Below are 65,790 nucleotides of genomic sequence, written 5' to 3'. Positions count from 1 at the left end.
CAAATAATTACACAAATTATTTAGTAATGATTTAAATAAATTTTCAAAATTACACAAGTACAATAAATTTTCCAAAATTTTCATAAAATTACATTTTTGAATATTAAAGACAATTTAGTGTACTTTTAGAAATTTACAATGTGGTTGATACTCAATATATCATTTTGATCATTTCTATCATCAAATCGAATATTGGGTTGACGGGGACAGTGTTTTCAAAACTGGATCAAACCAAATGGTTAGACCGGGAAAATTGGGAACTAGACATCGTTTCACCTCAAAACAGATTTTTGTCAAAAAATTGTTTATTTGGTTAGCGAACCGCTGACATGGGCAGTCAAACTGTCAACCTAAATAACAGTTTGTGGCCTTTTTTTATAATTTTTTACTTTTTTGTCAAAGCGGGTCATTCGTTCGGACCAAACAGTCAAACCGTTCGACCCCAGAACGGTTCCTTATCCGGTCCAATATTAAAACCATGGATAGGGAGTGGGTGACTTGCCTTGAGCTTGGCTTGGTGTGTGGCATGGCCTGGCCCATGGACCAGCCCGACCCACAACACAGCATGGGCCCATGCGGGCTCAAGCCGTGGGTCGTGCCAAATCGACCCCCGAAATTATCCTAGAGGAGGGAGGCATGGCCCAGAATGCCTCATGGGCTAGCACAACATGACTCGCACTTTGTGCGGGCCAAATGCGGGTCGTATCGTGCTGACCCAGCATGACCTAATTTACACCTCCACTTGAACTCACCCAAAACTGGGGACGGGGTGGAGAAATTCGAGGATTTTCTATCCTTGATGAGAAGTGGGGTGCCTTGCCCCTGAACTTGCCCAACATTGGGGAGTGGTTACCTTGCCCTGAACCTGTGTGACACTGGGGACGGGGCGGGGATGGGGTAGAGTGTCTTGACTATAGGGTAGGGAAAGGGATGGGGTGCCCTGCCCTGAACCCACCTCGTTGTCATTCCTATATAATTGTTAATTATTAGTGGAATTAATAAAAATATCAGCTTTTATAATTACTTTTATTTATTTAAAATTAATCAAAATTTTATTTAAAAATAATAAAAAATATTAAAATTAATACAAATTATTAATAAAACTAATTTTATTAAAAATAAGTATTCATATTCAATTAAAAATAAATTATTTTTTATAAATCAACATTAAATGAAAAATAAAATTATTAAATCTTTCATATTTTCTCGTGCATCGCACGGGTCCCTACTAGTATAGAAATACACAAATACTTGTAGAGTACTAGTCTTGTCGGTAAACCAAATCATCTCTTATTGGGATAAGAACAATTTGTTCAAATTTTCAAATCAATACCATTTTCTGAACGAGTGAAATTTCACATGTTTAATTCAGATTGGGGCTTAGAGCCTTAAGCTAGAACAATCACAAATCCAGAGTAGGAATCCAGTTGGTCATCCGTCGAACAAATATGAGTGACCCGTCTGGAGATACCCAACTTTTAAGCTATAACCAGATTCAAACTGGTCAAAAATAACATGAGAAATTAAAGTCAAGCATGGAACTATCTTTCTGCTTACCAATTATAATTAGATAGATGATCAAGGCATCAATGGTGATCAAAACGCAAATACGAACTGCCAGGGCTCCAAAGCCTCCCGAATGACTAGGCCATGATGTCGATGTAAGTCCTTGAATCACCACAATGAATATAGTTCAGGAGGAAACAGGCAAAAATCTCTGAAAAGACAACGATGATAAAGATGAGTGTAGGTATGTATAACTTACTTAGACCCTCAAAGAATACTCAAACACCAAGAATACCACCACAGGAACACTTACAAATAGTCCACGATCAACTCCCCACGTTGCGATTAACCTACAATCAACCATGGTTGTTGCGATGAACCCATAGCATGTTAAGTAGAACCATGATAAGGCTGCCACCCACCAAATCCAATCAGTAACCAAAATTCAAACAAGCTTTAGAAAGATTTGCCTACAGGATCCAAGCACACTCAAGTGTGTAATGAAGTCACACTCACAACGGATCAGGAGGACAACGGACCAAGCCAGTGGCGAGACCCGACCCAAACATGTGGAACCGTTACAAAGAAGCGCTTCGCAAATCACCACAGGACATTAACAAATATCGACTTTCGAATGGTGATGTCATTGTCTCCACGTAGGATTAGTGATGGCGTGCAAAAAAGGTGGTAACACACATGGGTAATGAGGAATCTCAAGAATAAGGAAAGTTGATCCTTGAGGATATCTTCATGAAACATGTGGCAATACCTCATAGTGTACCCAATAATTGCCAACGAGTAGTATATTTCCTTTCCTGATATAGAGCAAATATCCTCACCTCCTACCTTTTGGGGTCTCTGGACCTTCTCCATATTAAGAGGGTCCTCTTCATATTAGACATCATAGATCTTAGGTGGTTTGCTACTGATATTCCCAAGTGCTTACAACCCTTTCACCTCTTTAGACCCATTTTCCCTCGTAGACTCCCTCGTCCTTCAAAGAGAGACCATTTCCCAATCCAGATAGACACCTCCTACCAATAGTAGAATCTCTGGTTCACTCTTTGATCATGAAGGATGGCCTCAAGAAGAATCAATCTTACTACCATCCTTGAGGAACAGAGCGACGTTCAAGAGAATGCTAATCCTGAGATCGAGAACCAACCCGAGATAGAGACACCCATTCAGGCCGATATCGAGATTTTGTCAAACAAGATCTATGGATTTGAGGCTTCCCTTCCACTCTTTAAATAATGCTTCAAAAGGATAGAGCAAAACATGGAGGAAACGAGAAGCACCCTGCAAATATTGCTTAACTGCTCGACCCATGCATAGCAAACACCTACTATTAATATCCCTGGCATTCCAAATACCAACCGGTATACTCCTAGTGTCAGACCCACCTTCCTTGGAGTCCCTGAACAACATTACAGGGGCAATCCAGCCCCATCCCATGCAGGATCGAATCTATCCCCGTCCCAAGCAGGATTTGCACCCACCTACCAACCTCGTGCTCCACCCAACATCGACCCACTATTGAATATTCCCCTCAGCAGGGACGAATTGAAGGAGTTCATTCAAGGTTTAGTGGTCGAAAGCCGTGGCCAAACTTTCTGATATGTACAAGCCATATCCTACCGGGTACGCTTCTCCTCAACAATTGCCACAGTATGACGGACAAAGAGGTAGCCCGTAGGAACATATCAGAAAGTTTGAAGATTCTTTTGATCCCTTTGCTCTTGACGAAGACCTCAAGGTGTGGGAATTCTCAAAATCGCTAATAGGACCAGCATACACATGGTTTGTGAATCTCACTCCCGGGAGCATTGACTCATGGGGAGAGCTAGCCAAGAAAATCCTATCAAAATGGTTTACGTTGGAAAGGAAGTTGATGATGGCAGATCTCCGAAATGTGGAGTAGGGGCCAGGGAAGGATCTACAAGCCTATGTTTTGAGATTTAAGAAGCTCACCTATTCCGTCTTCGACAAGCATGCCACTAAGAAAAGCTTCGTCAAACAATGCGTTCAGGGGATGTGACCAGCATACCGGATCGACATCGAAAACGTTGAAGCGAAAACTTTTAGCCAGCTCTGGAAATGCATGGAGAGAACAACACAAAACATTTAAGGGAATGACCCCGCACGGCAGGGAAGAGGCATACGCGGTCGACAGAAGGCCATGGAGTCATGGGATAGCCAAACAGGGGTCGTACTAAAGAAGAAATACCCAAGGAAGAAGAGATGCACCACCCTTCCCTTGTACTAAAGAAGAATTGATCATGATCATGAACAAATTAGTAGAAGATGGGATCATCAGCTTGCCACCACCACCACCGGGAGTAAATCTGGAAAAAGGCACACACATCGATAGGCGGTGCGACTACCACCAAACACCGCAACATGAATTGATGGACTACTTCTTCCTCAGAAGGATATTCGCATAGAAAGTAAAACTAGATCAGCTTGTAACAAAAGAACCAGCTCGCGTGGAGACTGATCCCTTGCCAACACACACTCGGGGAGGTAGCATTAATGTAGTCGGGGCTATGGGACAATACTAAGTAGATGCCTTGATAGAGAGATTGGAGAGAAGTGAAGAACTGTGTCAATTCTTCACTAAGCAAGGGGCCAACACTGCAACACGAGAATCGGCCATCAAGGCATTGGCATAAGTGTTTCAATACCCCCTACAGCCGTACAGTTGCGATCGTAGTAGCGTGGAGTTCACGACGGATGACATGCTAGCAGCTGACCCCCTTCACAACTGGCCCCTATACATCATGGCAAAGATAGGGGGTATAACATGCGGAGATTTATGGTTTACCCCGGGAGTTCCATAAATCTTATATTGGTCCACACACTAGAGCTCATGGGCATCCAGAAGGAAGACGTCAAAGGGCTCCTGTTGGAAATAATAGATTTCAATGGAACCCACTCGACCACCGAGGGGTCTATAGAGCTGCAAGTCGCAATTGGGTCGTTCAACATAATGTAGGAATTTCAAATAGTCCAAGGAAAAACCTCTTACCACACACTCTTAGGATGCCCACTGGTACATGATCTGGGCTCCATTCGACAAGGAATCCGGCCACCAGGGCTCCATTCAACAAGACCGAAATGCACCTTTAGGATGCTATCTACTTCATGGAGTTAGCGGAGGATGGTGAGACCCGGATAGCCAAAGTTGAGGGGACAAAGCTACTATAGCCACCTAAGAGCGAACTTGTGGGAACATTGGAGCGACGGAAGAGGAGGAGATGTGTACGGATGGTAGGAAAGAATATTACACCGTGATATGATCCACCTAAGAGCGCACCCTAAGGGTGCCCCTCACACAACTTTCAGAACACATATAGGAAATTTCTACTACAATATGATGCCCTTTGTGTTAAAGAAAGCTGGGGCCACATACCAGAGAGCAATGACTAGTATTTTCCATGATATGATCCATCGGGAGATAAAGTGCTACGTGGATGATATAGTCATCAAAACTAAGAAGAAAGTAGAACATCCCAAAGTCCTAAGGAAAATTTTCACTAGGTGTAGGGAATTCAAACTGAGATTGAACCTGTTAAAATGCACATTCAGAGTATAATCAGGCAAATTCTTAGGTTACCGAGTGGACCAAGATAGGATACACCATCTTAGACTTACCACGACTAGTGAATGAGTCCCAATTGAAGACTTTCCTTGGGAAAGTGTCCTATTTAAGGAGATTCATCCTCGGCCTTGCACACTCAGCCTTGCCATTAATAAAATTGGTTAAGAAAACCGTTGGGTTTGAATGGACCTAGGAGCACCAAGACGCTTTCAGATGTTTAAAACAAACATTAGCCAAAGTGCTCGCGATGCAACCTCCTAAAAATGGACGAGAGTTCAGGATGTATATTAAGACAGGGCCAAAGCTATAAGATGCCTGTTAGCAGAGGAAGACGAAAGAAAACTGGAAATCCTCATTTACTACGCTAATAGAACCCTCAAAACAGTGGAGAAGAGCTATTCCCACATGGAACAACAATGTCTAGCCCTAGTCTTCACCACACATAAATTTAGGCATTATATTCTCGGACAAAAGGTGAGGCTTATTACACGAAGTGATCCGGTCAAGTTTTTGATGGATAGGCCTCCCTTGTCTGACCGACTCGTGAAATGGATGATGTAGCTTAATGAGTACTACATAGAATATACATAGCCCAAGGCTGTTAAATTTCAAGCCGCTGCCGACTTACTGGCCATTTTCCCGTCCACCTCCGATTTCACTATATCGGAAGAAATCCTTGGAGACATGCCCAGGGTCACTTTGGTAGGAAGTAGTGAGTGGATCCTAACCTTCGACGGGAGCAGCACAAGCAACTCTACCGGTGCCGGGGTAACTCTAACTCCGCCCAATGGGCAGACATCGGCCTTTTCATTTAAACTCCAGTTCCCATGCTCACACAATATAACAGAATATGAGGCATTGGTTCTTGGCCTGCTAAAAGCAATCAAAGCTAGCGCGAAGAGGATAAGAGTGTTCGGTGATGTGAATCTAGTAATTGGGCAGTTCGATGGAAGCACAACGGTAAAAGAGCTCACCATCTTACCTTATAGAACCTTGATACAAAAATTACTTCGCAGTCTCGGCATACTCTTCGAACATCAAAATATAGCCAAGAACAGGTTCATCGATGCCTTAGCCACATTAGGATCCAAGAAATGAGCTATCCCCAAGCCAATAGAAATCACCATTCAAACCATCAACAAATAGTCGATTATCACTTTGATAGATCAAGTGAAAGATGAAAAGTAGATAATAGTTGACGATTGGAGATATGAGATAATATAGAAACTAAAGGGGTAGACCATGGGGGCTCAAGACATAGATCACAAAGTTCTAGCTAGTGCACGGGGTATCGTACCATCAAGAGTCGAATGGCATAAGGACAAGGTGTTTAGGCAAGGAGGAAGCGGAGGCCACATTGGGCAAGATTCACGAGGTGACTTATGGGGCAGTCATGAGTCCTCTGTTTTGCAAATTACAATGATTGGGGTATTATTGGCCTACAATGAAATGGGATTCGGTTAGAATACAATGGGAATGCGATAAGTGCATTCTACAAACAGATAACAAGGAATGCTTGGTGGTTTATGATGAAGATTGGAGGAGGATATATATAGAATACTTGCAAAAGCACACACTTCCAATTGATACTCACTTGCGGAGGAAGTTATTGTCCAAAATCAAGAGATTCTACCTCCAAGATGGCATGCTATACAGAAAGTCTTACACAAGCAAACCTCTACGGTGCTTGGCTGGCAAGGAAATTGAGGACATCTTGGAAGCAGCCCACAATTCCGAACCCACAATCCACTATGGCAATCTTGCCTTGCATAACCACATCTTGCACCTCGGATTCTATTGGCCAACTATGATGGAGGACACACAATGGCATATGTGCTGGTGTCACAAGTGCCAAGCTTACGGGGAGAGGATTCGTAAACCTGCCAATGCCCTACACTCTGTTATCGCACCTTGGCCCTTTCACACTTGGGGAGTAGACCTTATAGGGAAGATACACCCACCGTCCAAGGGGTATTGTTTCATCATCGTTGCAATGGATTACTTCACTAAATGGGCGGAAGCCACTCCCTTACAATGAATCTTTGCTGCTAACATAGCGAACTTTCTACAACAAAACATTGTCCATAGGTTTGGGGTACCGATGCAGATATTGATGGGTAATGGCCTGTCCATCAAAAATCAAGAGGTTTGCGACCTTTTAGGGTAGTATAGGGAAATATTGGGTACATCTACGACGTACTACCCCAAGGTAACTGCCAAGCAGAGGCCACGAACAAGATGTTGCTAAAAGTGCCAAGTAAAATAGTAGCTGATAGGTAGAAGGATTGGGCAGAGAAGCTATTAGAGACGCTATGGGCCTACCGCACCACGATCAAGAAAAGCACACAGGCGACACCCTACTCTTTGGTTTATGGACAAGAAGTAGTACTGCTGACAGAGATCAAGTCCGTGTCTGCCATGGTAGTTGCGATGATGGGTAAAAAGATCATACCAGAGGATCTAGATAATTTGCTTGCAAACGAACTCGAAGTGGTAGATGAAATCAGAGATAGAGCGGCAGAGAAGAAAAACAAATATAAACAAGCACTAGCAACCAATTTCAACAGACACCTGAGACCTAGAAGCTTGGGGATAAAGTATTAAAGACAACCCTTAACATTAGGTAAGGCAAGTCCGTAGAGAAATTTGCACCAACATGGGAAGGGCCCTATCTAATAAAAGAGGCCCACAAGTCAGGTTACTATGTATTTAAAACTATAGACACAGGTGCTGATGCTGAAACCACAAATGGCTACTGGTTGAAACCTTACTTTGAGTAATCATGTTTCCTTACACACATGCAAATATATATTCTTTTTTTGCTCCATGATACATTTTTTTTTCTTTTCATTTTTTACATAAAATACAATCTTGCATCATGATACTATCTTCCCCTCTTCCTAAGTATTTCTAGATTTCTTTATACTCTCATACCATGACAAATTCTTTTTATTGAGCATACGTTTGTTGTCCTGTTCACGTGACTGCACACATATATACCTCTCATCTCTATAAAAGCCCTGGACATCCCAGGCACCTTAACGATAAGCCCGGCCCACCAAGCATCTCTATAAAAGCCTTGGACACCCTAGGCACTTCAATGATAAGCCCCGGCCCCCCAAGCATCTCTACAAAGCTTTGGGCACCCTGGACACCTCAACGATAAGCCCCGGCCCCCCAGGCATCTCTGTAAAAGCCCTGGACACCCCAGGCACCTCAACGATAATCCTCAGCCCTCCCCCCCCCCCCCCAAGGAATCTCTACAAAGCCTCGGACACCTCAGGCACTTCAGCAATAAGCCCTGGCTCCCCAAGCATCACTATAAAAGCCCTGGACACCCCAGGCACCTAAGCGATAAGCCCCGACCCCCCAAGTATCTCTACAAATCCTTGGACACCCCGGGCACCTCAATGATAAGCCTTGGCCCCCCAGACATCTTAACAAAGCCTTGGACACCCTGGGCACCTCAGCGATAAGCCTCAACACTCCAGGCATCCATACCAAGCCCTAAACACCCCGGGCACCTCAATGATAAGCACCAACCCCCCCAGGCATCTCTATAAAGCCCTGGACACCCTGGACACCTCAACAATAAGCCCCAGCCCCCTAGGCATCTCTACAAAGCCCTGGACACCTCGGGCACCTCAGCGATAAGCCCCGGCCCCCCAGGCATCTCTATAAAAGCCCTAGACACCCTAGGAACCTCACTAGTAAGCTCTGCCCCCCCCCCCCCCCCCCAGGCATCTCTACAAAGCCCTGGACACCTCGGGCACCTCAATGATAAGCCCCAGCACCCCAGGCATCCATACCAAGCTCTGGCATCCCTAGACATAGAGAAAGCCTTGGTAACCCTAGGCACAGAAAGCCCTGATGACCCCAAGTACAGAAAAAAGCCCTGGTACCCACCATACATAGAAAAAGCCCTGGTAACCCCAGGCACAGAAAAAGCCCTGGTAACCCCAGACATAGAAAAAGCCTTGGCAACCCCAGGCATAAAAAAAAAACTCCGGCAACCCTGAGCACCGCAAAAGCCTTGAAAACACAGGCAGGTCCATGCCTCCCTATAGCCTTTGGGAGACTCTATCGATGGTAAGTATAATTCCTAGCTGATTTAACACTAACAATAACACTCCGCTTATGAGCAACACTTTGTTCCCTATACATGGTTGCAATAAAACTCCAACTTACGCTAATTATCCATAATATGGCCGAAACTTAATTGCATCGCCCATGAAGGGCCCCGTCTTCCTAAGACACGACAACCCTTGACCATGACCGCACCACCCAATGGGTGCTCGACCCTGAATCACTTGAACCCTAGTATTCCCAACATTTACTACAAAACACCTGTGAAGTCCCTCCAAATAAAAGTGGACACGTGTGGTCTTCTTTCTTCTCAACAACGTTTAACACCTATGCTAAGAATCCAAAAACTAAGGAGTACACACAATCACCACCGATTACACCCACAACAATGTTCAATTGCAATTTACCCCTATAAACTCATGAAACTACTTATTTTTTACAGAGTGTACAAACAAATCAATTCCAAATGATTTGGTCATCATTCGACATATATGATAAATTTTTTTTTACGACATCGAAAACTACGAATAAGTAATGATAGATGATGTCGACCCGCCAAAGAAACATCACAAGTTTTACTAATACAAAGATTCTATTATACAAAACACGAGATGATTTGGCGATAGTCTATTACAACAAAAGTCACTTGGCCCATTCCCTACGTATAGCCACTATGGCATCCACCACCCCGCTAGTCTCCTCATATTTCTTCAAGGAGTCCAAATCTGCTCTATAATCCTCAAGGATTTGCTCCTGCCACACACACTCATCCCTCAGATTTGCAAGTTTATCAGTAACCCTCTTCATGTTGGCCTCGACAACCTGGCGACTGTCTCAAACGTTCTTTAATGAATGAAATAGGTCTACCTGAGGAATATCTTGGCCCTCCTTCCAGAAAGCATGTGCCAGTACTACAATACGCCTTTTGATTCGACCCATACGGAAGCCCATTGATGAAAAATCTCGGCAAGCCTCCATCCAGTAGGGGAAATCGGTCCACGATAGTTCCTTCGATGGTTAACCCATTATAAAACTCATCAAGGTCACCACAGTATTCAGAACAGGACCCACGAACTCGGGGTGCAACTTTCTTTCCAGCAACAACCCCACCTGAATTGCATGGGACGCGAATGAGGCGACGACACCGGATATGCTATACTTGACTTCCTTACCTTGGACCAACACCGGGTCCACCATCGGGAAATGCAAGGGAGGGATGTTGTGGCAATCACAACACCCCAACAATTGTTATCGTATATGAAGCAAGTCTTCTTCATATGATAATTCTTCGGGAGTGAGAGTAAATGTTGGATCCCCCCTTCGATTTCGGGACAACGCTCCAGATCACCAGTGACCCCCGATCGAGGAGAAACATTGTCACCATCAGCTATAGTTTCCCTTTCCCCAACACCACCAAATACATCAATGTTGTTGGCAGCAACAATGACCTCCTGACATGATATTGCTATATGCGAGCTTTTTGCCGTTTGCTCGACCTGATGTGCTGCCAGTCTAGCCACATCGCAGACATTCTTGTCAAAACTAACACCCCCTATACCGCCCACGGATTCAGCCTTAGGGGCTGCTCCACCCTTAACTCCTCCGCTGAACGACCAAACAAGAGGGAGTCCAACACACCATCGACATGCTCGGTGAATGAACCCTATACCAAATCAAACACAACTAACCAGTCTAACAAACACACACTAAAACCCAAGAGAAGAGAGAATAAGGGAAGGTCGATGGGAGAACAACTATAACTTACACCACGATCAATCTCACTGGCCCTGACAACATCTTCATCGGGTCGGGTAAAGCTTCAACAAGGCTAGGGAGGATCTTGATCAATGAGTTTTACTTGTTATTTTACTTCGATTCCTTGAGAGGTTTCAATGCTTAATTTTGTTCTTGAGAGATTTCCTTTATCTGATAAACCCAAAGTTATATTCTTCAATTTCCATATAAGATTAGTCATGCTCTTTTTATGTACAATTTGTTAGAAAATAATTGGTTGGGTAAATTTATTTAATGGGATGGTCCTTTAGTACAATACTGTTAGTTTGACACATTGTCATTCTTGGATAGCTTGTAAGAATAGATCACTCTGTTCTTCATTGTAAATTAATTTTCTCAGAACAAATACTTTTGTTCTTGTTGTTGGTTTTTAAAGTTATATTTTCTGATTGTTTGTTTGGGATGTAAAACTTGCAATTAAGTAATAAATAGGAATCAAAGTCGAGAACAGTTAAACAAATCGATCAAGTGAATCTCGAAGCCTTGTTCATCACAATACTACTTTTCATCCTTTAAACATTGTTATTTTTATTCAAATACTTTTATTCTTCTATTATTTTTAGAAAATCATACTTTTTTTTTTTAGTTTATTTACTCTTAGCGATAACTCCTCTTGTTGGTTTAATTAGCTTCTTTGTGGATTCGACACCTAAAGCAACGCTTCAATGACCACTTAGCCAAGGGCAATAATTTTGGGCGAGACACAAAATTTGGCGTTGTTAACGAGGAAGCCAAACCAACAACTGAGTTTGAACATTATTTACTTATCTTTTATTTCCTTTGTTTGTTTCATTTTCTTTAGTTTCATTTTATTTTCTTGATCTCATTTTCTTTTTCTTCTTTTTGTAAGTTAAAAAAATAGGAGCTTAGGGTGTGTGAATAGACCCACCACCACTTCCTGAAGAAGAAGTATCATCTACTTCATCTAGTTCATCCTCTGATTCTGAAACCATGAGTCAACACAAGGAAAACCCTATTAGGTCTTTGAAAGACTACATGCACCCCACCCTCGGATAGCCACACCATCATGCATAATGTTCCCTCTGAATACACCATAATTTGATTTCAAACGTAGAATGATCCAACTCTTGCCCAATTTCCATGGTTTAGATAGTGAGAATCCATATGTGCATATTAAGGAATTTGAAGAGGTAGTGGCCACCTTCCATAACCGAGCTGATATTGCAGACATTGTTGGGCTGAAAATTTTCCCTTTTTCCCTGAAAGAGAGAGCTAAGAGTTGGCTATACTCTTTGAGAACAAAACCCATAGGTACATGGGCGGAAATGACCCAATCTTTCTTTAACAAGTACTTCCCGCACCATAAGACCAACAACCTTAAGAGACAAATCTAAACCTTTTCTCAAAAGGATAGTGAATCCATATACCAGCCTTGGGAGAGATTCAAAGAGCTACAGAACTTGTGTCCGCACCATGGGTATGAAAGTTGGCGGTTAGTTAGCTATTTTTATGAGGGTTTAACCAATAGGGAGTGACAATTCATAGAGATAATGTGTAATGGGGAGTTTTTGCAAAAGGATCGTAAAGAAGCCATAGATTACCTGAATGAGTTAGGTGAGAAAGCCCACACATGGATTGGACCTAGTGCTATTGATAGTATTAATAGGTCACGTCCAACCTGGATTTACCATTTTAAGGAGGAAGACAACCTCAAAGCCCAATTAGAAGCTGTAACTAGGGAACTTGAGGCCTTAAAGATGAGAAATAATAAAGTCACCCACACGGTTGCCATTGGTAGAAACTCAAACTTCAAGTCTTGTCTGTGGGGGATTGGATCACTTAGCTTAGATTGCCCAACTTATGGTGAGATGAGAGAGGTTTATAAAGAACAGTGTAATGCCTTAGGAATGTATAGGAAACCTTTCTCACCTTATTCAGAGACCTATAACTCTAGCTAGAGGAACCATCCCAATTTTAGTTGGAAGGCTGATCAAAACCAACTCACGTCGTCTAACAATAATTGGAGTGTAGAGGTACAACTATCCTGATTTCATCCTACACCTCAATACAATGCTCGACCGAATAAGAATCCTTTAGAGGAAGCACTTCAAGTATTTATAGAGGCATAGAAAAATACTTACCAAAAGTTTGAATCTATTCTTGCGCAGGTGGTTGAAGAGAACAAAGATATCGAGAGTTAGATAACTAAGCTTACCATTGCTCTTACTATACAAGAGAGAGGCAAAATTCCATCTCAGCCTCAGACCAATTTGAAGAGGTTACATATTGTATAGGGATCCACCTCTGGTCTAGAGAACATCAAGGGGGTCCACACCATCATTACTCGTAGTGGTAAGGTTTTAGATGGGCCTTTGCCAAACCCACCTTGCACAAATGTCACCATTTCGAGCAGAACTGAAGATGCCCCCTCAAAAGAGCTAGAAAAGGAGGCTATGATTCAAGTGCCTTTTCCCTAAGCTCTTAGATTTGGATGAAAAGGTTTAGACAAACAAGGTGAGATTTTGGAACATTTGAAAGAAATTAAAATTAATCTACCTTGTTGCATGTGATTAAGTAGGTACCAGCTTATGCCGAGGTGATCACAGATCTATGTACCATGAAAAGGAGACACCATGTCAATAAAACTATATTTTTGATAGAACAAGTAAGTACAGAGATTGAGCAGAGAATGCCACCAAAGTACAAAGATCCAAGGTGCCCTATGATTGCCTACCATATTGGGATATAAGAGTTCGGTCAAGCTCTCTTGGAGTAGGAGCAAGTGTAAATTTAATGCCTTATTCAGTTTATTTGCAGTTAGGTCATGGAGAGATAAAACCCATGTCTGTGGTGTTACAGTTGGTTGACCGTTCTATTCGGAAACCAAGGGGGATAGTAGAAGATATCTTACTTCAAATTGATAAATTCTATTATCCTGCTAATTTTTTGGTTTTAGATACTCAATCTATAGTTGACATTGAGTCGAAGATTCCACTTATTTTAAGAAGGCAATTCCTTGCTATAGCCAATGCTCTTATTAATCGTATGAATGATTTGATTAAGCTTTCATTTGGGAATATGACTTTTGAGGTGAATATTTTTCATGTTGGGAAGTAGCCCTGAGATGAGGACGTGTGCTATCATACCTACATGATAGACTCTCTCATTGTAGAGGAAGTAGATGAAAGGGAAAATTCTGAATCTTTAGAATACATCCTCTGTGATTCTGATTTGAATTTTGAATTTTTGTTTTATCTTGTTAATGATGTTTCTAATGTTTCCTTTATTTCTAATGACATGCAGGATAAGCAGAAAAAGTTTTGGCAAACACGTTTTGAGGAGTTGCCGCATGAGAGAGACCAGCTGAAGCCATCTTCTATGTAGACACCAAAAGTAGAGTTATTCCCACTCCTTGATGTATTGAAACATGCATTTTTGGGACCAGGTGATACCTTTCCTATTATAATGTTTTCTAAACTTAGTGTTGAGCAGGATGAGAAATTGATAAATCTGTTAAGAGAACATAAATCTGCACTACGTTGGACCATAGTTGATAATAAAGGTATAAGCCCACTGATATGTTCCCATATGATTCATTTAGAAGAAGGAACTATCCACGTAGAGACTCCAAAGAAGATTGAACCCAATGATGAAAGAAGTTGTTAAAAAGGAGGTCTTAAAATTGTTAGACGCAGGAATCATATATCCTATATCTGACTGTAAATGGGTTAGCCCTACACAGGTTGTGCCAAAGAAATCAGGGGTCACAATAGTTGAAAATGAGGAAGGAGTTCTTGTTCCTACTAGGGTAGTGACTGGGTGGCATATGTGCAATTACTATAGGAAACTAAACGTAGTCACCCAGAAGGGTGTCGAAAATGTATTGGCTAATCACTTGTCTCGATTGGAGTTCAATAACTCCGATGATGATGGGATACCCTTGCAGATCGCTCCCTTTTGATAACCGATGGGCGGCTACTATGCCCTTCTCCTTACCCCAGCGGACTCCTCTTGCATTCACTTACATCCCTCTCTAAAGGACCTACTGTGACGGAAATTGGGATGGCACCTCGGTTGGCGGCATGACCCTCTGGAGGCGCTAGAGAATGACGAGGCCTAGGGGACTTCCTGACCACTTCTTGGAAACCTGCCAGCAACGCACAAAGATAGGCCAATTGCAGGGCCTTACACCGTGGTTCCCTGTAGAAACCGGCTATTGGCCAACATGAGCAACCTGGGAAAGCCCGACTGTGTCGACGGGTCTAGAACACATCTTCATTGGCGGCCTGTAGAAACTACCCACCCAAATCGTCATATCCAAATTGACGCATTACCTGGTCTAGACGATATACAACTAGTTGCGATTCGCCGTTGCTATTGAGATAAGCTATGACCCTGGACCATGTGATCAACTGCGTCATGCCTGCCACAACATTGTCCAAATCTAGAGTGCAATGTTGGTATGCATCACTAGGGATGGGCGCGCCAACACAAAACAGTATAGCATCGCGAACCATTTGGGAATAGGGCCTCCACTTGAACCCACGTAAAGAGGTTAGCTGGACATTGATCTCAGCTATCTTGAAGCTCTTATGGCGAGTGGCCTGTAACCACCATTTTCCCTTTGCATACTTCAAAAGTCTTTTCCTTGAACTCATCTCCATATAGAGTTGCCACTGGAACTCTGAGGCGTGCAAGTTGACGTGGGGTAATTTCAAGACCAAACCGCTCGCACAAGAACATCCAGAGGAATGGCACACAGATATACCTTACACGACATTTGCAGCTTGGATCCACCAACTACCTCACGGTGTTGTCCAGCTGCTCATACAGACAACCCAGAAACATAGAATCCAGGGGAAGCTAGTGGCCGGTTGTGGCAAGGACGGCAAGGGGGACCAGGGAAGTACGTAACCCATAGTCTAGCAGACCTTGGAAGAGAACCAAGACACCATGTGTAGAATAAATGCTGCGAGATGACATTAACCGACCCAACCCCTCACCATTACATCATGTCCGCCGTGCGATTCGAACAAAAAACTCTATCTAGTGATCTAATGACATCTTCCCATGTGATGTGGTCTGATCCTCTCGTGCCTCGAACGAACCTACCATGTAAAGAAGCTCATCGCACAGTTCTCTATAATTTGCTGAGATGAACTCAATGTTCTGCAGATGATGGGCAGACATAGCACCACTAGTAGGAAATGCCAATAGGGTGATTGCGTCCTCGACTGTCACCGGGAGTTCTCCAAAAGCCCCAATGAATGTGTGTGTATGACAACACCAAAATTCCAACAAACGGCATATATATTTCACGCCTTCTCTACTGGATAGACCTATATAGCAATCTACGAGCCTGAGTAAGTCGGAATCCTGCAACATCCGACAATACATGGGGTTTTCGAGTACAAATTCTGTCCATGTTGAATAGTTGTTGGGGGATTTTGAATTGTCAGTCCTCGGCTCCTAGCACTTATAGAACATGGATTGATCAAAAAGTCCATAGAGGCACAACTCCGTCCCTTGAATAGGGTCGGACATGCCTTTTACGCCTCTCCTCACAGGGACTAGGGGCCAAAACCCTTGTTCCCCTATAGCGACTAAGGTGGCCTCCCTCTCCGAAATAATCTCCGCCATATCGACCATCCTCACAAAATCCACAAAAGGACACTCAACCCTCTTTTCAGTTTCCGTTACCCCCTACCCCTTGGCAACCCTAACATCCTAGCGACAACACGAACCAATGGATAGTTTCAAAAGGGGGATTGGAGCAGATGTAACCTTACACACAAGCTGCGAGCAAGAAGCACTGCCCTGTTTATCCACCCTGTCTTATGAAGATTTTCTTTGACATTGTCATGTGTAGCAGAGCGAATGGCAGTGGTGCACACGAACGGATGCCAATGCAAATCTTGAGGCATTACTTAGTTCAAACAGCACGTTGCACCAGTAACCGACGCTGAACCGTAGCAGTCACTGAGTTTGCCTTCGATGCGTGATTGATGTGTAATGATTTTGCAAGTGCCAATCGAATGACGCTATCAATGAGTTTCACCTGTCCAAGACTAACCAACCATTAAACCCCAAAGGGACAAGTCAGATGACCTCCACTGGTTTGACATTAAGTTGACAGGCCTATCACTCAAGAAAAGTTTTTCCCCCTACAAGCCTTCCCTGACTTGATAGGATGAATAACTGTAGGGTGTCCTTGCATCATTCCAACACCACCAACACCGTGGCATTGATGTAGTCCAACAACCCAGTCAAACTAATCACTCACACAAATTAGGGGCAACAACAACAACACACTATGAGTGCCACACACACAAGATTAAATTCGACTGAGCTCCACAAAACCCTTTCTCAAACCACGACACAATATGAAAGGAAAATAAGTACACTGGGATGCAGGTGAATTCTTTGATTCCATACAAAATAAATTCACATATTTACAAACAAAATACAATGTTTGTCACGCGTCCCACACGATCCTCACAACTTCAATATCTCGAATCAGAGGCTCCCAAGCCTCATATACTGACAACTTAGCTATCTCTGCCTCACACACCACCACCATGTGGCACTAATAAACACATTGTGCCTCAACTTTTGCAAGATGCTTGGTATCCGCCTCTAGTCTGGCCTCTGATGCCTCCATGCGATGGTGCACATTCGCTAAAGACCGCTTGTAAACCAACGGCGTGTCCCTAAGACCTGCCTTCCAAAATATGCGCGCTAATTGAATGGCACCATCCTCAACCTCCGCGATATGGAAACCAATTGTGGTGAGACTCACAAGTCCTCACCCACTATGCGAGGATTGGCCATGAAATTTGGTCATGCGGTAGGTTGATAATTTTAGACATCACTGATCTGAGCATATTCAGTGTTGGATTGACAATGACATAAGAAAACTCCGCTGGAGGCATCCAACCAAACCGAGTGATTGCTTCTGCAAAACCCACTACTCTTAACACTACAAACCCGTTTTGCGGGCGAGTGCCATGAACGGATACTCCATCAACAATATCATACCCCAAAGGGGCTATGCCATTCTCCCTACAGTGCTATCTAAACCGATGGTGGACCATGGCGTATTCCAAGGACAATGCCGACCCCACTGGAGACGGCGAGTTAGAGCCCTTGGATTCGCCATTAGGCATCTATGCATCATTTTGACCAAGAGCCATCCTCAACCATGAAAAAAACAAAACGAATGTGGAAACAAGTCGTTGTGATGAAAAACAAGACACCCCTTACCTTTCATAGATAATCTACACCTCAAAAGGGGGGAAACTGAAAAGGCACACCTAGACGACTCGTCGCGAGGGACAAAACAACATTCCTCACTAGTACGCCTCAGAAAAGATACAATGTTGTGACATGCATCATTAGAAGTAATGATGAATCTGACATTGTCACTGGGCCAGTAGGAACCTGAACACTACACGTGGCACTTGTCATATTGACACATAAGAAATAATGACCGACGTTGCAACCTAATCACCAGTCCATCTACAAAGGGGTTAACCAAATAGACGCACCTCCAACCAGTTAACTAGTTATCTTTCAGTGATTTCTTTTCTGACAACATTCAAAAAAGGGAGAACCAAAACACGCAATTTACATAACACTAAATGTTGCCAGAAAACAACTCACCAAAAGATAGGGGGGCTAAACCCTAGACCGTAATAAGCTACCAAACACAAATATAAGGTATACGTGATTTGTACAAAACTGCAAGGTAAACAAAACACCAAACCCAACGAAACCGCCATAACTCAAAAACAAAAGCAATGTGCTTATTGACAAATTCCCATTTATCAATAAGCAGGGGGCTAATGTAGGTATGTACAACTTACTTAGACCCTCAAAGAATACTCAGACACCAAGAATACCACCATAGAAACACTTACAAACAGCCCACGGTCAGTTCCCCATGCCACGATTAACCTATAGTCTATCGTGGTTGTTGCGATGAACCCGTAGCATGTTAAATAGAACCACGATAAGCTCACAACCCACCAAATTTAGTTAGTAACCAATACTCAAACAAGTTTCAGAAAGATTTTCCTATCAGATCCAAGCACACTCGAGAGTGTGATGAAGTCAGACTCACAATGGATCGGAAGGACAATGGACCAAGCCTATGGCGAGACTTGAGAGTGTACTCAAATATGCTGAACCGTTACAAAGAAGTGCCTCGCAAGTCGCCATAGGACATTAATGAATATCGACTTTTGGACGGTGTTGTCATTGTCTCCACGTAGGATTAGTGACGATGCACAAAAAAGGTGTTAGCACGTGTGGGTAATGAGGAATCTCGAGGATAAGGAAAGCTGATCATCGAGGATATATTCATGAAACATGTGGCAATACCTAATAGCGTACCCAATAGTTGCCAGCGAGCAGTATATTTCCTTTCCTGATATAGAGTGAATATCCCCACCTCCTACCTTTTGGGGCCTCAACACCTTCTCCATAAATAAGAGGGTCCTCTTCGTGTTAGACATCACGGATCTTAGGCGGTTTGCTATTGATAACCCCAAGTGCTTACAACCCTTTCACCTCTTTAGACCCTTTTTCCCTTGTAGGCTCTCCCTTGTCCTTTGAAGAGAGACCATTTCCCAATCCAGCTAGACACCTCCTACCAACAATGAGGATGAAAGTTGGAACTATGCCTAACACTTTCATAGTAGTTGTAGCTAGAGTCGACATAGTTCCAGCATCAACGTTGGGGGCAGACATGTTAAATACTGTGCTAGAAACTGAAGCTCCCTCAAAATTGTTTCTCTCAGAGATGAATTTCGACAAAAGTGGGCTGTTGTCTCCACATCTTTGTTTCTCGACTTCATCTTCATTTTCGATTTATCTTATTTCTAGAGAAACTTTTCTTTGAATTGTCTCAGATCACAACCACTTTTGTATATGTATTGCATGCTAAACATTGGTTTGCATGTGACAACATCTATATAAATATATTAAAGTTGGTCCATTCATGGCAGCATGTCTCTCCTTTGAGAGAAGTTATTTGTCTATTTTTCCATTTTTTGCATTTTTTTCTTATTTTCTTTTGTTTTAAAAATATAAAACAATAATCATTGCTTATCTTGATTAGATTAATAAAGTTGCACATTATTAGAGAGAGACCTTTGGATTTTCCAAGGCCTCTTATTTTAATCAATTTTATTATTACATTTAAAAAAGTCATTTAAGAGAGATAAAGAGCTTTGGGTTTTCCAAGGCCTCTTATTTTAATGCATGTTATTATTACATTTAAAAGATAGTGAGTGAGAGAGAGAATAGTAATAATATAAGTCAAGGTTTTTAAAACCGAACCGAACAACGAACCAGTCAGAGGTCCGGTTCGTTTGAACCAAACAGACGGCCTACTCTAACAAAAAATTAAAAAAAACAAAAATGGCCAAATCGTTGGACAGTTCAAATAGTTTGACCGCCCAGGTTAGCGATTTGCTAACCAAATTAACGATTTTTGGCAAAATAACGGTTTTGGGGTAAAACGCAACCAATCACCTAACCAGATCCTTCTTTCTTCAGTCCAGTTTGATTTTGAAAACCATGATATAAATCAAATAATATAAATAGGTTGAGGTTAAACAATCAAAAAATTATTAATTTAAAAATACACTAAACTTTCACTAAAAATAAATGTTAACAAAACTTAGTAAATATTAAAAATGAGTTTCAATTCCACTTAAATTCCAACTTAATAAACACTAATAAAAATAAGAAATTTAAATATAAAAATATTAATTGATAGTTTTAATAATATCATTAGATAACTTATGAGTTGAGACCTTAACAAATGCTAATAAAAAATATTAATTGATGGTTTTAAAAACCAACAATTAATTAAAAATCTGAAAAATTCTAAAAAACTTAAAGATAATTAAAATACTAAAAATAATTAAAAAATATTGAAAATTAGAAATATTTTATATTAATAAGGGTATTTACTGAAAATAATTAAAAAGTACAGTTAATAGTATTTTATTATTAAAAACATCAAAAAAATTATTAAAGAAAATACCTAAGCCATAAATTATTGAAAAATATTGAAATTTAGTTATATTTTTTATTAACTATGGTATTTATTTAGTTATTTAATTTATTTTTACTGAAAGCAAATGAAAATTAATTTTGTAGTGACTAATATGCAAAAATAAATGCTGAAAATACTGAAAAAAATCATATGCAAAAATTACTAAAAAATACTTTAAAAACACCACAAATTAATTAAAAATCTGAAAATTATGAAAACCTAAAGCTTAATTAAAGTACTAGGAATAATTAAAAAATTAAATTAATTGTATTTTATTGTAAAAATGCTGAATAATAATGAAAAAATAATGTATTTTAATTATTAATAGTAATATAATAAACAATAATTATTTTTAAACTATAACTAATAGTAATTATAATTTAACGTATAAAAAGTGGGAAATTACATTTAATTTCCAAAAAGTTATATTTAATTACCAAAAAATTACATTTAATTAGTTTTAGCTAATAAATTAGAAATATTTATGAAAATATGATAATTTTCAGAAATTACTGTATTTTAAATAAATATAGTAATTTAACAATTAGAATATTTTAATGGCTAACAATATTTGAATAATTAATAATAAAAAGTAACAAGTCATTTATAACTTAACCAAACCCGATTAGATCTATAAATTTGCAATCTTAAGCAATTATTTTCTTTTGAATTTGGTCTAGGCGTCTACCTGAGATATGCACCATGCCCACACATTATCAGGGATAATCAGATCGAAATTCTAATTGGGTATCAAACTTTTGGAGTCCAATGATGGCTTTAGCAGATAGGGCCCACGCTAAACAACCCCTAATAAGCTCAACTTGGAAGTTATATGCATATACTGTAAATATTATTTTATAATATTTAAATAACAAATTTTATATTAATATATATAGAAATGTTATATATTTTTTACACTATACTAGAATTAAATAAAAATTTTAATTTGTAAAAAATCATAGTTTTATGATTAGGAATGACAACAGGGTGGGTTTGGGGCGGGGATTACATTCCCCATCCCCGACCCCAACCCCCAAATCACCCTTCATCCCTGTCCCTGATCCCCGGTGGGAAAGGAATTCCTCCTCCATCACCGACCCCAACGGGGATGAATTCCCCGTCGGAGACTCGAATCCCTGATGGACTGAGAGGTTGAGATAGAGAGAATGAGAGATTGAGATTGAGAGAGAGAGAGAGAGAGAGAGAGAGAGAGAGAGGATCGTTGGGAGAGTTAAGATCGACGACAAGAGAGAGTTTGACGGGCGATGGCGTTACGGCAATGGCAATCAACGATGATAGGCGAAGGTTAGAAGGACTAATGACTGAAACTCTTCTTTATCTATTCTCTATCACACGAGAAGGCACAAAGCTAGGGTTTTGAATCTTCTACGGCGACGGTGGGCGATAGTGATGGCAATTCGGTGACGAAGAGTCGAAGATGAAGGAAGGCAAATTGACAAAGCTGTTCGAGAAACAAACGATTTGAGAGTTCTTGACTTCTCTCTTCTCTCTGTCGAGGGTTTTAGACTTTAGTTTAGTATTTTACACTTTTACTATTTTGCAAGTTTTAATAATTAATATTTTAAAAACGAATAATATATATATATATTAATCAGGGATGGGTTGAGGCAGGGATTGCATTCCTCGTCCCCGTCCCCATCCCTGATTGGGGATTCAGGGGTAGCCCCATCCTCGACCCTAACCCTGCCAAGGTACCCACAGATGGGGTCGGGGAGCTCGGGTACCCGTCGAGGATGGGGAAAATTGTCACCCCTATTTATAATTAACATGGGCCTCATTATCAACAGAAAATGTGCAAGCCTAAGCCCGAGCCCAGGCCAACCATCGGGCCTAGATCTTGAGCCCAAGCCTATCCCTTACATAAAGCCCGAAGCCCGATCTATACACAAAATATCTTATTTTCAGTATACTTTTATAAACTAATAGTATATTAATTTAGTAATAATTTAATAAATTAATAAACTAATTTATATTTCCTAATAGTAAATTGATATTTATTAATAATTTAAGAAGCATATATATATATGCAATAGTATCGGGCCATGCTTATTTAAGAAAGCCCGAGCTCAAGCCTACGAGCCTAAAATTTTGTCCAAGTTTGAAAAATAACGAGTCAGGCCGGGCCAGATCGTTGGACTACTCGGCCCATGAATAGGTCTAATTGTATATATAAACAATTATATACATAAAAAATCATATGAAATAAAAATTTAAACATCTTTTTCATTTTTTTAAATGGACCTCTCATAGCTTAGTCTGGTCGACGGCCTGGCTTGGCCCATTTGAAATCAGTTTAGCAGGTTTTTAACGTCCATGTGACCTAATGATTGCATGGCATTCATGCATCCCTAGTACGCTACATCGAGCCTAGGCCGGACCAACCAAACCAACCCGATCCTGAGCCATTGGTTAGACCACGATCAAGGATGGAACTCGGACCAAATCACCTTGGGTTAAGAGTACTCCCTCTCCGGACTGATCATGCCAGACTTGGGAGTGGGGAACAATTGACGAGGAGTAATTTGGTCCTCCAATGATATCACAACACGTGGAATTACAGAACAACAGAGTGACACCTTGGCATAGACCTCAAGTTGGAATAAGAGGTGACTTGCTTCGACTGATCTAACCTGACTCTGGTTAGCTGCCTTCTTGACGTGTCGAGCGACTTCCCCCTTAAGTAGACTACCACCTCCTAATTCCCTGGGATTACGATACCATATTGGATGAGCTGGTTATCACCCCTCTCACTTTGGACAGGATTTGATAAATGTTACCTACTTACACGGAGTCCACCTCTAGGCATGAAACCACCACCGAACTAGATGGGCCAGAGATCCCAGATGTGTTTCGTGAGGCTGACGACAGTTTGCCTATATATGGGCCTCACTTCCAATCCCTTAAGGTATGCGCGATTTAGCAGTCAAGCTCTCTATCTCTCTCTCTCGCTTTCTAACTTTATGAAAATTCTAGTTCTCTAACTTGAGTATCGAAGTGCCCACACTAGATAAAGCAGCCCGAGTACTCTGATATTTTCTCTCTTTCTTTATAGATCGGCCAAGTGACCTATGTAATCAGACACACGAACTCCGCCAACAGAGAGCGTTAGATCATGCACCATCAATGAATATTGCGGATGGACTCATTTACACTGATTTCTGTGCTATTTCGATGAGTTTCTATTAACTCGAAGCTATTTTAATTCCAGACTTGCTAGTTTCTAGTGAGTTGGATAATGTTCTGATAGTTCTTAGTTAACTGAAGCTTTTTTAAATTGCTAATTCGACGTGTTTCTGTTAACTTGAAGCTATTTTATTTCCAGACTTGCTAGTTTCTAATTAGTTGGATAATGTTCTGATGTTCTTAGTTAACCGGTCGAAGCTTTTTGAAATTTCTAACTTGATGAGCTGCTGGGTAATGCTTAATTTTCAGATGTTCAAAACAACTAATTAGAGAGGAGTTCGGATTAGCTGAATGCAATGTCAACGTGCCGTAGAGTCGTAGAGTTGTATTCATCGAACTGTAGAACGTTTCGACCCTTAAATTAAATAAGGCTGCAAATTGGGCTGTCACAACCTCAGCCCAACCCAACCCAATTCTAGCTTCTGCATGGATTGGGCTTGGGTTTAGGCCTTAGGTAGCCGAAACCAGCTGAAACCAGTTTATCCGAACCTAGTCCACCTGACTTTGTATGATAGTTGCATATTAGAAGAAGGGACCCATGTAATGTTTGATGTTAAAAATGAAAACTGGATTGGTTATGGCTGAGGCCTGGGTTTAAATAACCCCATGATGTATTCGAATTCAGGCAACAGATAAGAGAGGTGTGAAGGAGCTAGAGACTGGACAAGTTAAGAAAATTAGTCGAGTTAAGCTTCTTTCCAAAGGCATAAGAAAGAGAGGGCACTAAGGTGTATCCTTGATAGAGACCTCTCCGATGCTTAAGTGAGCAAGGGTCGTCGGACCGAGCCGAGGAGGCTAATTAGAGAAGAAAGCAAAAGATGAAGTGAGAGAAAGAAGAGAGTTATAGCATCAGTACCTGTTTTTTCTGTGATGTTTTACCTATTTATAGAGGAGCGGCCCGAGCTTCTGATGGTTGTCCATATCAGAATCTAGTCATGTTAGAGGTGTTTGGGTGAACTGGTTGGTTGTCTTGGCCGGTCCAGGTCATCAGTGATCTTCTTGAACGTTTGTTCAGGGACACATGGCGGCTCTAAATTGGACATGCGACACGGTTTGTGTACCACAGCAGGGTTTTCTAAAACAAAACATTTTACTTCTTTAGAATAAAAAAAGGTTATAGTCATAGACTGACTATAGAGGAGTTGTTACATCCAATAGAATGTAGATGTAAAAAGTTATAGTCTCTATTCCTTAGCACCTAATTAGATTTAGATTTGGATAATGTTTTAAAAATCAATTTGGAACCGGAATCATTTTGGCCATCAGTTTTTGGGTCAGCGGTTCAACCGTCTGGTATGAATGGATGATTCATTTTAATTAAAAAAAATTAAAATAAAAATAGTCAAAAACTGTTGTTCAGGTCAAAAATTAGTGGATTGCTGATTAAGTCAACAGTTTTCTTCCAAAGAACATGTTAAGAGTGAAACAGAATTGATTGCTTAAACGGTTCTTGAACTAAATGGTCCAACCATCTAGGTAATAACGATTCTAAAATACTACTTAGATTTGAGTGCATCCATAATCCATATTCAGTAGGGCAGCAATTTGAACGGTGATCACGTTGGAAATTTGTTGAAGTTTTAAAGGACTCGGCCCAATGTGTAAATTCTTTAAATCGGATATTCAACTTTAACCCCTGATATTCGGCCCATCTATACTATATCGATCGATTTGATCCAAATATAAACCAATCAACTTTTACCCCATTGACCGTATTAATAAAATCTTGCTATGTATCAAGCTTGTAAAAAATAAAAATCTTATTCATTGGATAGGTTTTTTAGGCCCATTAAGTCCATGAGCTGTTTACTTACAAAAAGAACAATGACTCAAATAATTTAGAATTATTTTAAATCTAATTAATCTAAGTGCACTGATAAATCTTTTAATCCAAAGAAAAATTAAAAATAAGGGAAGTAGATTACCTCGACATAATTCAGTGCCTACATCAGGTAAATATTTTTATGCACGACTAAAATTTCACAATTTCTATAGCTTCTTTCCTTCTTGCCGTTAATGATGAAAGAATATGCATAATTTATGTGGGCACCGAACAATAGAAGAGAGATTTCTAGTGGAACCAGAAGGATCTTGAGATTTTTGTTTTTTTGATTTCTTTTTGAAGGGGCTATACAACGGGGGTATCCTATTCCCCAATCCATAATCCTCCCAACTCAGGTACAGGCAGGATTTGATCCCAAGCCTTCACTACAACCAGCAAGAGATTTTACTAACTAGTCGGTTGGCAGAAATTCAGATACATCAGAAGATAAGGCAGAAATTCATAAAGTCCGGGATTACGGACCAAGTTTTAGGAGAGTTACAGTGTAAAGAGAATTTTGCAAGGGTGTAAGCTGCCTTGTTACAAGATCTGGGTGTGAAGATTACTGAGGAGTTTGGATGCTCCATGGAGGGTTTGGGTTTACCTCCAACAAAGAGTCTATAGTTATCTTAGCATCATCTTCAAAGGGCCTTCTGAACTGTTTCTCAGGAAAATTTACTTAAGTAATAACTGCATTTACCTGGATAAATAACTTACCGAAAAACGAATAGGACCTTAAAGATAACTGATTGAATCCCAAGCTGTAAGGCAAACTTGATACCTTCAAGCAGGGCAAATGCTTCAGTATTAGAGCTGGGGAAGCATCGAAGGGGATTATCCCAAATTATCAACCAGCTCCAGATTTTGAACCTGAAGTGGCCCCATCAAAATTGAGTTTCAATTTACCATGTGGGTGTCTAATCCAACTCCGTGGTTGTAGAGAAGTAGTTGAAGAAGACATATTTCCACAGCCATGAGACACAAGAGGTGGAGCATGAAGTTGAAAGATAAGTTGAGCTTTATGAATGGTGAAGTCCGGACTCCATCTTTGATGACTAAAAATAATGAAATTTCTAGCGAGCCAAATTGTCCAAAGAGTGGCAATGATCTTCCAAAGTATAAGATCATTGGTCTCATGGGTGTCATTAGGATGGAACCAGTGAGAGATCCAATCAAAGAAATTTCGATTGGGAAAATCAGTAATTCAAATACCAAGGTCGGATCCAAACCAAACAACCACCGTGAAAGGGCAGTAGATGAAAATATGTTCCACCGTTTCTTCAGCTCCTTCACAAAAAGGACAAGTTGAATCTAGTTCCAAAACTTCTTCAGACGATTAATTAAAAAACTATTAATAAATCTATACGGGAAAGGATATAGCCCGCCTTGCCCCAATCCCATATGTACAATCACTCCCTTTCGTCCCGTCCTGAAATAACTCAGACGAAGAATCTCTAGCTTATATGTCCAATATTGAAATCATTTCAGAGGTTTTCTCTAATGTCCGTGCCAATAAAAAATTCGAAATACCTTAATTTTTTTAAAATAGGTTCGAGTCAAATAGCAATGATTCGAAGCATTTTTTATTTTTTACATTATTTCACAAACCCAAGGACTCAATCGTACGTATAGATATGTATCCCATAGAAAGCTGTAGGTAGAAGATCACTTGGTCGTAAAAGCCAACCCCTTTTCGTATCACATCCATGATTGGCCAATGCATCTGCAACCTGGTTGCGCGCTCTCTATAGGCATGGCATACTTTCCCTGCAGCCACTCTACTTAGAAGATTCTTCAATTCATTCTAAATAGCCCACAACCACCAAGGAACAGCATAATCTCCTTTTATCATTTTCACCTAATTAAACTTCTGAATCCATCTCCACTCAAATCCTATTCAACCCAATCTCATCACAGAGCTGAAGCCCATCTAATAGAGACAAGGCCTCATCTTTTGTGTTTGAGTCTTCACCATAGAATTTTGCATAAGCCAGTAACAGGTTACCATCATGATCTCTAATGGTGCCTCCACTTCTGTTCAAACATTGTGCTTCCCCTGGGCGCCCTGATACGGGTGTTATTGGCCATTCCATCAGTGGACGACATATGGTGCGCCCCTTAGGGCATTCTTGTCATCTCGACCTCATACAAGGACATTATTTTCCTTTCCCGCTATCAATGCAAAGGCACTCATTGTGGACATTAGGCTCTCGATTGAGCCCTCTCCAACGCATTTATTGCAGGTTTACACTCGGCCGCGTGGATTATGCCCCTATTAACTCCTGCAGTCGTGGCCCCAACAGGAGGAGCCGTTACACCGCGCCCACTGTGTTGGCTCCCGGGCAACTCTGGCTATATAAGGGATTCCATGGTCTCAAGTACCTCTGTCACATGTACATTGCTTATTGATATCTTGGCATTTTTTGAACCTTCGACTAACATGACTGTCAGAGTCCTTGCCGTTGGGACTACATCCGGGAGACTTGGATGTCTTTTAACTGTTTGCAAATGGGACCCTCAGCCTCTTTATCTTGGAAGTGACAAAGTTGACATCGTCTCCAGATTTGGCAGCAAAACACCCCATCCAAGTTCAATTTAAAATTGTGTCCCCTAAGCTTTAACCACTTCACCACTCTAACTCTCTCCTGTAGCACCGGTGCCTTTCTCACTCCTAGAATACTCAGGATGGTTTTATGAAGAAGGTAAAGGGTATGTCTAGCTCTAAAGTGAAACATAGCCTGGAGACATATTTATTCCATTTAAATTACTTTAGCCAGGTATATTGTAAAGGAGTGATCTATTTCTTAAACCCAAATACAAATATGTGCAATGCAAAACATTATATACAATTACATATTTGTATTTGCACAAATATGAACAATACAAAACCTTGTATACAATATTTCTAAACTCAGTATTTGCAGTTTTCCCAAACTCAGTATTTGTATTTGTATATGGCCGCATTTGTCTCTGGTATAAATGCATTTCTACACCGATGAAGTTGAGACACAATGGTTTAGTGAAAGTGTAAAATAGGGATCATCTATTGTGCCCATTTACACTTGTCTTGTTTGGTTACATCAACGTAAGTGGAGGTTACTCTTTTTCTAGTTTGTTGCAGTGTGGGAGATTTATTAGAGAGGTAAAAAGGGAGAGAGAGAGAGAGAGATTGATCAAAGATTTTTTTCTCCTCTCAGAATCTGAGAGATGACTGTTGCTGGTGATAGTTGCCAGTGTTTTCACCGGTTTCAGTTTTCTCCGCTCAGAATCTGAGAGACGACCATTGTTGGTGACGGTTGCTCATGCTCTTCGTAGTTTTAGTTTTATTTGCTCAGAATCTAAGAGATGACCATTGCTAGCGAAGGTTGCTAGTGTTCTTGCCGGTTTTAGTTTTCTCCTCTTAGAATTTGAGAAATGACCATGTTTGGTGATGGTTGCTCATGTTCTTGCCAGTTTTAGTTTTCTTCGCTCAGAATCTGAGAGACGACCATATCTCGTATTCTCACCGGTTTTAGATTTCTCTGCTCAAAATATGAGAGATGACCATTGTTAGTTGTAAGAGAATATCAACCTATTCAAGGACCTCACCTAACAGCTTAAGCTTTTAGGTTGAATGGTTCTCTAAGATGGTATCAGAGCCATTTAGACCAACTGGTTTAATGTTCATTTCTCGTTACCCCATTATAATTAAATAAGTTTCAGTACAAGGTATGGGTGGGCCTGTGCTAGCAATGGTTGCTTGTGTTCTTGCTGGTTTGGTTAACTGAAAGGGCGCTGACCAGCAAAGCTTGTGTTCTCACTAGTTGTAGTTTTTTGGCTGCTGATTCTCTTCACTACTTTTTCATGCCGCTAGAACCCTTGCCTTGGGCCCTGTTTTTAGATGGAGAGAGAAAGAAGTTTCATTAAGCCTAGAAGTGATGGAGCTTTTACATCGATTTTATCTTGGTAAACTTTTTACGAGATTTATACAACAATTTATGAGATATATTAATACCTCTACCAAAAACCTGCAAAATTAGAATGGGGTGTAAAATTTACTCTAGTTCTCATTTACACCTCAAACAAACGTGGCCAATGATTCAAACTGAAATGCTTCATGTTGAAACGCCAGCATAGCAAACACTATATCAAACATTATATGATGTTATTGTTTCTACAAGCACCAGCGTACAAACTATATGATTTTATTTTCTAAACCATTTCTAAAAGAATGATTTATAAAATAATCAAATTAGGTGTCTTACTCTTTCCGATGCTTTTGATGCTTTATATTAATTATTAATTAAATATTTTTAATACCAAGTAGACACTAAACGCCACTTCAATAGAGGGTAGAAGAGACAAAAGATTTTTTTTCCCCTTAATAATCACTTTGTGTGTTAAGTGGGACATCATTGACTTGGAAATCTAGAATTTTGAGGGAGCATGGCCGAAACCACCACAGCCCTTGGTCCATTTGGTACCGCCCCGGGAGCAGTGTTGGGCGTCAGCCTGTTCAAGTTGTAGTATGGTATTCGGCTTTTATTCTTGCAAGCATCTCTCTCTCTACATCTTAACCTTCCCCACAATCCTCAATAATACATATATAATAATAAACACCAAAAGAAGCAATTAAGGAGATGGGTGGGATACTAAGAAAGTTAACTAAAAAAGCCCCAACAGATCCCGTGCAAGAGAAATTAGGCCCCTTTTGGCCTTGGTCAGATTTTTCTTATGTAAGCAGATCTCCCTTTCAAATAGAAAATTCAACTTTCAATTTGGGCCTAATGACTTTCAGACGATTTTATTGCATATTCTAAAAGATTAGGGACAACGTCTTTCCCCACCCAAAAATTTTCCCTTGTTATCATACTTTTCTCTGTCCTACTATATCTAGCTATAGGTCCTTCCAAAGATCACAAACTTAATCTTCTGACCAAATTTATTACTCTCTCTCTCTCTCTCTTGCATTGATCAGTTGGGTCCATATATATATATAGAGAGAGAGAGATTTGACTTGCTCATATGGAGGACTCTTGATCATTCTTTCCTTTTTTTTTTTTTTTTTATGCTCACCTGGTAGAGGGAGGTTGGTCAGCAGGGACATAATGAGGTGCTAATGTTGGATTGGAGACTTCTGTCACCCAAAACAAGATCAAGTACTAAAGGAAACAAGGATTGATTGCTTCTATTGCTTGTTTGCCTCTTCAATTGCATTTACAAATAAAACAAAGCAACATACATTTGGATTTGGTCAAGTTGTAGGATGCGTTTTACAGTCGGGAATCTCAATATTCTCTAGGGATCAAGGAGGGGACACTTAACCCCCTTTTTTAATCATTATTACATCCTTTCTTAGTCATCTAAATCTCCTGCTTTTCTTTTGATAATGATTAATCATATGGGGTCCCCATAAGCATGAGCATTAGTGTTCACTTGTTCTCAACCTGTCTTATTGCCCTTTTCAAGGAAGGAATCTTAATCTTTATTATATTATTACAAATATGTGTTTAATCTCGGTTTGACTCGAGATTGGAGATGTTCGTGATGTGCAGCTGTATGTTGTGCTGTCAGCATCTTAACACACTTTATATTGGCAGTAGATCCCATTGCGTTTGGCTCAAAGCTTGAAAACTCATGTATAATACGTGTGATTTATATGTATTAATGTTTTTTTTGAAGAAAATGTCCTGAATTTCTTATTTTTCAAAATATAGAAAAACTTGGAAAATAAATATATAATAAACAAATAATTCAAATTTCTAACAAAAATTTAGTATTTTTTGACTTGTAAAAAATAAATATCCAAGAACGACAATATATCAAACCGACAATATTGCAATAAATGATCAACCCATAAAATAAATCTACCCAATCAATTATTTTCTAACAAATTGCACATAAAAAGAGCATGACTAATCTTATGGAAAATGAAGAATATAATTTCTGGGTTTATCAAAAAGATAATAAAAGAAGTCTTTCAAGAACAAAATTAAACATTGAAATCTCTCAAAGAATCAAAATAAAATAATAACTAAAACTCATCGATCAAGATCCTCCCTAGCCTTGTTGAAGCTTTAGCCGTGCCTGGACGTCATTCTCTCATCTTCTCTTCTGTAAAAGACTAAGAAAATAATGCCAAAACAACCTCTGGAAGTTGTCTCTCTTTTAGGCATTTTAAACAAAAATGTTGAAAAAATATCACAAATGCTATCAAGATTTCTTCAATTATAACTTCCAAAAGTGAATGTGTGTGAACTAAGCAAATCCTTCATACCACAAACCGCAACACATAGCCTTGAGAATTAATCGAAGTAAAACCCTCAACTCCATATCCTCATAGGTAAACCATTTTAGGGCAAGGGATTTCCCTCATGGAGTTGGAAATTAGAGCACAAACAAACAAATGATCATTGATCAGAAGATAGAAAAATTAGTTGTTGAGAACTCTACCATTCTTATCTCAAACTAACTTCAGGATTTCAATCAGTCAAATATGAGAGCAATACAAATAGAAATTGAGCATAGTGAAAAAGACTGTTCCCCAAGAAAAGAAGTTTGTCTTTTGAATTGACGGAAGACTTTATTGTACTGAGTATTCTTCTTCAATTTTTTTTCTCTCTCCCTCTCTTTTCTTTTTGATAATGCAAAGTAGGGAAAGTGCAAAGTTTCTCACATAACTAATATTACACATGTTATTCTAAAGGCTTCACATAACATAACATGAACTAGCTCCCCTTCTTTTTTTTTTTTCAAAAATTGACTAATATTATCCTTCAGTGTATCATCCAAGCATTCCTCAAACCAAGTAATGTCATTTTAAACAGCAACTAACCAATTCAATAGATCAATGAAAGTTCATAAGTTGTTTCCTCAACTCTCCACTCACTCACAAAAGATGTGTGTCTAGAAAAATGTGTGCTTAAACATGACAATTCTCTTAGCTATATATATTGAACATCCATCTAACCACAAAGCTTAATATTGTGCGCAAAAAGTTTTCAAAAGTTATTCCTTGATAATCAAGATAAAAAAAGTGACATAAGCCAAACAATTTTGAAATCATACCTAGATAGAAAAACAGAAAATCCAATCTAAGCTTCTCAAACATGCAATGCAAACTTATTCACACAAAAACTACCAGAATAAAAACATTAAGCAATGTGTTGGTTGTCTCTCTTTCACACAAGAAGAATGTATGTAAAAAGTATGCATAGAATGTGCATGCAATGCTACCACCCCCAACCTGAATGAGATAGTGTCCTCACTGGCATAAAAATAAAAGAAATAACAGAGCAAAAGATAGAGGACACCTGAATGACGGGCTGAGACTAAACCTACAAATTTATCAACTATAAGAAGGAAACATAAAAACTAATAAAAGAAAAACAAAAACAAATAAAATAAAAGAAATATAAAAATGGTAGTGCAGAAAGATAGAACCTAATTAAGCATTGCAGACTGGAGCTACAAGAGTGAGCTCCTCAGGTTAGTCTACCCTCTCCACATAATGCTTCAACCGTTGTCCATTAACTCGAAAAACTCTCCCATCGGTCGGATCCTCAATCTCAACAACACCATTGGGGAAGACTTGTTTCACCACAAATGGACCTTTCCATCTAGATCTTAGCTTTCCTTGGTGGAGATGCAAATGGGAATCATAAAGATGCACCCATTGGTTTGGCTCAAAATTCTTCCTTAGGATCAGTTTATCATGAGCCACTTTTAGTTTAAACTTGTAGATCCTAGAATTATCATATGCATTGTTCCTCAGTTCTTTCATCTCTGACAACTGTAACTTCTTTTGAATATCTGCAACATTTGAATCAAAATTAAGTGCTTTGACAGTCCAATAAGCTTTATGCTCAAGCTCTACAGATAAATGACACGCTTTCCCATAAATGAGTCAGTATGGTGGCATCCCAAGGATAATTTTGTAAGCAATACAGTATGCCCAAAGTAAATTAGAAAGGCATAAAGACCAATCCTTGCGGTTCAGGTTGACCATCTTTTCCAAAATTTGCTTGACCTCCCTATTAGCTAACTCAGCTTGCCCATTGGTCTATGGATGGTAAGTAGTTGACACATTGTGAATAACGCCATACCTACGCATCAAAGATTCAAAAGAACGATTACAAAAATGTGCCCCTTGATCGCTAATAATCACACGTGGCGTACCATACCTACATAACACATTTTCTTTCAAGAACTTAACAACAACTTTGTTATCATTAGTATGACACGACACAACTTCAACCCATTTAGACACATGGTTAACAACAAGAGGAATATAAAGATAGACAAAAGAAGGTGAAAATGGCCCCATGAAATCAATACCCCAACAATAAAAAATCTTAATAACCAGGATGAGGTTAAGGGGCATCATGTGACGACGAGTTAATGTACCTAGCTTCTGGCACTTATCACAAGAACGACAAAAAACATTAGTATCCTTAAACAAAGTAGGCCAATAAAGACTACTTTGCAAAACCTTTGCACTAGTCTTCTTCATAGAAAAATGGCCACCACAAGTTTAGAATGACAAAAATTAAGGACACTATTAATCTCACCATCTGGAATGCAACGCCTCATTATTTGGTCAGGGCAATACTTAAACAAATAAGGATCATCCCAATAAAACTTTCTTACCTCAACCAAGAACTTACGCTTATCTTGTGCACTCTAGGATGAAACTTTACCTAAAACCAAGTAATTAACGATGTGGGCATACCATGACACTTGGCTAATGGTGAACAAATGCACGCCAAGGAAGTCATCTTGAATGGGTGGGTTATTATCAGTAGAGTTATTGAACTCCAATCAAGACAAATGATTAGCCACTACATTTTCAACACCCTTCTTATCCTTGACCATTAGATCGAATTCCTACAAAAGAAAAATCCACTTAATCAAGTGAGCCTTAGCATTCTTCTTAGAAAGAAGGTGCTTAAGAGTTGCATGGTCAGTAAACACAGTAATAGGTGAACCAATGAGATAAGCATGGAATTTGTCTAAAGCAAAAACAACAGCTAGTAGCTCCTTTTCAATTGTAGAATAATTCCTTTGAGCACTATTAAAAGTTCTATTAGCATAATAAATAACAAAGGGCTTCCCCTCCCTTTGTTGGCCTAAAATAGCTCCCACTGCATAGTTACTAGCATCACACATAATCTCAAACGGAAGGTTCCAATCTGGTGACTGCATGGTTGGTGCAGCGGTTAGCTTAGTGATGAGTGTTCTAAAAGCTTCTTCACACTCTGGCATCCAATTGAACTCAACATCTTTGACTAGGAGGTTGCATAATGATTATGATATAGCAGAAAAATTCTGTATGAACCTCTTGTAAAAACTAGTTTGTCCAAGAAAAGACCGGACTTTTCTTACCGTTTTAGGTGTGGGTAATTTAGAGATCAACTCCATTTTGGCCTTGTCAACCTCTATTCCTCTTTCAGACACGATGTGTCCCAAAACAATACTTGAAGTCACCATGAAATGACATTTCTCCCAGTTAAGCACAAGTCCTTTTTCTTCACACCTAGTCAAAACCACTTTCAAGTTAAGTAGGCACGAATCAAAAGAATCACAAAAAACAATTAAATCATCCATAAAGAATTTCATGCATTTTTCAATCATATTAGAAAACACACTAAGCATGCATCGTTGAAAAGTAGTTGGAACATTACATAAACCAAATGACATCCTACGAAAAGCATAAGTACCAAAAGGACATGTAAAAGTAGTCTTATCTTGATTTTCTAAAGCTATCTCAATCTGATAATAACCTGAATAACCATCAAGAAAGCAATAGAAAGGATGGCCAACCACACGTTCTAAGATTTGGTCAATAAATGGCAGTGAAAAATGGTCTTTCTGGGTGGTTACGTTTAATTTTCTATAGTTAATGCACATGCACCACCCAGTTACTACCCTAGTAGGAACAAGAACTCATTTTTAACTACTGTGACCCCTGATTTCTTTGGCACAACCTGTGTAGGGCTAACCCATTTACTGTCTGATATAGGATATATGATTCCTACATTTAACAATTTTAAGACCTCATTTTTAACAACTTTTTTCATCATTGGGTTCAATCTTCTTTGGGGGTCTCCATGTGGGATATCTTCTTCTTCTAAATGAATCCTATGGGAACATATCAGTGGGCTTATACCTTTAATATCAGCTCTAGTCCAACCTAGTGCAGACTTATGTCCTCTTAACAGATTTACCAATTTATCATCTTGCTTAGCACTAAGTTCAGAAGATATTATAACAAGAAAAGTGTCACCTGGTTCCAAAATTGCATGTTTCAATCCTTCAGGTAGTGGGGATAACTCCACTTTGGGTGTCTCTATAGAAGATGGCTTCGGCTGGTCTCTCTCACACGACAATTCCTCAAAGCGTGGTTGCCAAAAGTTCATCTACTTTTCCTGCATGTCATTATAAATAGAGGAAACATTAGAAACATCAATAACAAGATAAAACTAAAGTTCATAATTCAAATCATAATCATAGAGGAGGTATTCTAAAGATTTAGAATATTCCCTTTCATCTACTTCCTCTGCAATGAGAGAGTCTATCATATAGGTATGATAGCACTTGTCTTCGTCTCGGGGCTGCTTCCCAACATGAAAAATATTCACTTCAAGATTCAAATTCCCAAATGAAAGTTTCATCAAACCATTCCTCCAATTAATAAGAGCATTGGTTGTAGCAAGGAATGGCCATCATAAAATAAGCGGAACCTTCGACTCACTATCAACTACAGTTGAATATCTAGAACCAGAAAATCAATAGGATAATAGAACTTATCAATTTGAAGCAAAACGTCTTCTACAACCCCCATCGGTTTCCAAATAGAATGGTCGGCCAGCTGTAACACCATGGATGTGGGTTTTATCTCTCAAAGACCTAATTTCAAGTAATCTGAATAAGGCATTAAATTTATACTTGCTCCTAAGTCCAAGAGAGTTTGACCGAACTCTTGTATCCCAATATGGTAGGCAATTGTGGGGCACCCTAGCGGCGTTCTCTGCTCAATCACCACACTTACATGTTCTGTCAAAAATGTAATTTTTTTGACGTGGTGTCTCCTTTTCATGGTGCATAGATCCTTGATCACCTTGGCATAAGCCGGTACTTACTTAATCACATGCAACAAAGGTAAATTAATCTTAATTTCTTTGAAATGTTCCAAAATCTCACCTTGGTTGTCTGAAACTTTTCCTCCAGATTTGAGAGCTTGGGAAAAACGAACTTGGACCGTAAACTCCTTTTCTGGCTCTTTTGAGGGGACATTTTCAGTTCTGCTCCAAGTGGTGACACTTGTGTGAGGTGGGCTCGGCAAAGGCCTATCTAAAACCTTACCATTGGAAGTAGTGATGGTGTGGACCCCTTGATGTTCTCCGAATTAGAGGTGGATTCCTGTACCATATGTGACCCCTTCAGATTGATTTGAGGCTAAGATGGAATTTTGCCTCTCTCTTGTAAAGTAAGAGCATTAGTAAGCTTAGTTATCTGACTCTTGATATCATTTTTCTCTTCAACCACTTGCGCAAGAACATATTCAAAATTTTGGTTATCTTATTTTGTGCCTCCATAAATGCTTGAAGGGTTTCCTCTAAAGGATTCTTATTCGATTGAGCATTGTATTGAGGTGCAGGATGAAATCTGGATGGTTGCGCCTCTACACTCAAATTATTGTCGGACGATTTGGGTTGGTTTTGATCAACTTTCCAACTAAAATTGGGATGGTTCCTTTAGCTAGGGTTATAGGTCTCTGAATCGGGTGAAAAAGGTTTCTTATACATTCCTAAAGCATTACACTGTTCTTCATAAACCTCTCTAATCTCACCATAGGTTGGGCGATCTTGAGCTAAGTGATCTAATCCCCCACAGACAAAACATGAAGTTTGAGTTTCTACCATGGCAACCATGTGGGTGACTTTATTATTCCTCATCTTTTTGTTTGTTAATCAAGCCAAACTCGATCCCAATGAAGCCCGACTCGTGAGCCTAATTGAGTCAAATATGTACATACATAAGTACATACATACATACATACATACATATATACATTCATACATGCATACATGCATACATACATATATACATACATACATACATACATACATACATGCATTCATTCATACATGCATACATGCATTATTATATATACAATAAATGATTTTTATAATTCTTATTTTTTGTATGTAAAATAAAATATGTTTGAGTTTCTACCATGGCAACCATGTGGGTGACTTTATTATTCCTCATTTTTTTGTTTGTTAATCAAGCCGAACTCGATCCCAATGAAGCCCGGCTTGTGAGTCTAATTGAGTCCAATACATACGTACATACATACATACATACATACATGCATACATGCATACATGCATACATGCATACATGCATACATACATACATACATACATACATACATACATACATACATACATACATACATGCATACATGCATTATTATATATATAATAAATGATTTTTATAATTCTTATTTTTTGTATGTAAAATAAAATATAATTTTTATATGTATAATTTTTACTTTTATAGGAAACTCGGCTTATGGTCATGCTCGAGCAGATCCAAACTCGAACTTACAAACTTTTGAGCTGAGACGAATTAAAACTCAAGTCTCTAGCTCGAATTGAGCTCGAGCTCGAGTCTAACATTATTTTGACATGCCAAGTTTAAATCGAGATATCCGGCTCAACTCAGATTTAAATCCACCCCTAGTTGAGACCTAGTAAAATAGTACTAATATCCAAAAAGGTAACATTATATACATAAACTAACAAACAGGCCATGCGCATGCCTTGAAACATCAAATGTTTTTAAATGAGAATTTAATGTTTTGCTAGAAAAGTTAGGATTGGGATTTTCCTTGATGAGATGGTCCCCAAGCTTTTATATATTTTTATTTAATTTTATTTTATTGAGCACAATTCAAAGTGTCAATGCAATAAGATAAAGAAGAATCTCATATAAGAAGATTGTAAATGATCTGTCAAAGATCAAATGAGAAGCTGCACATAGAAATGGAAGTGACTAAATTTCTGCAATTACCATATTTTTTTTCATGTTTTGGTTTGTTCTTTGCAGTTTCGTTTTTAGCTTGTGTTAGCTGATATAAGCGATTTTCTAGTAGCAATTATTGTATTTTTTTAAGGGATAAGGGTTCTCAGTTCCGTCTCCTTAACATGGGTTGTTTCTTTTAGAGTGTATTTGGTTGCCGAGATAGTTGGTCGAGAAAAAAAATGGGAAGAGAATTTATTATTTTCTCATTTTGTTATCCTGTGTTTGGTTGTTGAACAACGTATATATGGCAGTTGCACCATTTCTAATAGCTGATGTGGCAAATTGAGGAACCACATGTCATCTCAGATTTTGCAATGCAATGCACGTAGGCATTTGCTTTGGTTTAATTACCTATGTCAACAAGTTAACCCGTGAAGTCAACAATAAAAGTTACAAATAAACTCATGGCCAAATAATGGGATCAGATAGGTTAGAAACAAAATCAATACACGAGTTAGGCAATCTATCAAGAGTGAACATGCCAGTGTTTTGTACACATGGAGCCCACGTGGGATCCACATCTTATGCGTATGGAACAATGGCGTGTTCATTCTTGATAAGTTGCCTAATCCGTTGTTCATGATTTTGTCTCTGACCCATGATCAGGACCTCAAATAAATTAATTAGCAGTTCAACTGTCCAAATCATCAGGTCATAGGTTTTTTCTTTTTCTTTTTTTTTTCTGTGCAATATAATGTGTTATACGGTAATTAGACCAAGAGTTGGGATTGGGTCACCTGATCACTGGTCCAATTGGCTAAATTGACAAAGGATTCAAAACATTGGTCACTATTTTACTTATTTCTATTTCCTTTTACATTCATTGTCTATCAACCAAACAAACCTTTAATATCAACTAGTAAGTGTGCACATGCTTTACACATGGCAATTCAAGATGATGATAGTGATAGTAATTATGTATCCAAAATTATGTATAAACTTTATGTATTTTTTATCTTTTGTTTTTATATTTTATTTTATTTTTTATTATTAATCAGATCAGATTGCAAAATATTAATCTGATTATATAAACAATTCATCCGAATATGTGATAATCGAATTATGTTATGAAGTTTTAAGTATCATTGACAGACCTACCTATTTGGCTAGAGTCTTCTTTTTGTAATGTTTTATCTTTTTGGTGTATCTTTTTTTATTCATTTATAAAAAAATACAAGATTTAAATAAATGGAATTGAATGATGTTAAAAGTAGTAGTTCAATTTATAATTGAAGCCTCACAATTAAATAGGGATTAAGTTAAAAAATGAGTGTTTTAGTTAAAAGAAACTTTTACAATCTTATTCATATTTTTAGCCAAACAAGTGGTACATAAGCACTCTATATTTTGGACTCAGTTGTAATTTTGGGGGTTGGATAGTTGGTGTCTATTTGTAACTTTCACAATTACTTTCTGTGCCTCTTTAATTAATTTAATGAAATGTTCTTTAGAGTATTGATAAAAAAGAAATAGTAGTGTAAGTATAGAATATAGACGTGTTCAATTTTTTCTATGATTTTTTTTTTGTATTTCTGTGTAAAAGTATTTTTGATAGGTCATACTTACTTTTTGTTTAAATATGATAAATATATGATATTATACATGTGCTTAAATTTTTTTGCAAAATTTATATATTTTTTTATTTATGTATTTTTATATTTTGTTAATTTTATTATTTATTTATAATACTAAAGGTTAACACATTTGATCCAAAAGTTGAACTATAGATCTTTGCCAAACAGTAAAATAATTTCATTTTTGATCAGTTCTAAATTATGTATTTCATTTTCATTATCAATAAAAATAATTATTGATTATTAGAATTATTTTTATATTTGTTTCTATTTTAAAAATTCTATTACCTAATTATGACTTCATAAGTTGATCAATTTGAAGGGATAGGAAATCCATCAAATGGACGCCCAAGATTGCGGAATAAAAGGTGGTGAATTTCAAAAATTTTTCTTTCCCTTCAACTGGGAATCGAATTCTCTATTTAGAAAATCATATTTTCAAGGATCATTATTGAACCATAAATTGAACCAGATTTGAACCAAAAGGAGGAGAGAGAGATAATACCTGATATAGAGAAATAATATCTCTCAATGGAGGTGTTCACGCCCAAGGTAGAAACCAAAATCTGCTCCAACTGAAGATGGCGCAATGCAAGGTGGAGCAGAATCAGCAGTGTCCTTCCTAAGAACTTGATTCTTCCCAAGAATCACCTGGGCGGCTTGTGAATACAACTCCTACCAATCTTTTCTCCAAAAGATTGGAATCAAGATCTGATCTTGATTTCTCCCAAGCAATGGAGATCGAACTGCTATAGGCGGCGGCTGCAGGAAGGAGGCGGCTAGAGAGAATTTGCAGGGTGCAGAATTCTCTCCTCTGTGATCTCAGCTCTGAAGACAAGAATGTTGCTAGTGATTGTGTGTCTAAAGGCTGCCGCCCCCTCTTCCTTTTATAGACTTAAAGGGATCAACTCCTAATCCCATTAGGAGTTGCTAACCCAAATCATATATGGATTAGAAGTCCCTTTAAGATAAGGGATAAACGTTATCTTATCTGCAGATTAGATCAGCCAGTTTCTAATCTAATTAGGAAGTTTCCAAATCTAAATCTCATTTAGATCTTGGATTCTCTGAGTGGATAGGGTGTGGGCCCAATCCTATCAGCTGATCTTATCTCAAAATTCGCCCCTTAAAGACTAATCAAATTAGCCCAGTTCGAAATGGGCTTAAGGCCCATTTAGGGTTATGTATTCATTAAACCTTCCAAACTACTGCCTAGTTGGGCTTCCTTGTATGGCATGGGACCTAAACATTGATCTACACATCAGCCACATGGGTTCAGCCCAGCCTTTGTTACAAGGCCAGGCCGAATACACTGTTATGGACAGTGCACCCCCTGAAACCCATTAGATGGGCTCTATGGGCCCAACACTTACCCTAAGTGGTCCCTGGGCCAAGCCACCTTTTAACACCCAGGGACTGTGGGCAGATGCAAGATTAGCCCATCAGGTATTATCCTCAATGGCCTTACACTCAACCTCTCAGCCCATAATGATCATATACTGCCCGACAAGAGAGGACCTCTCCCTCGGCTGCAAGGAACAGTGTTGCACTCTCTCAAGTATGGATCATGGGAATTAAAACCTTTTGCAAACATTTCGAAACCATAATATATATATACTTTTATATCTCATATAAAATATATTTTGCAAAACAAATCTCAACGATTGAAATCGGCTGCTGGCAGTTTTGGTTTCCATCAGTGAGAGTGCATCCCCGATCATTACCTTTGTCCGACAAAGGGGCTGATCCTGTCACTATGATCACCCACTCAGATGAATTCTCAGACTGTCCCAACATACCCAGGTTTTGACCCCCGCTAAGGATCTCACTGGTTGGTATATCAAAGACAGCCCAATTCGACCCCTAGTGCAGTATCATAATCGAGTCTGGGGGTCGGGTGTAACTTTCCAGTTTTGCCCATCAATCTCCAAGGTCCAGGGCAATACTGGAAATCTGGTCCAGTTCAAAGATTCAATTAATCCCACACTATATGTGCCTAGGGTCTCACCCCGGTAGCTGAGACAAGCCACCACAACCGATTTGGTGGCACCACAGTGTCAGCCTTGTCAAGATAGGTCTCCCCAGACCGACCCACTAGGTGTGAACATTCTAAACTAACACGAGTCTCATTAAGTGTCCAGTTTAAGGGTATTACACAGAAACATACCAAGGGAACATGAATCAAATATGCACTTTTATTCATTTACAATAAACTCATAAAGTACATCAATTTGATTGAAGATAAGGGCATACAAAACTGTCTAACAACTCCCATTTGCACTTAGGTCCAATCAGGTACTAGCCGGAGTCCCATGCTTTCCACATGTTTCTCAAACACTTTCTGTGATAGTGGCTTTGTCAATGGGTCTGCTACATTTTCCGCAGACGCTACTTTCTGAATCAGGATGTCCCCTCTACCAACAATCTCCCTCAGTACATGGTACTTCCTTTCGATGTGTTTCGACTTCGAGTGGGCTCGTGGCTCCTTAGCCTGAGCAATAGCTCCATTGTTGTCACACAACAATGGGATGGGTGATGTGCTGGATGGAACTACTCCCAACTCATGAACGAACATCTTCATCCACACGGCTTCCTTGGCAGCCTCACTTGCAGCAATGTACTCGGCATCGATCGTGGAGTCTGCAATGGACCCCTGTTTGCTGCTTTTCCAGCAAACAACACACAATCCTATCGTGAAAACATACCTAGATGTAGACTTTCTATCATCTAGATCCGACTGGAAATCGGCATCTGTATACCCTTGGATCTGTAGTGAGCTACCATCGAATACTAGACAAAACTCTTTTGTCCTTCGAAGGTACTTAAGTATATTTTTCACAGCATTCCAATGCTCCTACCCTGGGTTAGCCTGAAATTTGCTTACTACACTCACTGTCTGAGCAATGTCAGGGCGAGTGCATAGCATGACATACATGATGCTCCCTACGGCAGAGGCATAGGGAACGTCCTTCATGCCATCAATCTCCTCAGAAGTCTTGGGAGACATCTTTTTGGAGAGAGTGACTCCGTGCCTGAAAGGAACATTTCCTTTCTTGGAGTTTTCCATGCTGTATCTTTTGACTATTTTGTCAATGTAGGCAGATTGGGATAATCCTATTATCCGCTTCGATCTATCTCTATAGAGTCGAAGACCCAGTATATAGGAGGCCTCTCCAAGATCTTTCATGGGGAATTGCTGCGAAAGCCATACTTTCATCGTAGTCAACATTCCTACATCATTCCCAATGAGTAGGATGTCATCCACATACAGAACCAAGAAGGTAACCTTATCTCCACTGTACTTCCTGTAAACACAGGGTTCATCCGGATTTTGCTCAAAGTCAAACGATTTGACGGTAGAGTCAAAACGGATGTTCCAACTTCTAGAAGCTTGCTTAAGTCCATAAATGGATCTATTAAGTTTACAAACCATGTTTTCCTGACCCGCAGCTATGAAGCCTTGCGGCTGCTGCATATAGATATCTTCAGTAAGATCTCCATTCAGGAATGCAGTTTTGACATCCATTTGCCAAATTTCATAATCATGGTATGCTGCTACAGCTAGTAGGATCCTAATGGATTTAAGCATGGCTACAGGCGAAAAGGTTTCATCATAATCGATGCCCTCTTTCTAAGTGTACCCTTTCGCCACCAGACGAGCTTTGAAGGTCTCAACCCTACCATCGGAGCCCTTCTTCCTTTTGTAAATCCATTTGCAACCAATTACTTTTACCCCGGAGGGCGGATCTACTAGAGTGCATACTCCATTGGTCTCCATTGAGTCCATCTCTGCTCTCATGTCCTCCACCCACTTCTGGGAATCTATGTCCAACATAGCTTCCGCGTAAGTCATGGGATCCTCCTCACTAGTCAAGGTTTCCACCAGGTAACTATCCTGGTCATAACCATAATGGACTGGTGGCCTGGATACCCGAGTGGATCTTCTAGGTTGGTCACTACCTGGAACTTGTGGGACATCTCCCACTGCTCCTGAGCTCTCATCATCAAGAACAATTTCATGAGGATGGGTGTCCAGGATATAATCGGTCTCCAAGAACTGGGCATTTTGACTGCAGAACACTTTCTGCTCACTTGGGTCATAGAAAAGGTAACCTACAGAGCCTTTTGGGTAGCCTACAAATAGGCAACGACTGGTCTTAGATTCCAACTTGTCCGCACTCGTTCTTTTAACGTGTGCTGGACAACCCCAAATCTTCAAGTGTCTGACACTTGCTTTCTTTTCGGTCCAAAGTTCATATGGAGTGTTCGGAGCCGATTTGGTTGGAACCCGATTCAGCACATAGATCGCAGTCTCTAATGCGTAACCCCAAAAGGATGTGGGTAACTCTGAGTGTATGAGAAGTGACCGGACCATATCCAATAAGGTCCTATTCCTCCTATCTGAAACACCGTTAAGTTGTGGCGTAGCAGGAGGAGCTAATTGTGATACTATCCCATTGTCTTTTAAGTATTCCCTGAACTCGTCAGAAAGATACTCGCCACCTCGATCAGATTGAAGGGCTTTAATTTCTCTCACCAACTGTTTCTCGACCTCTTGTCTAAACTCTTTGAACTTTTCAAAGGATTCAGACTTGTGTCTCATTAGGTACACGTAACCATATCGTGAGAAATCATCTGTGAAGGTGACGAAATACACGTGTTGATTTCGTGTCCTAACACTCAAGGGACCACATACATCAGTATGTATTAGATCAAGTGTGCCTGTACATCTTTCAGGCTTACCGTTAAATGGACGCTTTGTCATCTTGCCTTGCAGGCAAGGCTCACAGGTGGAAAGATCTTCTACAGTTAGAAAATCCAAAGAACCATCCTTTACCAACCTTGTGATTCGATCAACACCGATGTATCACAAGCTCCTTTCTTGGGGATTTCAGCCGACGTAGTTTCGGTTATGTTAGTTTCTAGAGAAGGATGTAGAACATAAAGACCGTTCTCCAGTTCCCCTTATGTGATGAATCTGTTATTTCTTTTAATAGTAATCATATTACTAAAGAAGACAGAATGACCATTGCACACAGTTTTGAAACAGAAATCAAAATTTTCTTAAGTTTTGTACATAAAGATAATCTTTGAGTACAATTTTTCCTTCTCTAAAAATTAGCTCCACGGTTCCTATTGCCGCGGCTGCAACAGTTGCAGTAGTCCCCAAGTAGAGAGTGACTTTTCCTTCACTCAGCCTTCTGCTTACCTTGAACCCCTGCAGTGAGTTACACGCATGAGTTGAAGCCCCGGAGTCAATACACCAGGACGCAGAAGCTACCAATAAATTGGTTTCTATAACACAAGTTTCGAAATTACCTTTCTTGGATTCCAGGTAGGCAGGGCAATTCCGTTTCCAGTGGCCGGTCTTTTTGCAGAAGTGACATGCATCTGATGCTTTGTCTTTCTTCTGCCTTTTTCCCTTGGTGGCTTTCTTCTAAGGCTTCTTTGCCTTCCTCTTTCTCTTGCCCGTTTTGCTAGCTTCAACAGGCATAGCTACAGTTCGTTGATGTAACCCATCGTCCGAAGACAATGGTCGTGAACTTGTTGGCCCTTGGACATTTGAATGGTCATGAACTGCTTCAAGACCTTTTGCCGAGTAGAACGATTATGCTCTTCATACATCGTCCTCAGGCTGTCCATTATGTCCTTGGCAAGTTCGATCTGATCGAACTGCCTCTGTATCGGGTTGTCCAAGGAAGCGATGATGTAACACCGGGCTAGGGAGTTTTTCTCCTCCCATTCCTGATAGTCTCTCCTTCGGGCCTCAGAATCCCTGTCTCCGGGATGCTCCGGGGCAGGATTCTTTGCCACTTTGTCTAGCTTTTCTGAAAATAGGTCCAGCATAAGGTTCCTGTACCAGTCGGCGTAGTTTGGGCCCTTAAGCTTGTTGTCATCAAGAAGCTTTGCAAAAGATCCGTTTGCCATTTTCTGATAAAAGAGCAAACATCAGTCCACAACCTAATTTGATTCATATTCATTTCATAGATATGGATTTTAATCTACGATCATTTCCATTTATTCATTTTTGAGATTTCCCTCCTTTCTCAGTGATGGAGACTACGGGTTGTCTCTGAAAATGTGGGAAATCACCTAGGGTGCATGGAGCCAACTGTTTCAGCTGCATAACCCCACCACGTTTCTGTGAAGGATCATATCCACTCATCATATGAGTTTTCCCTTTGGCCTCTGTCAGACAAGGTTCAGAGCCGTTTTCAGGTAAACCTTTCTGTTTAGTGAGTGCTTACCCATCATATTCGTGAACGCCAAGGTATCGTGAGAGAGTTCCCATTTTCTAGTGAAGCCCCTCCCACATCGATCTATGACGCCCCTATCATCTTATGAAACATTCAGACAAGCCCAACAACAAATGGATAGCCCATTTTCTGGTGCGTTTTCTCATTACTAAAGGACCCATCCTCATGCTAATGATGGAAGGCCTTTAGAGAGTTCATCATATTAATCTCCCTATCACATGCGCTCATATTAGCTGGAGGGAACAAAATTACGCCCTAGTTTGATTTAGGTCAAACCAAAGTGGGTCCCACTGACTTTCATAAAGCCAGATTTCGGTGGGCCTTAAATTGGCTAGGGTTCCGCACGTAACCTCTTGTTGAGGTGTGGGGCCCACCACTGAGGGAAGTCATCCAATGACCAAAAGGGACACCATGGCAATGATGTGCATTTAGCCATGGTGTGCGCAAGAGCTACTGTCGAATGAGCATGGGCCAAGTACTTATGGCTCATGTACGTAGCACATCGCACATCCATACATCTCATGTAGGGATAAATTGATCCAATCAATTAATTATCTATAAGGCTCGTTGGAAGCCCATTAAAATTCCATAATATTAACCATTAATATTATCTAGGTATATGGGCTGAATTAGGGTTACCCAGTTCGGCCCATATAGCTTTATCCTTTAAAATGGGCTTTTGTAGTTTTAACTATTTAAAACTGGGCCTTTACAGGCTGGGCCGAATTAACCATTTAATTAAATATCAATCCTTAGGCCCATTAGTGGGAAAATTAGGGCTGACTTTCAGCCATGATTAAACCCTAGAATTGGTCCAAACAGTTTGAACCAACTGTCGAATGAGCATGGGCCAAGTACTTATGGCCCATGTACGCAGCACATCGTACATCCATACATCTCATGTAGGGATAAATTGATCCAATCAATTAATTATCTATAAGGCCCGTTGGAAGCCCGTTAAAATTCCATAATATTAAGCATTAATATTATCTAGGTATATGGGCTGAATTAGGGTTACCCAGTTCGGCCCATTTAGCTTTATCCTTTAAAATGGGCTTTTGCAGTTTTAACTATTTAAAACTGGGCCTTTATAGGCTGGGCCGAATTAATCATTTAATTAAATATCAATCCTTAGGCCCATTAGTGGGAAAATTAGGGCTGACTTTCAGCCTTGATTAAACCATAGAATTGGTCCAAACAGTTTGAACAAATCTTGGTTCGAATGGGTATAGGGTTTGATTTTTAATTAAATCCTTAATTCAAGAAAATAATCTGAAATTAAATAACTGATAAAAGAAAAACAAAAACAGTTAATCAGGGTTGTTCGCACACTCCAACCTGCAAAACAAAGGTTAGATCACAGATTGCAGTTTCTCAAACTGCAAATCGCAGATAGCGAATCTCCCATCTGCGAAATCTCCTTCTCTGCGCCACCATCTTCGATCCAAAATTAAAAATAAATAGAAATCCTATTTCTATTAATTATTACATCAGATCGAATGCCTATACATTGAGTCTAAAAATTATTTATAGACCAAATGTAATAAATTCAATTCAAAAACTGCAAATCTTGCAGTTCTCCCTGCGCAAATCAAGATTTCGATCTCCTCTTGTACGAACATCCCATAAATCCAGAAAAATTATAAAGAACTTTTCTAAATAATAATCAGATTTATTTAAAATTAATTTCATATTATTTGCCCATCTGTTTTGGGTACAAATTTCCCAAAACCCATATCTGCACAAATTGGGTAGAACGCCTTCTCCCTATTTGCGCAGGTTCAGATCTGAAACAGAATGGTTCAAGATTTGAACCATGGCTCTGATACCACTGAAGGGATAGGAAATCCATCATATGGATGCCCAAGATTGCGGAATAAAGGGGGGCGAATTTCAAAAATTTTTCTTTCCCTTCAACTGGGAGTCGAATTCCCTATTTAGAAAATCATATTTTCAAGGATCATTCTTGAACCATAAACTGAACCAGATCTGAACCAAAAGGAGGAGAGAGAGATAATACCTGATACAGAGAAATAATATCTTTCAACGAAGGTGTTCACGCCCAAGGTAGAAACCAAAATCTGCTCCCACTGAAGATGGCGCAGTGCAATGTGGAGCAGAATCAGCAGTGTCCTTCCTAAGAACTTGATTCTTCCCAAGAATCACCTGGACGGCTTGTGAATACAATTCCTACCAATCTTTTCTCCAAAAGATTGGAATCAAGATCTGATCTTGATTTCTCCCAAGCAATGGAGATCGAACTGCTATAGGCGGCGGTTGCAGGAAGGAGGCGGCTAGAGAGAATTTGCAGGGTGCAGAATTCTCTCCTCTGTGATCTCAGCTCTAAAGACAAGACTGTTGCTGGTGATTGTGTGTCTAAAGGCTGCCGCCCCCTCTTCCTTTTATAGACTTAAAGGGATCAACTCCTAATCCCATTAGGAGTTGCTAACCCAAATCATATCTGGATTAGAAATCCCTTTAAGATAAGGGATAAGCCTTATCTTATCTACAGATTAGATAAGCCCGTTCCTAATCTAATTAGGAAGTTTCCAAATCTATATCTCATTTAGATCTTGGATGCTCTGAGTGGATAGGGTGTAGGCCCAATCCTATCAGCTGATTTTATCTCAGAATTCACCCCTTAAAGACTAATCAAATTAGCCCAGCTCGAAATGGGCTTAAGGCCCATTTAGGGTTATGTATTCATTAAACCTTCCAAACTGCTGCCTAGTTGGGCTTCCTTGTATGGCGTGGGACCCAAACATTGATCTACACATCAGCCACATGGGTTCAGCCCAGCCTTTGTTACAAGGCCTGGCCGAATACACTGTTATGGACAGTGCACCCCCTGAAACCCATCAGATGGGCTCTATGGGCCCAACACTTACCCTAAGTGGTCCCTGGGCCAAGCCACATTGTAACACCCAGGGACTGTGGGCAGATGCAAGATTAGCCCATCAGGTATTATCCTCAATGGCCTTACACTCAACATCTCAGCCCATAATGATCATATACTGCCCGACAAGAGAGGACCTCTCCCTCGGCTGCAAGGAACAGTGTTGCACTCTCTCAAGTATGGATCATGGGAATTAAAACCTTTTGCAAACATTTCGAAACCATAATATATATATACTTTTATATCTCATATAAAATATATTTTGTAAAACAAATCTCAATGATTGAAATCGGCTGTCGGCAGTCTTGGTTTCCATCAGTGAGAGTGCATCCCCGATCATTACCTTTGTCCGACAAAGGGGCTGATCCTGTCACTATGATCACCCACTCAATTGAATTCTCAGATTGTCCCAACATACACAGGTTTTGACCCCCGCTAAGGATCTCACTGATTGGTATATCAAAGACAGCCCAATCCGACACCTAGTGTAGTATCATAATCGAGTATAGGGGTTAGGTGTAACTTTCCTGTTTTGCCCATCAATCTCCAAGGTCCAGGGCAATACTGGAAATCTGGTCCAGTTCAAAGATTCAATTAATCTCACACTGTATGTGCCTAGGGTCTCACCCCGGTAGCTGAGACAAGCCACCCCAACCGACTTGGTGGCACCACAGTGTTAGCCTTGTCAGGATAGGTCTCCCCAGACCGACCCACTGTGTGTGAACATTCTAAACTAACACGAGTCTCATTAAGTGTCCAGTTTAAGGGTATTACACAGAAACATACCAAGGGAACATGAATCAAATATGCACTTTTATTCATTTACAATAAACTCATAAAGTACATCAATTTGATTGAAGATAAGGGCATACAAAACTGTTTAACACAATTTTATTTGGATGGTTGAATTGTTTAGCCACCAATTGGGTAAAGAATGGTTTTGCTTTTGAGTTAGATTTAAAACATATGGATTTATATTGTTTAAATTATTGACATACATCTAATTGGTAGCATTTATTAGTGAAAAATAACTTAAATATAGGATTTAATAAGAAAAATATGGGAGTTAATACCTTAACTATAAGATTTAATGGGAGGGTATTAAATGAGGTAGAAAGTAATAACTGAAATTACATTTCCAACCCTTATAATTAAAGATTGACTAAATACATAAATATGAACATTTTAGTAGCCATAAAAGCTAACAAGTTATAATAAAATGGATTTTATACCATTTCTCAAACAAAATACAAATAGAGGGTAATTTTAATCCAAAAATCTTTCACTCTACATCTTCACTTTTATATATAATATCGATGGAATTTTCTCCCAATTATTTATTTATTTATTTTGGTACAACTCTCCCTAGGTATGGAGTGTAACTAGAACGAAAAAGATGTAATTTTATGTGATTTCTCTGAATAGCTACCTGGATCCAGACTATTGTATTGACCTTAGGTTTCCTTAGGTAAGATGGTAAAAACAAATTAAAAAAAAAACCTTTTGAATCCGGTGTTGGCTATTCCGTTGGAGACAGTTAAACAGTACAACTTGTTGGGGGCACAGAATTTGAAATCTAAATTAGACTGACACTATTTTCTAGTAACCAAACAATATATGTATTGGTTAAACCTCTTCCTTTTGATCCACATAACTGGTGCTTGCAGAAGCTAGAACATTTTTTATGGCTTGCAAGTGACTGGATTTGGGATTTAGAGATGTTATGATCGTGGTTTTGAAAACCGGATGGAGCGGACGGTCGGACCAGTTAACTCAGGAACTGGTCATATCTCAGGGTCTGGCTTGAGACCCCAAAACTGTTCGATCGGAGTTCAGACCAGATGGTTGGAACATTTTCCTGAGACCAGTAGTCAAGTGATTTCGTTTTTGGTCCAATTTTCGAAACCATAATTATTATTGAGGATGATGCAAAGTTCATCATCGATCTTTTGTTGTTGGTGGAGATTCTTAGTCCACCTTGGTGTATCAAAAACCTGACTGCTTCTCGTAGGGCTGTCAATGGGTCAGGCCTGGGTCGGATCTAGTTAGAAATGGAACGATCTGATAAGAAAAATATGAATGACCCGGAGCCAAATCGGGTCTGACTGTCTATAATTTTAGACCTAGAATAAAACCGATTGGTTCTTGTGTCAGTTGGGTCTGACCCAATGGACTCAATTACAATAAATTGATAATTATATATATAACTTGGGTCGGATCTGAATCAATTTGGGACTGGATGAAACCAATTCCAAACCAATAATAATCGGGACAATGTATTAGGACCCAAAATCGGCCCATTGGTTCAAGTTTTCGGAACCAAAATTGATTCAATCGATTGGATCCATCAGATATGTCGGGTTGGACCTGTCCCATTGACAGCCCTAACTTCTCACAGGGATTTCTGTTTTCGCCTCAACTCTTGTTTGATCAAGAAAGAAGAATCTGTTGTACTTCAAGAAATTGTAATAGTGTGGTTCACTCTATGGACAAATTTACTCTTTCGTACTGTTTCTTGGTCTTCAATCTTTTCTTTCCAAGAAGATATTGATAAGGGGTAATTTGGTCTGATCTATCATGTTGCGACACGTGGCCTTTGGGTGACATTTCAGCGCTGAGTAAGCAAACTAGCTCGACAAGTCAGCTTGGAGTACCTCGTTTAGGCCGACCTCTACCTCGGCAGGGCCGAACTGACAGACCTTGTAAGATTACAACGACTTGTCCTTGAAGCCGGCTGAACTGTAGGAGTTCATGGAAACCTGCGAGGAAGAGCCCGCTTACCTAGCAGTACATTACCAAGCTGGGATCCCCGAAGTGCTGATACCTCGACTGTTAGACCGGCCTACCACATCTTACACCTCGGAGTTACTCGGGTAGATCATAACCCGCGCGAATCTCGCAACTGACATATTAATGCGCTCGATAAAGCGGTAATGGTTCGGTGAGAAGCGTGACCACACACTCTCAAGCTCTCTCAATTTCCTAAAGAACTCTCAAAAACTCTCTGACTTAAGCATCGGAGTTCCCTCCCCAGGTAAAGACAACTCGGGCACTCTAATCTTCCTTCTTGCAGAATATTTCAGCTCGGCCACCTTTCAACTTGGCCTGGCACAGTTCGACCCTAACTAGGAAATATCCCAATTAGAGTCCGAGTTAGAAGACACGAGGGAGCTTCCAGATTATGTGACATCAATTGGTGCCGTCTGTTGGAACTCTGAAATGAAAAAGCTAAGTACTCTTCCTTTACATTCCTTTCGAAAGCATAAGAACCAATGGCTTCTTCAAGCAACCAGCCCGCCAACAATGGACAAGTGCCCACCGTTGCCATTGGGCAGATTGACGTTCCTCTGAACCCGATCAATGTACCAGAGAATGTGAATGCGCCTCCTCTTGTGGTCAAGCCTACAGCAACTCCCACAATAGTCGATGCACATCAATTCTATGATCTGGTATAGCGTGTTCGAGGAATGAACAATCAGCACAAATTATGGGAAAGCAAGTTCACTTTCATGGTGGGAGAATACAGCAACAACAACAATGGCATGACCAGCAACAGGTACCGCCTCCTAGGCATGTACCATGATAGAACACCGATCAGAATCAACTCGACAACCAGAACTCGGTCCGGACCAGAGCCAACAACTAAATTTAGGTTCTTGGCCAAGTTCCAAAACTTGTTCGAGAACCAACTTGCAATTGACCTCAAGTTGACAACGTGGCCCTTAAACCCCACCAGATCAAGTTGCTTATAGAAAGTCGAGCCACAACTCTTATCGATATAGAGGCCGCTAGTTAGCCAGAAGGGTCCAAGAGAAGGCGTAGGGGCACACCGGACAACAAGGCAGACAACAAGGCATAAAGCAAGGTGAGCGGCAATGTGGTAAGTCAAGCAGGACTTCTTCTGGAGAACTGCTCATCACTCGGGAATCTCCATTCACACTAGAGGTTCTTTAGGCCCTAGGGCCAAAGAATTTTAGAGCGCTCATCTTCGAGACTTACAAAGGTTCAACCGACCTAGTAGAGCATGCCGACAACTTCCATGCCCTGATGCTACTACACGGGGCCAATGATGCAAGCATGTGCATCACCTTTCCAACTACTTTGAGAGAAGAAGCTTGATTGTGGTACATCGGGTTGGCGCTTGGTTCTATAAAAAACTGGAATCAGTTCACCAATCTATTAATTACTCATTTTATAACAAGTAAAACCACTCATAGTCAGCTACTTGTTTGTTAAATGTAATTCAAAAACAAGGAGAAACCTTTTGTGAACATATAAGGAGGTTCAATGTAGAACACTTGTAGATCCCAAACCTGAATCCTACCATCCAGCTCATCGCATCCAAGAACGGTGTATGTCACCCCGACCTACGCTGGGAGATAGAGTTGAACCCCCAACTACCATGGAAGAATTCCTTGATGTAGCGGAGAAGTTCATCAATGCAGAAGAAGCACTTGGATTGGGGTCGAGCTATTTGGGAAAAGAAAGTGGACTGAAGAAGAAGCGGGCAACAATAAGAACAAATGGAGAAGTAAATCTCCTAAAAGAAGCAGATCGCTAAGAAGCAGGCGCAATAGCTCACCTCAAAGAAAGAGTAAGTCTCCACCTCGGGGGTCAAACCAATGACCTAGTACCCCACCTTTGTATACTAGAACTTTCACTCCCTTGAATGCAAAAAGGAGAGAAATTTTAATGCAAACAAAATCCAATAACTATGTAAAGTGGCTTCTTAGGATGAAGGGATGAAGGGCGACCCAAGCACTAGAAATCCCAACAAATACTACCACTTCCATCGCGATGTTGGCCATGACACAGAAAATCGTTGGAATCTCAAAAATGAGATTGGAGATCTAATCAAGCAAGGATACCTGAAGCACTTCATCAAAGAAGAACACCGACCTGAAGAGCAGAACAGAAAAGCACCCCAAACAAGCAAGGGACAAGAAATAGCTCCCCGAAACCAACAATAGGAGCGGCTTGTCCGGGAGTTCATTAATATGATCACCGGAGACCAACTCAATAGGGAAGAATTCAGTCAGAGAACTGGAACATGAAGATGATAATTTGCCAAAGTGCCCAAGAAAGGAAGAAGTCATCTACTTCACTGAAGATGACATGCGCGGAGTGTAGTATCCGCACGACGACACTTTGGTGGTAAGGTTACGAATCAATGACTTTAAGGTGAAAAGGATTTTGGTCGACTCTGAAAACTTGATAGACATTATATTTTTAAAGGCCTTTGAGCGCATTGATCTGGGAAAGAAGGATCTCCAGCCCACAGACAAACCCTTAATAGGCTTTAGCGGGAAGTAGTTCATTCAATTGGCAGGGTAAGGGTACTAGTCGAGGCAGGCTCGCCTCCTAACATGGTTCGGTTTGATCATGACTTCCTTGTGGTCGCCACCCCCTCCCCGTACAATGCCATACCGAGCTGACCTATCCTGCACACTCTTTAGGTGGTCGTCTTGACATACCATCTAGTAGTAAAATTCCCGACAGATACAAGCATCAAGGTCATGCGAGGTGATCGGTTAGAATCTCGTAAGTGCTACATAGCTGCCTTGAAGGCAAATGGCAAGGTTTCCATCGACATAGACCTGGAGCCACCTCTTGAGAATGCAGATGAGTGAGCTCAACCCATTGAAGAAACCATCCTGGTTCCAATTTCAATAACTGAGCCAAAAAAGACAGTGTTGATAGAAGCTCCCCTTATAGAACCAGTGCACTCCAACCTGGTATTTTTCTTGCTTAATAACCTAGATGTATTCGCCTGGTCAGTAGCAAAAATGCCTAGCATAGACCCAAGACTTATAACTCATTAATTGAATGTTGACCCTACTGTTAGACTAGTTTGGCAAGAGAAAAGGAACCTCGCCCTAGAAAGATGGAAAGTAGTAGATGAAGTAGGAAAGTTGCTAATTGCGGATTTTGTGAAGGAAGTCCAGTACCCGAGCTGGATAGCAAATCCAATGCTGGTGAAAAAGGCCAATGGCAAGTGGTGCATGTAAGTCAAATACATCGACCTAAACCAAGCTTGCCTCAAAGACAACTTCCCTCTCCCCCGGATAGAATACCTAGTGGACGCGTCCTCAGGGTTCGAGCTGTTGAGTTTCATGGATGCATAGTTCGGCTGCAACCAGATCTTGATGGACCTGGTAGACCAAGAAAAAATGGCCTTTGTGACCAAAACTGGCTTGTATTGTTACAAAGTCATGCCTTTCAGCTTGAAAATGCTAGGGCAACTTTCCAGCAACTTGTAAACCATGTATTTTCAGATTTAATTGGCAATAAAATTGAGTGTTATGTTGATGACATGGTTGTCAAAACTTGGTTTTCAAATGATTTAATCTCTAACCTAGACCTTGTTTTCAACATTTTGAGAAAATACAAGTTGAGACTTAACCCAAACAAGTACGCCTTCGGTGTGAAGTCTGGTAAATTTCTCGGATACATTGTTAGCAGACGTGGCATCGAAGCTAACCCATAAAAAATCCTGGCAATTTTAGATATGCGACTTCTTAGATCGGTTAAGGAAACCCAAAAGTTAATTGGCCAAATAGCTGCCCTAAACTGATTTATGTCTAAATTGGCTAGGAAGTGCTTACTCTTTTTTAAGGCAATAAAGAAAAACAAAGACTTTGAGTGGAGTGAGGAGTGTCAACTCACCTTTGATGAATTGAAAAGATACCTCAGTTCGCCTCCTTTATTGACTAGACCAGAGATTGGGGACGAGCTTAAACTCTACCTCTCTGCAAGCGACGAGGTAGTTAGCTCGATCCTAATAGGAGAAGTAGATAAAGTTCAGTGACCTGTCTACTACATGAGCAAAGTCCTACACGTTGCTAAGATGAGGTACTCAAACGTAGAGAAGCTCGCCTTTGCACTAGTGTTGGTAGCTTGAAAACTAAGGCCCTACTTCCATTTCCGCACTATTGTAGTCTTGACTAATTGACCTCTAAGGCAAATTCTTCAGAAGCCCAAGGTCTCGAGGAGACTAACAAAGTGGGCAATAGAGCTTAGTGAATACGACATCCATTATGAGCCACGCCCAGTAATAAAAGAGCATGTCTTGGCTAACTTTATTGCTGAGTGCACCTTTAGCTCACCGACCCCTGAAGTTGCCGAGCTAGTAACCACATTGGAGGCTTCAACTAGTGCGGCACTGCCCCAACTCACAAGATCGCAACCTGGGACGGGGAGCCCTGGATACTTCATGTAGATGGCTGGTCCAACCAGAGTGGAAGCAGAGCCGGGTTGATACTCTACAAACCTAGCAAGGTGAAACTAGAATGCACACTATGGTTTTTGTTTCAAGCTTCAAACAACGATGTCGAATATGAGGCACTTATCACCGGCTGTCACTAGCAAAGGAAGTCAAGGCCAAGCATCTCGTGCTCGTCCAACCAGAGTGAAAGAGGAGCCGGGTTGATACTCTACAAACCTAGCAAGGTGAAACTGGAATACGTGCTCTAGTTTTTGTTTCAAGCTTCTAACAGCGATGTCGAATATGAGGCACTTATCACCGGGCTGTCACTAGCAAAGGAAGTCGGGGCCAAGCATCTCGTGGTTTGCAACGATTCACAACTCATGGCAAACCAAGTGAATGGCGAGTATAAGGCTCGAGAACCCGCCATGTCAGCCTATTTGGCAAAGGTAAAGGAACTCTTGCCCAACATCCACTCTTGGCACCTACAACAAATTCCAAGATCAGAAAACATAGAGGCCAACACTCTCTCCAGGTTGGCCAGCGTAATCGACTCGTCCAAGAGAATGGTCTATATAGAAGACCTACCTCGCCCTTCCATAGAGAAGGCAATAGAGGAGGTCACCCAGATAATGATAGTAGAGTTGAGCTAGATAGATCCACTCCTCGACTACCTGCACTAAGGCATATTGCCAAAGAATGAAATACAACTCGGTGAATAGAACGACAAGAAGCTCACTATGTGATCGTAGACGAGCAACTTTATAGAAGGTCCTTTACGTTGCCCTACCTATGGTGCTTACACTGAATTGAAGTAGATTGAGTGTTACACGAGATCCATGAAGGGCTTTGTGGAGGACACTTGGGGGGCAGGGTCCTTGCCCAAAAGGCTTTACGACAAGGGTACTACTATCCCACCATGAAAGCGGACATGATTGGCCTGGTCCAGAAATGTGATAACTGCTAGCAACATGCCAACATTTTACACCAACCAGCGACCGACTTAAAGTACTTGGCCAGTCTGTGGCCATTTGCACAATGGGGGATAGACTTATTAGCCTTCTTCCCACTAGCAAAGGGACAAAAGAAGTTCCTAATGGTAGTAGTCGACTACTTTACAAAGTGGGTAGAGGCCGAGCCACTAGTCACCATAACAACACGCAATGTTCAGAAATTTTTTTTGGAGGAATATTGTGTGTAGATTCAGGCTACCAAGGGTACTGATATCGGACAATGAAAAATAGTTGAAGATATTAAATTTCAAGATTAGTGTGCACAAATGGGTATAAGGTAGAATTTCACCTTGTTCGCCCATCCCCAAGCCAACGGCCATGCCGAAGTAACTAACAAGGCCATCATCTGTGAACTTAAAGTTCATCTTTCCCGAGCTAAAGGTTTGTGGGTGGATGGGCTGCCTAGTGTATTATGGGCCTACCGAACAACTGTTAAAATAGCGATAGGTGAAATGCCTTTTAACTTAACGTATGGAACTGAGGTAGTCATACCAACAGAAATGGAGGTGCCGACCTTGTGATATGAAACACTCAACGACGAAAGTAATGGGGATGACCTACGAACCAATCTCAACTTGGTAAAAGAAGTAAGAGACCTAGCTTACATTTGGATACCAACAACGGGTGGCTCGGTACTACAAAGCTCGAGTCAAAAGACACCAATTTAGGGTTGGTGACTTGGTACTCAGGAAGGTTAGGGTACTTGAGCCCGATGTGGGAAAGCTCGGCCCGAACTAGGAAGGCCCTTATAGGGTCTCCAAAGTTATAGGAGGAAATGCGTACGAGCTCGAAACACTCGAAGGGAAGGTAGTGCCCTGGGTGTGGTACATAGACAATCTATGTAAATACTATCTTTGAAAGAAGTATTTTGAGCTATGTTCGCAAGTTTGTCAAATTCCACTAAGGCACCCAAACAGACCTATAGCTTGGTCAAAAGGTGCTAGAGATGAACTACTACAAAATTTTTTTTTGCTAAGGCATTCGACCAACATGGCGACAATCTAACCGGGGTGGCATGACGGAGAAAAGAAAGAAACCAATCCAAGAAGAAAGCAAGAAATGCAAAAAGCTAACTCCATTAATTGAAGAAAGGCCAAAGTTCTTACATGTACACAAAAAGAAATCTCAATAGTTCAGACATCAAAAGGGCACACAGGCCCAAGAGAAACTTGCAGGAGCACACAGGCTCCTAGAATTGCTAGGAAGTTGTCACCCATAGATTGATCAAGCTATTCATCATTGCTGCCCTAGACCTCTTCATCGTTGTTGCTCTCTTGATCTCTTTCCTCTCCGTCACCCTAAACTCGTCGTCATCCTCCTCATCCTCTTTTGGTGTCAATGGCTTCTCATCAACTTGTGTGGCGAGCTCGAGCGACACGTCATTCATAGAAAAGGAGCCAAATCAAAGGTGGGATGCAACATTTTCAGGTACTGGCAGTAGAGTTTGAAACCCCTCTTCATCATAGCAATACCATCCTCGGCCTTTTTCTTTTCCTACTCTGAGGACTTCAAGAAATGAGAAACAACCGCCTCCTTAGATTGGTGGATATCCTAAGTATACTTTGACTGCCTCTCCTCTAGTTGACACACCTGGGCAGCAATGGTGTCTTGGGCCTTAGCTAGCCTGCACTTAGCCTCGGTCAGTTTGCACTACATTCCCTGATTCTGCTCATAAAATCGGTGACAATCTTCCTCTGAGTTACGCTGGACCCTTTGCATCTCGGCCTATAGCGAGTTGATGTTCGCTTGCATCTCACCTCTCTCTTTCTCACTTGCATGAACATGGTCTAGCAAAACTTGTCCAATGGAGCTCACCTACCAAAAGGAAGTAAGTATGATTAGAACAAACTCCTCATAAACAAAAGAGCAAAAAATTCTATAAGAAGACAAACCCAAACAATATGGCGAGCCATATGAGCTCTGGCTTCAATGGGGTCTAGACTGTGGAAATAGCGAATGTCCTCTAGGAGCAACATGCCCTTGGCCAACCAGATCGCCACCCGAGGGTCAGACACACGATCAAGCAAGGAAATGTCGACGACATTGGGGACAAAGCAAGGGATGTTTGAAACATAAGGGCCGGCCTCACGTTCCTCCTGGCCGACATGAGGTTGGAAGGCAAAGGTCCAGATGAGTATTGGTCAGTACTCATGGGCTCACTGCCTCCCTCGAGGTCGATGACAGGAGGAGCGGGGTGTGGCGACCTCACCTCAGCACTTGCCAAGGTCCCCTTCATTGGGGAGCGACAATCCGACTTTCACTTCTTTCTCGAAGCTTTCTTCTCCCTGTTAAGTGCCAACGTAAAATCCATGCTCGCCATATATGAAACATAAGGAACTCCAATTAGACGAGCTAATTGTTACCAAAACAAAATAAATGTAGATGCAGATGACTCAATGGCCGACCTACCTACGTGGCTCAGGCCAGCCTGAATAAGCATGGGCTCAGCCAGAACGCTCCCCACTTTGACTTTTTAGCAGACAAACTCCTGAAGAAACTCATAGCTCCATATCCAAAGACTCACCAAACCTCCGACAATTGCTTTTCCAAATGGTGCTCATACCCCAACAACCATCCTTAGAAAGATAGAAGAACTTACCCTTCCAACCTTTAACCTTATTAGGAAAATTAGTCAAAACCATCTAACCACCTTGGAAGGGAAGGTAGAAACAGAAGGATCTTTAATCCTCTGCATGACACACAAGCTAGAAAAAAAACATCCATGTTCAAAGGGAAGTTGCAGTGATGGCACAAGCTTATCAGCCCCACCAAGGTACGGATTGCATTGGGACTGAGTTGACCTAGAGACACATCATAGTATCTCAACACAAAGACAATGAAAGGATGGAGGGGGAATTGAAGACTAGTGGCCAGCGCCTCCTCACAGACACACACTGCATCTCAATCATGGTCCCATGGGTAGTAATCGACACGTAGCTCGATCCAATTATACTCATTGGGTATCTGGTATGTATGGCATAGCTCAACTATATGCTCCACAAATAGCTTAGTCGAGCCGAAGACAACAACAACTTGCTTGACCTCACTCTTCTTCCCTACTAGGCACCCTCCATAGTATTCCCCAAACGAGTCCTCCCCTAAGGATCTCGCCTCGTCATCTGACCTTTGGTCGGGCAACTTGCTGTCAAATTGACTATGAGATGTTGGAAGGACTAGAAATACTCACTGGAAAAGGTGAAGAAGGTTGACGGTGGCAACTAGCAAAACCTCGACAAAGGGCAGACGAAGAGCAAGGCTTGGACTACGACCTCCACCAGTCAGACACCACCCCAGAAAGCTCAAAAAATAGTGCAAGTGGGGACCTTAGTGGGGACCCCTTATTTATAACCCGTCTAAAAAAGAATGAATTGTGGAGATGCACCTACAACAAATCTATGGCCAACAACGTGCATAGGAAATTTTAAAATTCGAGATTTGCGCACCTTAAGAGTGTGCTCCTACTTGAATTTGAAATTAGCGCACCCTTTCCTTGTGCCTCTTTTGTAGAACGTGCCCTACCCCAAAGTTTGAAATTTGGAACCTGCTACAAACCATCCCTACATCAGCTCGAGTCAAGAAAGGGTATACTAATAAGACCAATTACTTTTATTAAGAGCCACTTCCTTCGCTAGGCTAACGCTGGCTCGAGAGTGGGGGAAATTGAAGAGGGGTAATTCGGTCCAATCTATCATATTGCGACACATAGCCTTCAGGTGACATCTCAGTGTTGAGTAAGCAAACTAGCTCGGGAAGTTAGCTTGGAGCACCTCGTTCAGGCCAACCTCCGCTTTGGTAGGGCCAAACTGACAGATCTCATAAGATTACGATGACCTATCTTGGAAGTTGGCTGAGCTGTAGGAGTTCATGGCGACCTATGAGGAAGAGCCTGGAGCACTAATACCTCGATAAAGCGGTAACGGTTCTACAAGAAGCTCAGGCCTGTTACAAGAGGGCTCTGACCACTAGTACCTATAAAAGGCACTTATTTCTTTCTGAAAAGGTATGCATGACCACACACTCTCAAGCTCTTTCAATTTCCTAAAGAACTCTCAAACACTTTATGACTTAAGCATCGGAGTGCCCTCCCTGAGTCTGGGTAAAGACAACCCAGGCACTCTAATCTTCCTTCTTGTAGAATAGCTCGACCTTGACCAAGAAATATCCCAATTAGAGTCTGAGTCAATAGACACGATGGAGCTTCCAGATTGCACGACATCAGATATCATTTGAAGTTAGATGTAACCATATAATCTAGAAACAAAAGAAAAATTATGTTGAAAATGATTGTTTAAGAAAATTTTCTGAATATACATCCATCATTTTGAAGAATGGATAACAAACTTTAGTAAAGAGGGTTCGAGCTAATATGCTTGAAATTTAAGAGACTCTCTCTTTCCACTTAAAAAAATAAAAAATCTCCTAAATGACCTTTTTGAGTTGCGAATTCATTACGAGAAGCCTTTTTGTTGATGTTGTTTCTATAACTATTACTCTAAATGTTACTTTTAAATTTTTAATGCCATGCTACACTGTACCAATAATGGGGATGGTAATTTGTGATCTTTTATTTTGATAAATAGTTCCATATAAAATAAAAAATCCCCATTTATATTAATTGGTTATAATTTTATAAAAAGGTTTTTGGGTATATATACCTTTTCATTAGGACATAAATACTTAATATATTTTAGGGGGGCATCTAAATGATCATTTGTTCCTTCCCTCCTTCAAGGAAAAAGTTAGGACTACAACAATTTTATGTTATTTTTTCCTATTGAAAAATGTTATCTCTCTATTTGGATGTAAATTCTTTACCAAGATTTCTCATGTAAGAAATTTGCTTCTTTGGTTGGTTTGGTATTTAGGCCTGAGTAATAATGTCCTATTTATATTTTTCAAAACCCTATTTTGCCACTCCCCTTGAAGGGCTGACTCCTAAAATTTCTTAAATCATTTTCCGAAGTCCAAAACCAAATACTGTTCTCACTTCAAATCCCAAAATCTAGCTCTTTTAGTCTCCCACACTTTTCTTCATGGTCTTTTTATCTCTTTTAAAGGTACAAAATATTAGCCCTTTTGCCTATTTCTCTCTCTAAAACCCAATAACCCATGTTTTGTCCCTTAAACTTTCTTATAAATACTGATGAACCCCCCCTTCAAATTGCACCGTGGCTTCTCTATTGTTGGGTTACGTCACTTTATTTTTATTTTTATTTTTTATTTTTTATAGTTACTTCACCATTAATTCATTCTGTTTTAACTTATTTAGACAAAAATTAGCTTTGATTTAAGAACCCAAAATAAAAACATCAAATGCGTCTCTTCCTCTATTTCATTCTCTTTCCATTGAAGACTTAAGTTTAATAGCAAACAATATTTGGGGATCAATTGCTAGGTTTTATATGTAATATGTATTTTATTATTTAATAATAACACCATGTGTTGATCCATTTGATATGAATAGTTGAAACACTAACCCACCACTTGGATGGAAAAAACACTTTTTCTTTTTTGGTTGATTTTAAATCATGTACTACATTTTCATCATTAATAAAAGTAATTCTTATTTTCGTATTTATTTTTGCACGTGGTAGTATCAAATGATAATGAACCATTGACCTATTTAACTAGGAAGATGGACTATGATTAAGACATTAATTCATTTTTTTCTTTGTATTTTAGCCATTCCTATCTTTACTAACAATAATTCTCATTTTTTTTCAAACATATTTTTGTTTAATATGAAAATATAAAATATTAATGTATGTTCAAAATTTCTTAGAAAATTTATAAAAAATTATATATTTTTATTTTTTATTATTTAATTTATGAGATAATAAGAATTACTTATTTACCAATAAAAAATGCAATTCCATCATATTGTTTGAACATTGGTTTTTAATATTGTGGTCAAATCAATTTTTTATATATAGTATATGTATTATTTATATATAATATATATGTTATTTATTATTTATTTATATATACATTATTTATATTGCATTTTTGTAAACTTTTTATATGATAGAAATAATTGAGAAAATACTTATATTTTTTGTTTTTTATTTCAACTATTATATTTTTCTTTTTGTTTTAATAACTTCTTACTTTTTTACAAAATTAAATCGGATAATATCATATTCGAATATCCAGCATCTTGATTGAATTCGGATTCAAATCAATATTTATGAGATCTAATTGAATCTTTGGATCAGACCAAATTTGAATATACCCTAATTCAAATATGATATGATCTGTTTGCATCCCTACCAAACCACTTGCCTACAATGACCTAGCTAATTAAATTATTGAACCATTTGGCATGGTTAGTTGGGTCATGTGTTAGAAATTAATGCTCTTTATTTTTTATCCTATTTTTTATCTCATTTCTATCATTAATGAAAACAATTCTCATTAATCCCACTTTTTTATATGATAAATATATAATATTATAGAATGTACCCAAAATTATTGACAAATTTCTATATTTTCTAGAATTTTATGTATTTTATTATTTAATAATGACATCCATTTGACATGGGTAGTTTAACCACTAACCCACCACTTGGATGGAAAAACCATTTTGCTTTTTCGGTTGATTTTAAATCATGTATTTTATTTTCATTATCGATAAAAGTAATTCTTATTTTTACATTTATTTTTATTTAATATGGTGAACATATAACAATAGAATTGTATCAAAATGCTTTATACAAAGCTTATATTTTTCTTTGAGTTTATATGCATGTATGTATGTATGTATGCGTGCATGTATGTATGTATGTTTGTATTTAATATTCATTACTTAGTTATGACATCAATACATCATAGATTGACCCATTTGACCCAAAATGTTAGATCATTGACCTACCTACCATCTAAATATGGAAATGGTTTCATTTTCAAATTGGTTTTAAATTTTGCATTTCATTTATATCATTGATAAAATAATTCTTATTTATCATACATTTTTTTATATTATAGTATATAATATTATAGATATGCCCAAAATTGTTTCATATTTTTTGTACTATTCTATTTTTAAAAAATTATTTTTAATTATACATCATGGGTTAACCTATTTGACCTAAATGGTTGAACAACTAACCTATCCTCTAGATAGGAAGATGGTTTAGTTTTCAATCGGTTTTAAGTTGTATATTTGATGTCCATCATTAATAAAATTATGTTTATTTTATCATAGTTATTTTTTAATATGACAAATATATAATAATAGAAACGTGTTCATTTTTTTTTTCAATTTTTTTTCTTCTATATTTCTTGTATTTTTTATATTTCTAAATTGTATTATTTATTTATGACATTATGAAATTATCCATTTGACCCAAATAGTTGAACTACTTACCCATGACCTAAATGGAAAATATGATTTCATTTTTAGGTTTATTTTAACATATAAAATTTCATTCTGTTAATAATGATTGTGTATGAATTTATTAGTGGAATTTAATGATGATAAACAAAAGTATAAATGTTTGAATTTATTAGTGCACTACAACAAAGGAGATGCTAGCAGAAACTCAGTATCAAGCTACTAGTCTTTCTTTTGATGCATCAGGTAAGTTGAAACTGAAATGGAAAAGAAAAATGTGAACCCGGTGTCACAATGCTCACACTTGAGTATACATTCCTATATGGGATCTATCCACACAATGACACAGTCACCAGAACTAGTTTAGAACAATGTAAAAGCTCATGCTTGGAGGACCCATGC

The 65,790-nt window shown here is 39.7% G+C and overlaps 1 protein-coding gene and 1 non-coding gene across 2 annotated transcripts; one reads left to right on the top strand and one right to left on the bottom strand.

The window, feature by feature from the left end:
• Nucleotides 1-12,321: 12,321 nt before the first annotated feature.
• On the bottom strand, nucleotides 12,322-12,428 carry LOC148866214 (small nucleolar RNA R71). Its single transcript, XR_016112109.1, has one exon. It is a non-coding gene; the product is annotated as a small nucleolar RNA R71 (small nucleolar RNA).
• A 70-nt stretch (nucleotides 12,429-12,498) lies between these two features.
• On the top strand, nucleotides 12,499-14,332 carry LOC148866213 (uncharacterized). The gene is made up of 3 exons (XM_088976420.1): nucleotides 12,499-12,811; nucleotides 13,905-14,038; nucleotides 14,252-14,332. The coding sequence occupies exons 1-3, from the start codon at nucleotides 12,499-12,501 to the stop codon at nucleotides 14,330-14,332; spliced, it is 528 nt and encodes a 175-aa protein (XP_088832546.1).
• Nucleotides 14,333-65,790: the final 51,458 nt, after the last annotated feature.

The sequence above is a fragment of the Nelumbo lutea genome, chromosome 3 (genome assembly GCF_056320005.1).
Source record: "Nelumbo lutea isolate HS-2025 chromosome 3, American lotus-T2T, whole genome shotgun sequence".
Lineage (NCBI taxonomy): Eukaryota > Viridiplantae > Streptophyta > Magnoliopsida > Proteales > Nelumbonaceae > Nelumbo > Nelumbo lutea.
The sequence above is the reverse complement of the archived record's forward strand: the minus strand, read 5'-3'. Positions and strand labels throughout refer to the sequence as shown.

Coding starts and splice junctions, on each gene's coding strand:
- LOC148866213 (XM_088976420.1), top strand. CDS start 12,499: ATGTGTAATGGGGAGTTTTTGCAAAAGGATCGTAAAGAAGCCATAGAT. Junction 12,812..13,904: donor CTTAGATTGCCCAACTTATG/GTGAGATGAGAG, acceptor TTTTGGTTTTAG/ATACTCAATCTATAGTTGAC. Junction 14,039..14,251: donor TTGGGAATATGACTTTTGAG/GTGAATATTTTT, acceptor AATGACATGCAG/GATAAGCAGAAAAAGTTTTG.